The 53,947-nt window shown below is 53.6% G+C and overlaps 1 protein-coding gene across 4 annotated transcripts; it reads right to left on the reverse strand.

The window, feature by feature from the left end:
- Positions 1-717: 717 nt before the first annotated feature.
- Positions 718-53,711, reverse strand: Iffo2 (intermediate filament family orphan 2). 4 transcript variants are annotated; one of them, XM_063235623.1, is made up of 9 exons: positions 53,610-53,711; positions 14,452-14,512; positions 13,163-13,258; positions 11,927-12,067; positions 10,543-10,682; positions 7,152-7,272; positions 6,950-7,042; positions 6,406-6,536; positions 718-5,137 (listed from the first exon to the last, which is right to left on the reverse strand). In XM_063235623.1, the coding sequence occupies exons 2-9, from the start codon at positions 14,485-14,487 to the stop codon at positions 5,032-5,034; spliced, it is 864 nt and encodes a 287-aa protein (XP_063091693.1). In that variant the 5' UTR covers positions 14,488-14,512; positions 53,610-53,711; the 3' UTR covers positions 718-5,031. The 4 variants fall into 4 exon arrangements, with proteins under 4 accessions (XP_063091693.1, XP_063091691.1, XP_003471421.1 ...); XM_063235621.1 differs by lacking the exon at positions 53,610-53,711 and adding an exon at positions 40,925-41,934 and having other exon boundaries at positions 6,950-7,039; XM_003471373.5 differs by lacking the exon at positions 53,610-53,711 and adding an exon at positions 40,925-41,933.
- Positions 53,712-53,947: the final 236 nt, after the last annotated feature.

Below are 53,947 nucleotides of genomic sequence, written 5' to 3' on the forward strand. Positions count from 1 at the left end.
TTTTCACTCTATTTCACAGTGTGTTTATAATTCCTCCAACAGCTTAAACCAAACACCTGCTCAGCAGTCCATTCTGATGCCAGCTCTGGAGTTATAATAGGACACCGACCAAATTATATAGCCTCTGTAGGCCTCAGTTTCCTCTTCTGTAAAGCAGGAGTAATACCTCAGAACCGGCTCCATCATCTCAGGCCACCCCTTTATCTCCATATTTCACCACTTAAACACTGGGAAATTTAAACTTCCAAAGACTGGGGAATGTAAGTGTCATATCTTAGAGATGGCAAAAGCCAACTGGAATTGATAGTGACGCTTTCTCTTCATCCTGGGAGAAGATCTTGGTCAGGTCTGGCTCATACTGGAGCAGTGTTACCCTGCATGTGACCATTAACAAGAGGACACTAGAAAACTGCGTGGTATCACACCAGGGTTCCAACAGGTGGCCTCTTAGCACCCTGAGGAGGTTTGAGATGGGGGGTCTTTGTGGTCAACAGGATTTCAATTTCAGCCATGCTACTTGGCCCTCTCTGCCCCTTCTGTGAAATGTGTGTCATAATTCCTGACTGTCTTCTTCCTGTGAGATGCAAACTAACAGGTGATAGAAAATTTCTACCACTCATCAACTAACAAGTTTTAGTGTTTTGGTGACCTTTAGTTGTCTTCCCCTCCTTCAGTCACCATTTTCACCCTCAATTTTAAAAAAAGATACACTACCAATTCTAAGACATTTCACTTTATTTAAAAGAAGCCAATATACAGGATATAAAGGGCACAATATTTACAACAGTACAGTAAACAGGTTAGTTTTCTGGTAGGATCAGTAGTCTTTCTGTGAGTACAAACCCCCCTCCCAGTGATGTTAGATCCAGCTGCAGACAAACAGCAACGGGGGGTGGGGCAGGACTGAAATTCAGGTAGATGCTAAAATGTCCACGGGGGTTAGGGGGCTGCACCTCATTTCCTGGAGAGCTTGGGAGGGACAGACAATGGTGAAGGATTCACCTTAAACAGAAAGGCCATCCCAAGACTGGAAATCTTCTACTCGTGGAAAATTCCCTCCAGAGTCTGACTTTCTCATATCCCTCAGGCACCCCCAGATTCTCACCTCTAGGATAGTGCCTTTCTAGATCCAAACTCAGTGTCCCAAGAAGAGGACTGGGAAAACCCCGGGCACTCTGGTCTGTCATCCAGGAGCACAGGACTGCAGCCCAGTTCTCCACCTGGAGCAGACACAGCCAGGAGTGGGCTCTGGGCACCTTACTGCCCCTCCCACGCCAGCTGCCTGACACCCTGGGACCCCCTAAAGCCCAGGCCCAAAGGAGATAGTGTGCTCCCCAAACCCACAGCCGGACAGCCAGCCACACTCTGCTGATTCTCAGCCCTCTCCCAACACAGCTGAGTTACAAACGGGCCTTGGCAGAGCAGAGCTGGGTGAGGAATCAGACAGAGCCTACCCACAGAGGGTACTGGGGAGAGCTTGCCCCTCCCTAGGACTCCTCCCATCCGAATTCTGAGTTTCTTGCAGCCCTCCTGTCCCCAAAAGTGTCCCCTTACAAGACCTCCAAGGAGCTGAGGGGTCACAGAAGAAGAAAATGGGTGAAGGGAGACCTATCCTCGGCTGAAGCCACACACAGGTGTGAATGATCAGAGTGCGGACGGGAAGGCAAGACAGGGTGAGGGGTACCAGGTATATTAAACCCAGCAGCAACATGCACGATATCTTGCCCACAGAAAAATGCTGACTACCACAACTGCCTACCTGAGATTTAAAAACCCTTCCCTTTCATAAAAATAGATAAGAGTCTCTTGCTTTATAAATAGATTACATTTAGCTTAAGTTACACCATAGGGGATCCCCTAACCTACCCTGCCTCTCCCTACCCCAAGCAGAAGTGGGTAGACTCTCCATAGGTCATCTGAGCTCTGCCCCAGAGCTAAGTCGGTGATGGATGGGTCCTCCAGAGCCCTCAAGACACATCGCCACGAGAAAGCAAATGGTGTTTGCTTGCCAATAATATTTATCCCTGTTCTATCTCAGAAGAGTGCGCATGTGTGCGTGTGTGCGTGCGTCTATATGTGTGTTTCACAGCCAACCAGGGAGCCCAAGGATGCTATCTTCCCTGCTGCTCCCCAGTCCTCAGTGTGTATAAAACCCCCACAACTAGGAGAGTGAGAGAGGGCAGCACGGAGAACCCATCTGAGGACAACCCTAAAATACCAATGTCAGTATGACACCGGGCTTAGAAATAGAAAAACTAAACAAAAAATTAAGTATTTACAGCTTTACAAAGGACCGACCAGTTCATCCCAACTGGGGCCTGACGCTGCCCCAGCAAGCAGTGGGGTCTTTCTTGGCAAGCTGTGGGCTCGAGGTGAGGAGACAAGCAGGCCCACTGGCGACTAACTTAAAAATGAATTTAGTGGCGTGGGAGGTAGCGAGGCCTGGACCCGAGAACCAGCCCTGGAGGCAGGCTCTCCACACCCTGCCTGTCCTCCCCTGTCCCCTGCCCCCAAGCCTCGCTCCCCAGGGGGAAGCAGCTATGCAGAGCCATCAGGAAGGGACTCCTAGGCCAGTGTCACCTGCTGTTCTCATGCTTCCTAGATAAATTCAGAGCACCTTAAAGACAAATGACCTATGTGTCCAAGGAGAAAACAAAACACCACAGGGCACCCATCGCCGTGGTAACCTCTGTTACCCCCAAATGCTAAACCCATCGCCTACTGTCTTAACCCTAAAGATATGTCTGTCACCTTCCCGCCACCTTGCGGAACCCAGAACTGGCATCCACTCTGCCCACCAAACTTCCAAACCACCCCCGATGCCTTTCTCAGCCCTGGGCAGTGAGACCACAGGGCAGACTCTTCTGCCCTTGTGGAAACGGAAAATCTTTACAGCAGCTGAGGTCCAAGCCCAGTTGGCTCTGATAACCTTTGGTTCAAATAAAAATAAGACAACAATAACAACATCAACAATAATAATCAGGTATGTTTGAACCCTGTAACCTTTAGAACAATGGTTGGTGAGGAAGAGGGAAAGGGCTGTCTCTCTTCCAAAACCACTGTCCCTTCAAGTACCTGCCAAAAGGGACAGTTTAGGTAACAAGAGATGAGGAGGATGGCCAGGCGTGGCGGTGCGCACACCTGAATTCCAGCACTCTGGGAGGCTGAGGCAGGAAGATCGCAAGTTCAAGCCCAGCCCAGACAACTTACTTAGTAAGAACGTTGTCTCAAAATAAAAAAAAAAAAATAAAAATTTAAAGGGCTAGGGATGAAGACAGAAGTCTCAAAGCCAGAGTGCACAGGGACCAGTGGGATATTCTTCCCAACAGTACAAAACAAAACAAGGGGGAAACTCATGAGGAAGGCCACGGAGTTCTGATAAATTACATCAAACGGTCACTAACATTCCCATTCTCTCTATATACACATACATTATGTACAACGGCTTTAAGGTGTGATACACAGAGCGAGGAAGAGAGAGAAGGCCCTAACAGATCAACGGCGCCCTGCGCATGGTGGTCACCGGCCACCCCTCCAGCCCAGCACCCTTGGGGCCTCGGCACTGGCAGGTACTGAGTTCTGGTCCTCAAACACATTTTGCTCTTTTGACCTCTAGAGGGAGCTCTTCAGCCAACAAAACCCCAAATGGGTAATCACCCCACTGTACTGGGCCCAAAAAGGGCGGCAAGAGGAAGAAAATGTTCTCAACACAAGACCTTTCTTAAACACAGGGGAGATAATGGCTCAGATGAACCCCCCAAGCGGTCAAAAGAATTAGAGAAAGAGGCTTGTGTGCACCCCCAGGGGAATAAAGGTGTCCTCTATCAGCTGCTATGCAAGCCATCTCCAAGCCACCAGCGGCCACCAACACCTCCCTCCCCGCCCCTTGCCAGTCTCTCTTTGCTGTCAGTACCAGCAGGTGACCGTGGGACAGAGGAGAACCACCATAGCAACGGGATGGTGCTTCCCTGTGCTCTGCCACGGACTGAGGGGAACCAGGCCTGGCCTCTTGGGACTTTCTCACAGAGAAATTACAGCTCGAAAACTCCTTAGTACTGGCCGGAGACAGAGGGGAGAACATCAAGTCATCAGGACGATAAAAGACCCCCACCCCACCCCAACCCGACAGAGGTCCCAAAGAAAGCAAGCAGTAAGGTGGGCTGGGCCCCACGACCTTGACGGGGACCCCCTCCCCAACCAGCGCTCACCCTGGGAGGCTGCAGGAGGGCGATCCCCGGAACCCCAGCCTCCCAGCCCCAGGGCAAACCAGGAGTCTGGGAGGGGCCTGCCTTCCACAAGGATATAAGGCAAGCTGCTTTTTGTTTTTGTTTTTGTTTTTGTTTTTTTGCATAGTAATTTAAACACAGTGAGGCTCCACCTAGTCCCCCACAGTGCCTTGTCCCTCCACTGCGCCACTAAATCCGAAAAAGGAAATAAAAATTGGTCTTCCCTCCCTTCTGTCCACTTTTCCCTCTTCCAGAGAGGTCCCCACCAAGGCCTGGAGGTAATCACTGGCTCCCTCCAGGGGACGGCAGATCACCCCAAGTCAGCCAGCGCCAGCGCCTGGGCCCCGCAGAAGGGAGGGCAAAGCTCATGCCAATCAGGAGCAGGTGGGAGGGTAGAAAAATCCGCTTGATGCCACACCCGGGCCCCTCCTTTGCTTTACGTATAAAAACACCTGCTAGGAATAATTCTTTGGAGCGCAAAGTGGCTCAGCTTAAGGGAGAAGGCACAGTTAACACTGCATCGTCCTGGACAGAAGTCTGCACTTGTAACGTGGAGAACAATAGAAATTGACAGCACCATTCCTTGGGTGGGTAGGTGGGCGGATGGAGGAGGGGCACTGGTCAGTGGTGGGGCGAAGTGGACGGAAAGAAGGAAGGAAGCAGCAGTCCCTCAGGGCCTCCGGAGAAGGGCAGAGGAAGTGTATGAGCGAGGACTGGCGCCCACTTTGAGGGCCCTTCCCGGCCCAGTGGAGAGAGCGGGCCAGGGCCCATCACCAAGACCACCAGGCGCGCGGGGCCTCCGTCATCAGCTGACCATGGGCTCTACGTCTGCTTCTCGCTCCAGCTCATCCTGGATCTCGTCCGTACTTCCTGAGTCGCTGCTGGCCACAGAGCTCGGTGATGGTGAATTCCTGGGGAGCACAGGGAAATGGGGGACACTCAGAGGGGCAGGAAGGCGGTGTAGCCGTGCCCGTCAGGTCCACCCTCAGAGGGGTCCCACTCTGGCTTCTTTCCTTAGCATCCTTTAATGTTTTGGAAGTCATGGCTGATCCGAGAGATGCAAACAAAGTCCTTTTACATATTGTTAAGGGACAATTCCTGACCTGTGGCCTCCCAGACCTCCCGGACCCTCTGCCCCAGCTTCTACTGGGTCTCCACGCAGAAGGCTCCTCGGGAGCCGTGGACATGGATCAAGCTTGGTTTTTACCCTGCAATCATCCAGCCCAAGTCCAGGCACATAGGGGACACTCCAAATAACTCAGAGCACAAAGGGAGGCTACCCAGGATGGAGGTTAAGCAGCACCGCGTAACTCTACCACAGGTGGCTGGGGCCTTACGCAAGCTGTCCACCTGCCTGTACTAACAGTAGGTCCTGCGGGATCTGAGAGTTAAGACGGATCAGGCTGAGCCAAGCCACCACCCTACTGCTTCTTGTATGGGAAGATGTCACAAATGGGTGGCTTGTGCCAAGCATTCTCCACTGTTATCTTACTCTATTAGCAATGTGTCTGTGCCCCAACAAGGCTATGTGTGCTGATGGCAGGACTCTGTCTTCGTGTGTCACACCTGAAACACATCAGACTCCTGGGGACAGACCCACCTGACCCTGGGTTGGAAGACAGGAAAGAGGGAAGGGAAAGCTCTTCCTATGAGAGATGGGAGCCGATTCACAAACAGAGGGGAAGTCTCCTGCCTGCCTCTGCCACTCAACGCCACACTCAGTGGGGCGTAAGCTCTATGGGAGTTAAGGGAGAAGAGGGAAAAGTGGACGGGAGGCAGGGGTTCTGGCTGTTCATTACTAGATCCCCATAGTCTAACACACGGTAGACCTCCAAAGGTATCTATTTTCCTGGGCAACAAAGGCAAGGCAGGGGGCATCACAATCCCTGACTTGAAATTATACTATAAAGCTACTGTGATAAAAACAGCATGGTACTGGCAATAAAAAAAAACCAAGTATCTGCTGGCACAACGGGAGCAGTTGTTGGGGTAACTCCAGGAGATAAGATACATAAGTCCCACAGTACCCAGCAGGTGTGCTAATATTCACCAAGTGGATGGACGGATGGACAGCTAGGCTGGAGGATGGAACGTAGCCAGGCTGTAAGGTGCAGCCCGGAAAGTATCCCTCCCCGCCCCAGGCCTCCACCACTGAATCTCAGGAGCACAGGCAAGGTACCTGTCTGCGGAGCCTTTGATGAGCCGGCGGCAGGTCTCCATCTGCACGTCCAGGCCCCGCTTCATGCTGCACATCTCCATGTACTCGTGCAGGTGCCGGTTCATGTCGCTCTTGGCCGTGGCCAGCTCCAGCTGGGAGGAGCGATCAGAAGCAATGGTGAGGACCAGCCGCCCTTCGGGCAGAACCCTCAGCACCCTCCCTCCTCAACTCCTCAGTGGCGGCATCATGGAAGCCACCTCGCCCTTGGGACCTTGGCTCTTGGACATGGACCTCCCTGGCCCTCTGCTGTCCGTGCCCTCTGGAAGCGCTCTTGGTCAAAGAGGCGTGGCTGCCTGGCCACCCAGAGGCCCCATTCTGATAAGCCCTGCCCAGTTCTGATAGCTCTCCTATGCACAGCATCTGTATGGCATTAACTCTAGTTACACAGCTGTTGGCCGCACAGCCTCCGAGGCAGAGGACTGGCTCGAAGGCTGCTGCTTCCTGGCGGTGAGGCCCGGGGCAGGTCACTTGGTCTCTTTTTATCTCGTCTCTCCTGAAGCCTTACCTCGATCTGGCCTATCGTCTCCTGGTATTCCTTGTCTCTCGTCTTGAAGAAGGATTCGGTCTCATGGATCAGGTTGCCCAGGTTTTCCTCCTGCTGGGGAGACAGCCGCCACAGGACAGATGGATGAGCTGGCTGGTGAGGGACTCAAGGGGGGACAGGGAAAAGGGGCCGCAGGGGCGGGGAGCCCGAGGCCCCAGCTCACCTCGCCCTGCAGGTCGAGGGTCGGGTTGCAGTTGGTGAAATCTTCCCAGAGCAGCAGAGTGTCTTCGTTCTCCTCCCACGTCAGGCTGTCACAGTCGTCATCAAAATCAAAGGTCTCCCGCCTATCAGGGGACAGCAGAGGACATGAGTGGACGGAAGGGGCCCATGAAGGGGATAAAAAGAGACGTCTTCCCCAGTGGAAACGCATCTATACTTCTGCCCGCAAAAGAAACGAGTGGCCATCAAAAAGGCATCTTTCTTTTTTTTTTTTTTTTGTCTTTTTCCTTTTTATCGGTACCAGGGATCGAACTCAGGACTGCCTGCTTGCAAGGCAGGCGCTTATGCCGCTGAGCTAAATCCCCAGCCCCTGCATCTTTCTTATGCAAAGAGAGTTTAACTCTTTCAAAACGCAGGGTGCATTTTGTACAGTGAAAAGCATACGTTTTGGGGCTCAGTGACAAGAGTACTTTGCTAGCAGGTGCAAGGCCCTGAGTTTAATCCCAGTACCATACATATTTAAAAGCACACATTTTTTGTTTTTTGTTGTTTTGTTTTATTTTTATGTTTTTTGAGACAAGGTTTCACTATGTAGTTCAGGCTGGGCCTGAACTCACACTGCAGCCTAGGCTGGACTTGAACTCACAGCAATCCTTCTGTCTCAGCCTCCCAACTACTAGGATTACAGGTGAGCACCACTATGCCCAGTAAAAGCACATACTTTTAAAGACGATGGGCTGTAGTTCATAGAGACTGAATACATTTTCCTTGCAAGGCCACTTGGACAGCTATTCTTGAGCCTCAATTTTTGAACCAAGTTATTTACATCATCCCCATTTTACAGTTGAGGAAATCTCAGCTCAGAAAGAATAACTCCAGGTAAAAAGCTGCCTCGAGCGCCCCCTGGAGCCAGGCCGGGAAGTGCCTGAAGTAGCCTATAGGTGGCTCCGGGAGTCCAGGGACCAGAGCTGGGCCTCGGGCGGAGGAGGGGGACTGAAGAGGGAGGCGGGGTGGGAGCCCATGGGGTCAGCAGTCCAGCAACCCAGACTCCTCTCCTGACTTCACTTCCTCGCCAGCGGCTGGGATCTGATGGAAAAGCCAGCTGCGGACAGCAGGCCAGAAAGGACCGGAAGCGGGGGAGGGGAGAGGCCGCTACTCCAGGGAGGGGCGGAGGTGGGGCTCTGGCCCAGGCCGTGCAGATTTCTCCTCCTCTACCTCCTCCTCCTCCTCTCCTTGGTCCCAAGCCCAAGCAACTGATTTGGATCAAAACAAAACAGCCTGACCCAAGTGGATCATTCAAAGACTTCCCTACAACTGTCTGGGGGCGGGCGGTCTCTGGCTTGGGTCTGGGCCACGGCCAGGGGAGATATCAGGGAGAAATCCAGGGCCCACGGGGGAGGGGGAGGGCGGCCACTGCTGCTGTGCGTGGAACTGCAGGTGGGGGTATGGGGACAGTGACCGTGTTCAGAGGATTGTCTTTAACTTAGGCTACTTTACACCAGATAAATCTAATTAGATACTGAACCCCATCCAGACCTGTCAACATCCACTTGTACAGCATGGGCTCCTGCCTGACTCCCATTTGACCCTCTTTCGACACAGCAGGAGCCTTGGCTTGGGGAGCTCCCTGTCTCTGGATGTGTCCCTTTGCAGCTCACCCCATTCCCGTCAGCTTAATCATTCCCTGGGGACTTCAAGTGACCAGCTATTTCTTCAGAGAAGCCCTTTAATTCAACCAAATGGCTGGGCATGCTGATGCATGTCTTTAATTCCAACACTCGGGGAGGCTGAGGCAGGAAGCTGGCAAAGTTGAGACCAGTCTGGGTGACTTAGTGAGATCCTATGTCTTAAAAATGAAAAGGGGGCGCTGGGGATTTAGCTCAGTGGCATAAGCACCTGCCTGGCAAGCAAGAGGTTGTGAGTTCGATCCCTGGGGGGGGGGGGATGAAAAAGGGGCTGGGGTTGAATCCCCTTTACTGCAATTAATCAGTCAATAAATAAAAGTCAGCCAAATGAGCCTGGCCTCTCTGGAGCATGCAGTTTGGCTCAGGAATGCTCAGAGCAACAGTCGGAAAACCTGGCCCAGCCAATGGTTAGGCTTCTGTTATCTGCAAAAGCAAGTGAGGTCTGAGGGGGATTTGTGTGGAAAGAAGAATCTAGGGCCTCCTTTTTGTTGTCAAGCAGCAAAGCTTCCAAATGCAGCCCCCTCTCACATCTGTGTCAAGGAAGCAGCAGGTTCAGGGCAGGATCTGGCTGAGGAATTCAGTCCCCACCCAAGTTCCAACCCCCATCTCTTCCACCTCCTTTCAAGTCATCCAGCTGAGCCAAAAAAGGGACCAGGAGAGGGACAGTGATACAGCAGGGATGGGAAAGGGCATCTCTTCCTAGCATGCAGACAGCTGGTGTAGGGGACACAGCACTGGAGCAGGAGCGGACCCCTGGCTCTGTCCCAGTCTGCATGTGACCCTCTACAAGCCGATACCCCAGCCTCGGCATGAAGGGGACTGCGTAGCGCCATGCCAGCCTCGCAGCTGGGAGTCCTAGGAGAGAGCTGAGTTCTCAGGGTCTAATGCAAGGGACTCCGATGAAAGAGGGGGCCAGAAGGCTGGGGGACAGAGAGGCAGGCCCCAGAGAGCAAGTCCCAGCCCTGCCCTTGGATGTACTCACTGTCCACACCCACACCTGCCCCCTGTCCCTCTCTAGGGCACTGCTAAAGATACATTGAGAATACAGCACTGGACACGCCAAGATCACAGTGCCACCAGGGTTCCAGGCCATGAGGTTTGGTGCACGAGTTCTCTAGGTGTGAGGAAGGGCGGACCTGCTTGGTAGCATTTGCCAACTTTCTGCGGTAGCAAGTTTCATGTTACTAATGTGACATCATGAACCTGTACACCAATGGTACCAGGACTGTCAGCTTGCAAAAGCTGGTATCAGCTGTCCTGGCCACCACTGGCCATACCAACCCCCGAGCTGGGCAGCAGCTCACAATGGGGCACTCTAGTGAGACAGGCTGGGCCTGGGTCCAGCTCTGCCATGCACCAACTGAGTGTCTTAGTCAAGTTACTTCTGCCCTTGAAGTCTCGGTTTCCTCGTCTACAAAAGGGAAGGAGAAGCCTGCCTTCGAGCTTGGGCGTCGGGCATCAGCTATGTGCCCTTTGAGCACCCTTGCTTAGGGGACACTCAGTGAGTTCAGCCCAGTCTCAGGCTTCTGAAGAGAATGAGAACATGAAATTTCCTGAATTATCACTGTTGCAAATCAACCTTAGTTCTTCCAGAACACAGTGCTGGCCCAATCAAACGCGAACGCAAGCTGCTCTCAGCCCAGCCCACCGATGTCCCCTCCTCCCCACCGTGCCCTCAGAGTGGGGTACAGGGGCAGCGGGGACACTCACAGCTGGTTAAACATGCGCTTCATCTCATCTGTGATGTTCATGGAGCCAACCTCGTCATCCGAGAACCGATTCACCTCTCCGTCCTGCTCCGAGATGTCATCGTCTGAAGCCACTTTACGCTCCTTCTTTTTGGGGACCACCTGGACCAAAAAGGAAGAGATGGAAGGATCTATGAGGCTCGGCTAGATTGGAGGGTTAGGGCAGGAAGGAAGGGAACCGGAGTCTCAGGATGTGGATGGAGCGTGGCTGGACCAGCCACCGTGGGAAAGATGCATGGGTCTTCTAGGAAGCAGGCGGCATTAGCAAGAAGCATGAGGTGGGAGACATGCGGGGTGGAGAATACCGGATGCTGGACCCTACCTTGCTCTGAGAGCCACTTTTTCCCTTCCCCAGAAAAGCAGTCCCATGATTTAGCAAAGGGGTGAGCCAGACCAGGGTGCAGAGTCACTGGAGTGTCTCAGAGCCAGCCACAGAGACGCCGTACCCCCCACAACGATCAGCACAGCTCCCGGGGCCCTCCTTTCCCATGCAATGGCACAGACATTGGCCCAAGGCCCAAGCAGACAAGACATGAGCAGATGAAGGTGGCACGGGTCCCCTGCTTTCCAGCAGAGGGGCAGCCAGAAGGCATGGAGAGAGAAAGGGCCCTCGAGAGGCCCAGACCCTGCCAGCCAGGTCCAGATCCTAACAGAAAGCAACAACACACCATCCTGCCCAGGCTCGAGCAAAAGCCATACAACCCCAAACTCCAGAAGCAGCCTTCAGAGAATGACACGGGCCCTCAGGCGTCCCCAAGCCCTCTCCCAGGACTCCATCAGTGCTAACTGACTGTTCTCTCTCAGGGGCACCTTCACTGCATGCATGTCAGGTCTGGGGGCATTAAGACTCTTCCAGAATAAAGTACAGCCGATGGCTCCTCTGTGACTTCCGAGGCCCCTCTGCCAGGGTTCAAGTCAGTTCTCCAGATAGCCTGGCAATGGGTCTCCCACCACCGGGACAGTGATCAGTCCTGATGGCCAGAGGGACAGGCAAAAAGCAAGACAGTGGACACAGCATGGGCCAAAGGATGCATCCTGGAGGGCCAGGACCCTGAGTCTTAGCCCAGTTTTGACCACTTCCATGCCTGGACACAATGTCACGCAACCCCCTGAGCCCAGGTGTCCTCAGCCATGAATGAAGCAGTCAGATTCGACAGTGGAGTCCATGGGGCCTACAAGTCCACGCGTCCCTGAGAACATTTCCCTAGGAGGCAGAAGGTCCAGTCAAAGCTACCTCTCGGGAAGGGAGTGAGCGGATGTTGGGAAAAGAGGGGCTGGCCAGGCAGCAGTGGGGGCCGGGGGACTCTGGGGGTGGGGAGGCTGGTGAGCGGGATGGCCCTAGTCACCTGGAAGATCTTGGACACGTCTTCCGAGTTCCGCTGCTGTGCGACATCGCACAGCTTGGCCGTGATATCGATTCGGCGGCAGATGTCCATGTCCACCTTCATGGCCTTTTCTTGGATCTTTGTGTCCAGGTCTGTCATGGGCTGCAGGGAGGACAGCAGGCAGGGGTTACGTGAGCGAGGGATGGAGCAAGCAGGAGGGCCTGGGTGGAGTGGGGAGATCCCTGGAGTCCAAGGGAGACTTGGCCTGTCCTGCGAGTGGACGATTGGGTCAGTGCTAGTCAGGGCGGGGTGGGTTGCGTTGGGACCTCAGAGGGACCGTGTGTGCAGATCTCCCTGCAGGCTGCAAGGAGAGAGATCCCTCTCTCAGCAAGCAACAGAGTCAGTGTTTGTTTTGTTAGAGGAAAGAAAAACAAAAGACAGCTTCCACTGTTAGATGGAGTCCCTCTTTTTCATCCGGCATGTCCCATATGGCCCCACACAGCACGCCTGCCACGGCACCTCTGTCCTGGATTCCTCCCCCAGCTGACAGCAGACGCTCATCTAGGATGAGGGGAGTCTCCTGGCCCAAGTAAGAAGTCGTGCGGCTCCACCTAGGGCCCCAGGATTCTCCGGCTCACCCAGCCTCACGTCCCAGAGCGCCAGAGGCCAGGCCACGCCATCACTCACACCCTGCCTCCTTCTCCGCACCCCTCCTCTGCGGTCTGGTCTCTCCCTCCATACCACCCGCAGCTCAAAGGCATCAAGAAATGCAGGTCCCCAACAGCAAGGAGGCCTTTGCTTCCCAACCCACGGTCACTCAGGAGCCCCAGGTGGTCCAGAGGACACACACCAGCCTTTCCTGCCTTGCATGGCAGCCTGCTGGAGGCCGAGGGAGCCTCAGGCTGGGCCAGTCCAGCCCACATCGTCAACCCCGAGCCAGGCCCCAAGGCCCGAGGCACAGTGAGCTGGAAAGGAGTCGAGCAACACACACGGGTCGTCGGAGGAGCCTGGGAGGGCGATGGGTTAAGCGGCGGATTAATGCATCTCTACTCAGACAGAGGGAAGCGGCGTGGGGAGGGCAGGAGGGCGCCTGGTCTCCCCGATGCATCTATCCGTCATCCTCAGGACAAACGCAGCCAGCCAGGACTCTAACTAGAAGCCGAGCTCGGAGCCTCGGAGTGAATAAAGCATTCTGCATGATGGGTGTGGGGGTGGAGGGAGGTCATGACACCAGGGGTGGCGGCCAGTGGCACTTACGTCACTCATGAGCCCCTTGAACACCACCAGCTCAGCCTTGAGCCGCTCTATCTTCTCGTTCATCTCCTCCTGGATGGCCTCGGCTTCCTGCGCTGCCTGCAGATGGACAGGGGCAGGCTTTAGCGGGGCTGACACCTGGCGGGGACGAGGAACTGGACACCCGGGTCCCTCGGAGCCTGGGCACTCCATGTCCCTCCAGGCTGGGTGCCTACGTGCCAGGGAAAGGTGCCAAGGACCTCATCTTCCCTGCCTGCTGCCCACTGCGCCCCACCGACCGCTCCAAACACTTCCCAGACAATCGTTTATGGCACGGAAAAATCCGTGGCAGACAGCAAGAGAAAAAGAACAGGTTAAGGTGAGGAGGGGCTCCAGTCCATTAAGCTTTGAAATTGCCAATATTCGGCACCTCTCACAAGAAAATGGCAGAGTGGCACACATCACCCAGATGCACAGGTGGGGGACCCAGATGCACGGGTGGGGGAGCCCTGGCATAGAAGAGGCTGAAGGTCACACACTCACTGACCCTCTGTGGAGAGAATTTTGATTCTGTTCTCTATGCTTTTCTGAATTTTCCAAATTAAAAAAAAACTTTTTAAAAAAGAGAGATATTCATTCTTTTCCTTGTATATATTGGTAAGTATTTCAGTCTCTCTTTCTTAGGTTATAAATGCTTTAAATATCAGAAATGGATTTTTAATTATTTTATTTTATTTATTTTTTATCCTCACATAGGCTAGGCAAGGGCGCTACATCACCCAACCTAATTCTTATAATTTTTGAAAAGAATTTTGGGGCCTTCTCATAGAATCGCTATTTCCATTCCTGTTTGACTTAGAGGAAAACAGAGGCCAAGCCGTGAAGTTTGCTGCCCACGGTCGCCACAGCGGATGAGCAGCAGAGCAGGCAAGGCAATGTGTGCCCCGTGGAGCCCGCTCAAGCCTGCCAGCTATCTCCGAGGCATCAGTCCAAACTTAAGGGACCTGCGATCTGAGGGGCAGGGGGACTTGGAACCACCTAATGCAGCCTCTGCAAGGGACACAGGCTGAAGAGAGTCTCCAGCTCCAGCTAGCCCCAGGCTTCCCAACTCCTGAGGCCGAGCTCTATGGCCAGCCAACTGCACTGGGCCACCCTTAAATACAGGAGACGCAGGAGACCTCCTGGTGTCCCAGAGGCGCAGCTGGAGCAGAGGAAGACACACAGGGCAGGGGCCATTCTGAGAACCCTTTCTGGCTTTCCTTGGCACGTGGTTCTCCCACACTTCTCCTGGCCAGGACCTCAAGGTCTCTTACCTCCTGTAGAGTGTCCACCATGGTCTGGAGGTCCATGCGCTTGGTGAGCTCCTCCTCCCATCTGCAAAAGTCAAGAAATACAGTGGTCAGAGAGTGACCTCTGCAAGCCAGTCCAGCCCTCAGTATCCACCCTCACCCTGTCCCTAGGCGCGGTGGAGAGGAGGCACGGGCAAATCCATCCCTGTGTCTACCCAGCTGGGTTGACACTGACTATAATTCCAAGTGGTGGCAAGTGCCACTTCCACGGCCTTAGCAAGGCACCATGGAGAGAAAGGTATGAAGGACCACCATAGCCTTCATACAAACTGTAAAGTGGGGTATAGATACCGCCACTCTTGCGGTACAAGATCAGTAAAACGCTGGGCCTCCCGAGGCGGCCCGCAGCTGGCTCACCCTGGGCTCTCCTTTGCACGTGCAGGAAACAACCTCATTGTGTTCAACACTGCAATCTTGGAGCCCCTTTATTTCGCAGTCCACTGAAACCAATACAGAAACCTACACAGGAACTGACACTGAGCTCGAAGACGCTAAAGGTCTTGCCCAAAGTCACAGGCATTCAAGGATGAGGCCAGAATTCATATCCAGGCCTCAACAAAATTCAACAAATACAACTCTTGATTCTTTAGCATTTATTGTATACCAGATCCAATGCTAAGGGCGTTCTGAATACAATTCCACTCATGTGTGCGCTGAGTGAGCTGAGCAGGAAAGGAGGGGGGTGCGGGCAAGCACAATTCACAGGGTACCCCAAGTACTAACTTCAGGATGGGAGGAGCAGCTCAAATACCAGTCCCCCACACCCAGTGCCCTTTGACACCCTCTTTGTCAGGGTGTCCTTCTATATCAGCTTGCTAGGTTCTCCAGCAGCCCCAGGGCCTGGGTAACGTCATCCCCCCACGTCTGGGTGAAGAGATCAAGCCTCAGAGTCACAGCTCCAAGGCAGGGGAGGGCAGGGGAGGGCAGGGGAGCAGGGACCCAGGCCCAGGGGAGGCTGCGGATGGACTGCTCGGAGTTCCTCTGTGGGCTCCCCAAACCAGCACCCTCAGAGCTTGAAGGCCCACTCTACTTCCCCACCTCTGCTCTGGGGCAGCTTCCTCTCTCCTCCCTCTGTCCCGGGACAGACAGCGGGCTTCTGTCTTTCCTCACCCCAGGCTGCCCTTCCCACATGGCTGCAAAGCAAGGCGGTCTGGAAGCCTTTTAGGATGCTTCGGGGGCCAGCTAAAAATAGGCCAGAGGGGAGGGACAGACAAAGAGTGGGTTACGTCACCAGCATTTGGAAACAAGAGAAAACGGATACTGTTTGCACACACAGAGGAAAATTCCTCCTCTCTCCCACACAAGATGGGCCTCACAGAGTTCCCAAAGGACACGTGCCCCACCCCCATTCACTCCGGTCTTTGTCAGCCCCTTGTTAGCCCACATGAGCCACCTGGTCTGTCCCCAGCTCTGGGGTCCAGAGTCAGGACCCAGAGGCCAGAGGGGCTGGGGCTCTGGCTAGCACTGGACGCTGCAGAGATGCTGGGGAGGGGCAGGGTGGGATCAGCCACGTGCCTCCTTGCTGTGCGGAGGGGAACTGAGGCTCAGAGTGTACAGGTCATTTCCCCAAGGTCACCCACAGTGTCTGGGAGCAGACTGAGGCAGAGTCTGCCCCACCACCTCCCTCGGAGGTCAGGCCCAAGGGGGTGGAGGCAGAAAGGCCAAGCAGGGAGAAGTCCCAGGCCGTTCTCACCCCAGCCCAGCAGCATGGGGCATCTGGGGCTTCCCTGGGGGAGGTGCAGGCCAGCAGGTCCCCAGCTGAATCATCTCTCCTGGCCACGCTGCTCCCTGCTCAGAGGGGAGGAAAGAGACTCGGATGCCGAGTCTGGCACTGCACTCAGTCAGGCTTCTGGGGACAGTCTCACTGCTGTGTCTCACAGCCGGGGCAGCAAAGGGTGAAGAATGACACATACTCCCTCCCTCAGACAGCTCTGAGACTGTGGCAGAGCAAAACTTCACCTCTGGGTAGAGGTCAGCAGACCCACTACACAGCTGGAAAAAATGAGGCTTGCCCAGATCTACACGAGGTGAAGTGAGCCTATCTCTTTAGACCTCTAGACAGTTAACAGCCAACATCAGTTGGCCAGCATGGCCCATGGTGCAGCTCTACACATACATCATCTGCTTTAACATGAATTATTAACCTTCTGGGGTAAAAAGACTTCCACTCAAGCCCATTTTGCAGATGTGTGAGCTGGAATTCAGGGTTTGTGAAGCAAGCTGTCTAACACCAGGCAGACAGCACACAGGGAGCTGGGATTAACACCCAGCCGGGCTGTGAAGCAGCATGTGTGAGACTTGGATATCATTAGCAATCTTGTTCCCTGCAGACCTTGACTCAGCAGGTCTAGGCGGGGCTTCGGCTCCCCAGTGGTGCTGGTCTGCATGTGACCAGGTTCCCAGGTTCTCAGAAACACAATCCAGTGCCTCTACCCCCCCCCACTCCTTTTGTTCACCTAACTCCTCCAGTTGGGTGCTTGAAGGAGGGATTTCATGGGCCTTTTATTCCCAAAGCAGGCTCACTTCTCCAGGTACAGAAGACAGACCTCACGTGCGGAGCCCACTGCCCTGAAGATGTCCCTCCCCTCCCGCAGAGGTGACAGGAAAAGCCTGCTGCAGCGGGTGACAGTGTTGACGGTGCAGAAATTGCGGGGTGAAGGGCCAGACGGGCCATGTCTTTCTTGCAGAGCCCAGACACCCAACATCTGCCGCAATTCAGCTCAGCTCGAGGGAGCACCCAGCCTCACCAAAAGCTGGCCAGTCAAATCATTGTTTCTGAGGTGTCGTCCATTTCCCCAGCACCATCCCTTCTTGCCTGGCCCTGCCCACCCAATTAAATTTTGGGCAGAAGGGTGCCCAGGGCGGAGGAAGCAGCACCTTGACTTTACAGCAGGAAGGCAAGGCCAGCCTCCCACCGAGAGGGGGCGCACTGCCAGGGGAAGCCAGTGCCCAAAAGTCAGTACTGCTAAAAGATGGTAGAGTTTGGAATCAAACTCAGGTCTGCCTGATTCTGATTCCTGAGCCTACTAACTCAAAAGGACTCCTGGGGGCATCTGGGATGTGAGCTGGAGAAAAAGGGATGCAGCCACCTTAAAGAGACCACCTTTGGAGCATGAGGTGAGTGCCCAGCAGACCACCTGACCTTCAAGTGATGCTGAGGGAAGGGAGCCGAGGGACAGTCACTGTGACCTCTGGGGGTGTTTGCCAAGTTAGGCATCTGTTCACATATAGCAAAATATCACTTAACCTTTACATATACATAAAATATCTGCCAAGGATTAAAACGGATTTTAACCCACTTTGCAGATGAGGAAAGGACTCAGCGCTCAGGTAACTCCTCCCTTTCCTCTCCCTCCTCCTCCTCTGCCTCCTGAAATCCTATCCCTTCTCCAGGCTTGTCTCAAATGTCATCTCCTCAAGTTGCAGCAGCCACTTCACTGTTTTCCTGCCCGGGACTCTAGGGGTTTGAGGTGCCTGCCTTGGGGGCCCCCAACCTGTCTTTCCAGGCAGCCTGGCCCACAGTGTCCCACGGCACACAGCTCTCACCCAAAGGAGCCGGCCCCGAGACACCCGATCACACACAGGGAGGCCCCTGCACAGGCCAGCTGGTACCCATCTCAGACTGGGGACCCTGGCTTAATGGGGCAAAGAGGTCCCCGCACCAGGCTTTGCTCAGTGGTGACAATCACCCCTCCTCATTCACTGCTAGTTCTTTGTTCCTAAAACCTTCCAGACTCTTGGTCAGAGTGATGTATTTATGGGACAGTTTTATGGAATGGAAAATGGATGGATGGATGGAAGGGCCTCTCATTCCTGGGCCCTCTCTCCCCTCAGCCCAGCCAGAGCATCTGAATCTGTACTCTCCGGGCCAGGGGCTGCCAGGAGCCAAGTTACCAGCACAGCCCGGACTTCCTCACATCTGCTGGGCTCCAGAGCCTCCCCCTGGAGACAGGCTGCGAGGCAGGAAGCAGGCAGGGAGAGCAGCCTTCCCTCTCCCCCTGCCCAGCGCTCCAGAGCAAAGGAGGGGTGGCAGGGATATCAGGACAATGCACTCGGGAAGAGGAAATGACTCCAGAGAACCACGCTTGGCTAAGACGTGGGGCCACCCCGCCACCATCTTCACAAATCGCACACGTGGGAGGCTGGTGGCCCGATGGGGAGCCAGCAGCGCCAGCCCTGGCCAGATGTGGTCGCCGCATTCCTGAGGAGCAACCGCTGGACCACGTGACTGACAAGAAATCTCAGCTGCCCAGCGGGGGAGGGGCGGCTTCCAGGTCCCCCCCCCCCAGCAGCGGGGCCAGCGGCTCCCCTCCCCCATCAGCCGCTCAACATGACACACAGACCCAGGAAAAGAGCCACAAAGGCGGCCTACGAGGGGCGGAAACGCGAGCCAAGCCCACATAGGGGCTGACTCAGAGGGTTTTCACTTCCTGTGCTGTCAAAGGAGACTCCAGCTTGAGAGGAAAGTGGGTACAGCCCTGGTAAATAATTAAGGTTTCTGAGACTTCAACCCTCCTTCCCTGCACTTTCCAGCTGTGCGTGACCTTGGACAAGCCCACTGTCCTCCCCAGGCCTCAGTTTCCCCAACTGTGAAGTGAGGTGGGAAGCATGAGGCTCCTTCTGAGAGGGGAGAGAATCCGTGAAGAAGAGGTCTGGACGGCACCCGGGCAGGAGCCAGGCGGAGCCACAGGCTTCCGCGCCTTGCAGGGCACCTTGCAGGGCGGGGAGCATCGGCACACCCAGGCCAGCTCACTCAGGTGATAAGGAACAGCTCAGGCGAGGCTGGGCCAGCGAAAACTTCAACCAGCACCGAGCACAGGCCTGGCCTCTGGCAGAGGGCAGGTGGGGGCGGAGCACCTTCCTTTCCCAAGAATGGGTCAGGTCCAGCGCCCTTGTCCTCTCTGTCCACCCTGCTCACTGCAAACACTGTCCAGCCAGTGCCCGGCAGCTCTCTGTGCCGCCTCCTACACAGACTTGTGGGGTGCTGTCGCCTCCCCACGTGGCCAGTGCCTCAGCCTGGTGCCCTGCTGGACTGGGGAAGGGGCTGCAGCAGGAGCTGTCCAGGGGGCCTCTCCCGTGGGGTACGGGTGACTTCCACTGAGGCCCCAAACAGAGTCCCAGTCTACTTCCTCATTCCACACTCCTGGCTGTCATCCCTCGGACAAGCCACATTGGTGGCAGGAGACAGATAAGGTGGGGGGAGGCTGGGAACACCAGGGCAGACACCCCATCACCAGCGGGGTGCCTCCTCCAGCAGCTCCCCGCCACACTCAGGAGTCTCCCACTTCCTGATTTCTTCCCTCCCTCTCGGGGTACGGTGAACATTGGTTCTCCCCTAAAAAGGGCAGTCAAGAAACTCAAGCTACCTGCCTGCCTTCCCCTCCTGGTACCATCCCACCTCCCCACCTCCAGGAAGGGGCGCCTCACGGATGTGCCCTTCGGAACTGCCCAGCTGTACTCGGCTGCTCTCAGAAGGAAACACAAATTAAATGCCAACTGATTGTCTCCACGGAGGAGGCATTAATTTAATGTGAACACTTAACCAGGACAGCTGGTTCCATTACTGGCGGGCAGTAATGGCCTGGGCAGCCCAGAGCGCGGGCTGGGAGCGGGTGATGGGGTCCGGCTGAGGAGCTGCCACCTGGAGACACATCGGCCTGCCCCGACGTGAACCAGCAGCCTCCTTCGCCAGGGATGCCAGCGGGCAAGGCCAGCCAAGGCTGCTCGGAGGAGGCAGAGGCCTCCTGTCCCCAGGGGAGAGGGCACTGGGCAGGGAGGCAACAGATCCCATTGCAAGTCCTGGCTGTGTTATGAGTTCAGCCCCACATGGGCAAGGTCGTTCTAGGCCCTGAACCTCAGTTTCCCCATCTGAGGTAGGATCTCTAAGGATCCCTCTGGACATGACATTTGCAGTGCTATTTGTACACCTTGGATATGGTCTTTCATTGCACCCAAGAAAAGGTGACATTCAACGTTAACCTGTGACCCCTACCTCCCAGGGCACCCAATGTCTGGCCAATGTAACCATAACCAGAGGGTATGTATCTTGTAGCTCTGTGACCTCAAGAAAGTTACCTGCCTTCTCTGGGCCTCAGTAATCCCCACCCAATCAGCATTTTTTGCAACTTAGCCATGCTGTAATTGACCAAAAGGTGCTCAGAACAGTGCTTGGCATGCCACGAGCACATAGTCAGTACCCTCGTCCCTTTGATCTTTAAATGGCAGATGCTGAGAGACCACAGTGAGTGACCGGGCCGCACCTGTACCCCAAGCTGTCTGACCCCAGAGCCACTGCGCCACCATAACCATGTTCCTGATGGTGACAATAATGAGTTCAGCGCCACTGTTACCTGACTGGGTGACCACAGCGCAGAAGGCTGCGGGGGGGTGACAGAAGGAAAGAAACCACAGAGCAAGGCCACTGATTCGCCACTGCCAGCAAAACCCCAGGAAACACCAGCTTCTTCCCTCTGCGTGGCCAGATGATCCTAAGAATTAGCAGGCACAGCTCGGCCCTTGAGGTCTGTCCTCACGAGGGCCGCTGTGGTAGCCGGGAAACTGAGGCAGGAGGATCCAGCTGGTCTCCTACACCACTAGGCAGGCGTTCTTCTGGGCCAGCTAACCACCTGCCCCGATGCCCGCTGAAGCTTCACTTCTTTCATGAGCCAGTCTCCCGATGACCCAGTGACAGGGAGAGCAGCATCCCATGCGAGGAGGATCAGCACCCCTTTAGGGGCACCATTTCCAACCTATTCCTTCTTTACCTCCTCCACGGAGCCCCCTGTGATCTCTACTCAGATCCACCATTATGCCCATATCGGGTGTTTCCAGCTGGGACCTGCTTTTGCTGACATGCAAGGCACTATAAATTTCCACGTCCCTGTTTGTCTCATCACATTCTGCCTTCTTAGAAAGAAGGCCACCGTAAAATGCCAATCATGTGCCAGCCGTTTTACTTCTGTTATGAGTCCCCACCACAGGTCTGTGAGCTGGATGTTATTATTCCCACTTTACAGATGAGAACACTGAGGCTTGGGTGAAAAGATTTGCTCGAAGTCAAACCCAGGTCCACCTGAGTCCCTCTGCTCCGTGGTAAGACATCCTCTTCAGCCCCATGCACTCCTACCCATGACCCTCAGTTCACCACTCAGAAAACGGAAAGCCAGGGACAAGTCACAGTCACTCATTTGGAAAACAGCCACTTAGCCAGCAGAACACTACCCAGAAACCAGAGGCAGCCTCTGGGGAAGAAAGTGTGCTTTCTTCCCTGGGTGGATCGACAAACAGTTCTCAAGTGCCCACTCAGAAGCCAAGTGCTGGGGACTCAGATGTGGACATGCAGGTCTTCTGCAGGAGGGAGGTAAGCAAGCCCTGGAGGTCTCTCCAAGCTGGAACCTCTGGCCCTCATCCCACCAGCTCAACAGAGGCGGGAAGCTCAGGGTGCTGCCGCCCCAGACCTTCAAGATGTGAAAGCATCTAGCTTCTGCCCTTGGGGGAAGAGGACCCGAGTGGCCCTTGCCCATTGGCACTAGAGGCCAGAAGAAAAAACCAAAGAATCTCATGACACAATAAACATTTGTTGCCTCTAGAGTGGGAACTGGGTGGCCAGGGACTGGGATAAGGCGGCTTAGTCACTCTGGTCTCTTTGTGTCTTTTTTTTTTTTAAACTGGGGCAAAACACACAGAACATAAATTCATTTGTAGCTACCTCCAAGTGTCCAGCTCAGCAGCATTGGGCACCTTCTCCCCATTGTCACTGTCACCACCTGCTGTCTGCAGGACAGTTTTCATCTTCCCAAGCTGAATCTCCGTTACTATGAAGCCCCAACTCCACATGTTGCTCCCCCCAGTGCAGGGAAACCACCCTTCCACTGACTTTCTGATCGACCACTCTGCAGACCTCATGGATGTGGAATCACTAAGCATGAGGTCCTCAGGCTTCGTCTACATTGTCGTATATGTTGAAATGTCCTCTCTCCGATGGTATGCACTAGGTTTTTGCTGTTGTGTTTTATTTTCTTGGCCCAGTTGAGTATGAGCTCTCAACCCTTCCACCCCAGCTTCCAGAGTAGCTAGGATGACAGGCTGTGCCACCATCGCAGCTCTCCTGTGGTCTAGATGTGCTCCGAGTGCGTCCCCAAAGGTCTGGTGCTGTGCTTGTGGTCCTCAGCGTGATAATGCTGAGAGAGGGTGGGACCTCTGAGAGACGCTGCCCTCAGAAGGGATGAAGGTGCTTCTCCCGGGACCCTGGTGGGAATCACGGCTCCTCCCCATCCCCTGGCTTCCGGTCTCGCCCTCTCACACGGTTCCCCATGATGTGACACAGCCAGCCGGACCTTCACCAGAGCCTGCACCATGCTGGTTGGACTTTGAGTCTCCAAAACTGGGGGCTAAGTCTCAGTTTTGTAAGTTATCCAACCTCGTGTATTTTGTTTTAGCAGCAGAAAACAGACTAACATACTCTCCTGTCCCATCATTAATTTTGAATGATGTTACGTGTGCTTAGTCAACAAGTCAAATTCACTTAAATCTTAAGACAAAAATGCCTGCTCATTTTCTCCTTGTTCTAAATAGCAGGAGGGTTTTACAATGATGCAGAAGACAGGTAAGCCAAACAAAAAATTCCCCAAACCCACCTACATCTCCCTCCCTGAGTGATCACTGATATCGGCAACAAGTCCTTCCAACTTTTCTTATGAGATTTTAAAAAGCAGAATAGGATCCAACTGTATGTAGTTCTCAAGCGTACTTTTTCTTCTTAACAGTAAGCAGGTGGTTCCGCAGGCAAGGGTGCCATGGGCTTAGAGAGGGCGGGCAAGTCCTAACAGTCTACCCAACTTGGTGGAGTGCACCCCAGGACTCTCACACTGGCATACGGGCCCCGCTACCCTAAATGGTGGCTGCGGTGAGGGGCAGACTCAGGAGGGGCTTTGTGCCCCCTGACGCCTGCATGTGTGACATGAGGATTTATGTGTGTAACACACAGCAGCTGCTGGCACCTGAGCCACACTCACCACCGTTCCCTACCACAGGCTCCCAGCTGTCCAAGGAGCCAAGCAGGATCCCCAGGTCCTCACCTTGGCTACCACAGCAACACTGTGTTGTGCCTCAGCTTCCCAGAGTCAAAACGCTGCCTCTCCACCTGTGCTGCCCTTCCCTGTGGGTGGCGATTGCCTTCCACAAAGAGCAAGCTTGAGAGACCAGGTTCAGAGAGCCAGGAGCCCAACTGGTGTCCACTGAAGGAACAGAGGCCCCATCGGATAAGCTCTGTGCAAGTGGCCACATGCTAGATGGGAGGAGAGGAAAAAGTGTTCCCCTAGCACCTCGCTGTATCATACCTCCATGGCCTCTGCTATGCTGGGTTCTCTCTCCAGAAGGTTCTGCACCCTCCCCCTTTCTAATGCTGACTCCAGGACCTGCTTGTGCAATGACCCCTCCTCTGGGAGGCCTTCCCAGACTCCTAGACTAGGGCTCTGGGTCGCTTGGTACGGAGGCTGATTACCTGCTGGTCCCCCCTAGTTAATTCTTTTTTTTTTTTTTTTTTTTTGTACCAGGGATCGAACTCATGACCTCGAGCTTGCATGGTAGGCGCTTATGCCGCTGAGCTAAATCCCCAGCCCCCTAGTTAATTCTTGCAAAATCAGTCCCATCTTTAGGTCACAGTGACAACTTCAGGGCCCAACACAGAGGTTGATAAGCAGCAGGTACTGGATAGAAAGGGCCCTTTGAGAGTCACTATCAGGGCCTTCCCTAGAAGATCCAATCTAAGGCCGGTGCAGCCCTGCTCGGACATGGCCTCCCTGCCTGCCCCTCCAGCCAGCCTCAGTTTCCCCAAGCCTCCACAGAGCAGGCCAGCTTTGCTATACTTTCTAATTCAAAGCCAGACTTTCCTCACCTGGGCTCTCCCTCCGCAGGACACAGCCAGCCTGGCCCTGCCCCTGGATCCCCTTCTCTGCCCAGCTCAATCCAGCCCTCAGTCTCTGGGGCTCCAGCTGATTCTTGCCCACCTCCAGAAGCCAGCAGGAGTTGGGCACAGAGAGTTTTGGATTGCTGAGAGTTTGGGCTACATAGCAAGACCCTGAATCAAGCAACAAAACAAAACAAACAAACAAAAAATAACAGAGGCCAGCAGGAGCTCTGGGCATCAAGTCTCCAGACACCCAGAGGCCAAGAAGCAGGAGGCCCCAGGGGTCTGGGGAGCAGGAGACCCCAGGGGTCTGTCCCCAGCAGGGTGTGGAGCCCCACCCAGGAGGATGTTTACAGCTTTGAGAAAAACAGCAACTCCCAAAGCTATTCTGGAAACCTAATAGGCACTTTCAGTCTCTCTGCTATTTAATCCAAGTGACCAAGAGACAAGCAGGTGAACACAGGGCGCCACGGCCGGCCAGCAACTCCGCGTAAGTTCCCATCAGCCATTTCACCCCCCCCCCCAGCCTGGGGACAGCTGCCAGGGGCTCCTTGTCTCCCAACCTGGTCAAAGGAAGGGGTTACAGCCAGGCAGAGCCTGCCAGGCAAGGTCTGGGGCCTCGTCCTGGGCTTACAACACAGCTCTGCAACCTTGAGCCAAGTTAGCTGCTCAGGACCCAGTCTCCCTATCTATATAATGGGGCCAACCAACCCTCAGGTGGATTAATGGACCGAGTCCAAGCCAAAACTGGGCCCACAAGGGGTGAAATAACACCAAACACAGGCCCCTAGGACACCAGAGAGGGATTCTCAGCAGTCCTGGCCATTCATAGACAAATCGGAAGCCCAGGGAGGTGACAGGATGTGCCCAAGGTCACAGAGCCACGCCAGGCGGGGGGTCAGCATCACTCTCTAACTCATGAGTCCCGGCCATGCCGTGGTAAGGGGAGGAGCGCATTCCTGAGCAATGTCCAGGAAGAAGGCGGGAAGAGACACAAGGACCCAGGGATGAACACGGCCAGAACTTGCGTAGCTGCAGAAAGTCTTGGCGGGGACATCAGGACGGGCAGCTGGGACAGGTAATTACACCGCAAAGGGCCGTGCCTGCCGAGAGAGGGGTTACTGACTAAACACAGCTCAAGGGGAAAGACTCACTTCTTAACATCCACTCCTGAGTCAGGGCAGGCCCTGGCATCCAGGGTGAAGCAAAGATGGGGCACGGGCACCTCCACCCCAACACACACACACACACACACACACACACAGATGCCTCCTGCCTGGCCACGACCAGCTTCTCTCTGAGGGAAAAGTCCCTCCCCTCAAGACAGAAGAGGGAAAGAAATAGGGCAAAGACACCCCCAAAAAACTGTGACAAGAAAGCCCCCGGCAGCTCATCTTGTGAATGATGCTATTCACTTCCTTGTCTCCATTCTGCTGATTTGGAGGCTCACAGAGGTGAGGGGACTTGTGCAGGGCCCCTTCATCCTAACTGTTAACACTAGGAAGTGTCAGCATGACAGTGTGGAGTCTCTTGCTCCTCACAGCTACCTTACCAGCTAGGTATTACTATCAGGGAAGCGAAGACACTTGTCCGAGATGGTTGAGCCGGAATTCAGTCTGGCTCTGGAGCCGGAGTACAGAAACATCAGAATTCCCTGCTCTGCAGTGACAGAGGCTGGCTTAGAACCAGGTCACAAAGCCTGGACTCCTTTCTGAGTCAGGTGGCCTCACGCTAAAGGGAGAAGACAGCACAGTGTGTGTCTCAGTCTCCCAGGGACCAGAAAAGACGGACAGTTGCATCCCCCCAAATCTCCCAGCGGGTGGCCAGGCCAGGCTGGGCACAGTGGAGCCCTGCCTGTGTGGTGTGTGTGGCTCCATCAGCCTGGCCCAGCCCTCCCTGGCGGGTAGAGTTCTGGGTCTGCAGATGATGGAGTCCCCCAGAAGGACCTCCCAGGTATTGCCCAGAGCCCACCCTAGGCAAGGGCAGGGTCACCAAGTCTTGCTCTGCCAAGGGACTGGCACAAAACACCTCCTCTTCCCACAAAACCCCACTGAGGACTCCGTGCCCTGAGCCATGACCCTCCAGCCACACAGTATTGGCCTGGACTCAGCAATGTGCCAAAGGGGACGTGAGCTGGGAAAGGAGGAGAGAGTTAAGTGGCTGCCCTGGGGTGGGGGGAGTCCCTTTGTACCTGTCTTTTGCTCTCACCTGCAAATACTTTGACAGCAGACACCCCCAGGGTGGCCACTGGAGCAGCCACTCCCCTGAGGGTGATCTGGTAAGGGGGACTTCACCTCTTTAATCCTCAATTTGCTCACCTCTAAAATGGGGTGAAATAATACCTGCTTACTTCAGTCCTAAGGATGTGACTGAAGGCAGACCCCAAGTGCTCAGTATCAGTTTGCCTCTCCTAGTAGCAGGCTCCTCTTCCAGTAGCTGAAGGGCTGTCACAATGACCGACATATGCTTTTTCTCCCTCAGAGCCTTTATCCTCTGGTCTTTCTCCCTGATCCTGGGACTGCAGCACGGTCTGGTGTGTGGAGTTGCAGACTGCTCGACACACAGTAGGCCCTCAATCAGTACTGACTGGATGAATGTGCCTGGGCGCTAGGGCCATGGGTGGGGCACTGTCCAGATTCCAGTCCACTCTGCCTGCATTGATTTGCTGTGTGATCTTGGGCCTCTCCCTGCACCTCTCTGGGCCCATCTGCACAAGGAAACCTATGTCAGTAGGTTCCAACATCACAGAGACAGCTACTCAGGGCATTGGCCCAGAAGGGGGCCTCACAGGGACTCATAGCGGGGTCCACACCCACCCCAGCAGGCCCACAAAGGCAGCAGACTAGGCCTCCTCCTGGTGACTTTGCCTTGGGACAGATGGGACACAGTGTAGGTCTGTCAGTCCAGATGGCCTGGATGGCCCGAGGGGCCTGGACACCAGCTGAGAGTCTGGCTCACAGGCACAGCTGCTTAACCCCTTCCTGCCCCAGGCCTGGGCCTGGTAATCTGCTCTCTCCTCAGAGGTCAGGGGCCTCCCTGGGGCCAAAAAGCCCAAAAAGAGTCAGGGTGGCCCAGAGGAGGACAGGAGGAGAGGGATGCTGGGCACAGAGAAGGTGCTGTGGTGACCCCCGGGGCAGCCCTGAGGTGCCAGAAAGCTGCTAAGCAGGGGCCAGCAGGCGAGGGCAGCAGGCGAGGATGGAAGCTCCAGCCTAGGAGTCCCGTGCAGCCACCAGGCACTGGGTGCTTTGCTCTCAGGACACCTGTCTGGGGAAAGAGCCACAGCCACCTTTATCAAAGGGGTATGGACAGCCCACACCTGGCCAAAAATAAACATCACTGCCCTGCAGAGGAGGATGCCTGGCTCTGCCACATGGGCTGAATGGCCAAATGTATGTGGCTTAGCCTCTCTGGGCCTCAGTATACCCATCAGGGAAGGTGGGCTCAGGGTTATCTTTGGGCTCAGAGGGCCTCATGACTCCAGGAGAAGGAATGTGCCTCCTTACCAGGAGCCTGGGGGACCCTAAAGGGACCAGCCAGATCCTTCCTGTGCAGAGCAGGTCTCAGCTCAAGTCTGAGTCAGGACTCAGGCCTCGGAGGAAGATGAGAAAGAGGGGTTTAGAGGGTGCTTCAGAGCCAGAGGGGCCACAGTGCTGCCTCAAATATTGCAGGCAGCTGATTGTTCCTTTTTCTACTCTGTGGAAAACCACGAGAAGTGACAGAATTAATCCCATAACTCGGGGTTATGGCCAGAGACCGGAAGGCACTTCCCGGTGGGAAAGGCTTGAACCGGGTCCTGGAAGGCAGGAGCAGGGAAGGCTCCGTGATTCTTTTCCTAGGCAATGAGATCTTCAAGGAGGATTAGCAGTGGTCCTGGCCTTCAGGTGGAAGAGGTTCAGATAAGCCCCACTACCAGCAAGCCAGGGTCCAGCAGGCAAAGCCATCACTCCGGGGTTTGGCCAGCCAGTGTTCCCAACAGGCCCGGTGACATCTCAGGGCAGAGCACACTGGTGCAGAGCGACCCTCCAATCATCTCAGAACAGAGGTTCTGCAGGATTCTGGAGAAGCCCAAGCACACATCCAAATAGCTGAGGGGGAAGGGCTCGGCACGCAGGTTCCCAGCCTGGAGTGACAGCTGTCTGTCAGCATAGCAGAGGTTCCAAGAACGCGACACTGGAACCCAGACTCAACTGAGTCCAGACTCCGCTCCCATCCTAATAGGAGCTACCCTATGTCTAAGGACTTGTCTAGCCCTAAGTGACAGTCATTTGGAAAGCCCTCCGGGACTAGCAAGCTCCCAGGCCATACAGTATCAAGCCCACAGCCCAAGCCTAGGCCTGAGCAGAGAGACCCAGAAAATGATGGGGAATGAACAGATGGAGGAATGATCAAGTGGGGTAACTGTGCCCACTCCTTACCCCTGCCCCCGAGGCCTTCCTGGAATCACTTGCAGGTGACTAACAGCCTCCAGCCTCCGAACCCCCTTTCTAACTTGCACACACGTGCTTCAAGCAGTGACTCAACCCTGAGGCCCAATACAAGAGACAAAAGCACCAGCACCCCAAAGCCATGCGGGTCCTGCGTCCGGGCAGTGCCCTGCGCTGTCTCGGCTTGCAGGATCACCTCCCAAAGCCGGATGAAATGAGGCTCTGCAGTGCTGGGCCCTAGTGATGACCCACGAGGCCACGGAGACCAGACACGCGAGCCAGCTCTGCTGCTCTCTAGAGGTGACAAACAACAGGTCACTTCACCTTCCCCGGCGTTTTCTCACCTGTGTGATAGGCATAACCACAGTGAACTTTCAGGGGCACGCTGATGTCCCAGAGTTCTGGCACCACGATGGGTCGAGTGCTCAGGTGTGCCAGGTACTAGTGGATCCTGCCGTCCCTGGAGGGCTGAGAGCAGGTGGGGCGCTGCTGCTCCCCTCTAATCCCCACCTGGCTCCCCACCAGGGTGACGTGCCTGCACTTAAATCCAGAAGCAACAAAGCAACCTTTGTCTCACAGACAAAACCCTAGACGTGGCCCTGACGTCAACCCTGGAAAAACAATGCCTGCCGGCACTCAGGCATTCACTGTCACCTCTGCCAAGGTCTGGGAGGCAAAGCTTCACGCACAAGACCTGGAAGAGGCTCAGGGTGAGAGCTCAGGAGCGACGGGCCTGTCCCCTTCCGAGGCCCCAAAGGAAGGCAGCTGCCTGGCTGCACCAAACCCGTCTCTTCCAGCTTCCCATCTCGGCCCCAGGAAGAGGGCCGGGACTGTGATGAACCCAGTTCTCAGCCTGGCACATTAAGCACTCTAGGTGAACGATCTCCCAGAGGCAGATCTGAATACCAGCCTGTCTCTGCTGCACAGCGAGACCTCAGACCAGCATTGGGATGTCTTAGGCTGCATCCACAGCTGTACAGAAAGGAAGCTGAGACATCCCATAATGCCCCAGGAGGCAGGACAGGGACAGAGTCCCCATTCATGCCCATCTAGAAACCACAGGCTCTAGGTGACACTCTGTGCTGGACACAATCTTGAATGCTAGGTCTTGACCTCCTGGTCACCCCGCGCCTACAGTCTGCTAGAGAGGAGAAGAGATATGACCTTCTTGCTGGCTGGCCAGGCAGCCTTACTGGGGAGCGGAAGTGCCCAGGACACAAAAGGCCAGTCTGCAGCTGGAAGGGGAAGGAAGTAGGCAGTTCTCACTGAGTCGGAGTCTGCCGGCTGCAGAGGGCCAAACCAAGCCAGGGCAGAGTGGACAGAGCAGGAACTGCCAGGCGTTCGGTCCAGTGACCCCCACTGGACCCTGTGCCACCTATGAGCAGTAATGTGAACCCAGGCGGTCTCAACCCAGGGCCGCAGCTCCCACCCAAGGGAAGGCCCAGCCCACGGCCCACAGGGAGCCCCATGGAAGAGGGAGCAGGATGGTTTTCTCACATTATCATGTGCCTTAAGGCCCAAGGAAGAAACAACCTACCCACTGAAGAGCCTTGAACTTGGCATCTGTGGGGTGTAGGCTTCTGTTGCCCCAAGTCAGGTAAGCCCTGGGATTTTCAACATGAGCGTTTTCTTTAAACCCAATGGTCACATAAGATGTGTACAAATCCACACGGACTCTGTGTCAGGCCACATCCCCCAGGCAGGGGCTCCAGAGTCTTGGTCTCCACAGCAATGGGAGCTTGGTCAGTGCAGCTCACCAACTACATCTTCCCAGGGGAAGTTCTGACCCTCCCAAGGCGGGGGCTCTCAGAGACGGTGAATCAGCACAGAAGCTCCCCAGGGCCCTGCCGGTCCCACCATTCCATTTTACACAAGAGGAAACTGAGGCACGGGGAAATTGCAGCCAAGCATAGAGCTGGCAGCCGGGGATGGCAGGTCACCAAGACACCCACAATGCCAAGACGCCCCCAATGTACACACACACACACACACACACACACACACACACACACACGGCTCCAAGAGATGAGGCCTTGGCTCCATGGGCCCATGTCGCGCTCTATGGGCTCCAAGCGTGCCTGTGGTAGAAACCTCCCCCTCCAGGTGCTCTAGCTGCTAGGAGTCATCAAAGCCGCTCCATAAAGCCAGGGACCCTTCACTTCAGGAGCCCAGCTCAGGGACAGTGAGTGGACGGAGCCCAGAGACCACAAGGCAGCAGTTTTCCTATCTGTAACATGGTCCGAGACAGAGACAGAACACTGAGAAGTAGACTCAGGTCTTTCTACAAAACGGAGAGCTCATGTGCCCCCAGGAATGGCAGGGGACTGGGTCTTCCAGAAGCAGGGGGATGGATGAGGTGACCTTGGGAGCACCCCAAGCCCTCTGGGCCAGTGGAGGAGAGAAGGTCACTAGGTCAGGGAGAAGACAGAGCAGGCCAGCAGAGGTAAGGCGAGCCCCAGCCTCCACCCCTCACCTGTGTGTGACCCTCACTAAGCTCTTGACCGCAGGACCTCCACGGCCAGCTCTGACTTCCAGCCAGCTGGGCCCTCACCAGGCAGCCTCTCGGCCCCCAGAACAAGGGGCTCTGGGGAACCAGAGGTGGGGCCCTGACCTCCAGGGCTCCAAATCCTCGGAGAATAGACAGAAGCTCGGACATATGTTCACACATATGTGTGTGCACATGCGAGTGCACACACAGAGCACAAAGCACCACCAACAAAAGCACCGCCAGGGCCTGGCATCTGGTGAAGCGGGTGAGGACCCCGGCCCCGGACAGGCTAAGAAATCAGCCTCAAAAAGTAGAGATCAGAACAAGAAAAGGATGGAGGGACCGGAGAGGGGATAAACAACAAAACAGAAACGGAGAGCCAGGAAGGCAGAGAGGGGCCAAGCCCAGCCGGGTCCTCCCCACCCTGGGCACAGGCCCTTGGCCTGTGCAACCTCACACCCCAGGTCTCTGTCCAGCTGTCCTCCCCACCTGGACATCTTGCCCCAGTGACCGGACCGCCAAACTACAGCCCCTGCAGACATCTCCTCCAGGAAGGCTTCGGGGCCCCATATCTGTTTCCATGCTTTCTGGAATCCTGGGGTGCGGGCCACCCCAGGGTCTCACCAGTGTCCCACCCAGAGCTCCAGGAATCTCTGGTCTTGATTTCAGCTCTCGCCTCTCCACTTCCCAAGAACAGCTTCTGCCCATGATCACAGTGGACCTGGGGCCCAAAACAGGGTCCCCAGTGGGCCTGTGGGTATGTGGTGACCCCACCCAGAGAGGCATCCATCTGCAGGGATTTTCACAAAGTCCACTCAGCTCTTCCCCTCCCCCTGCCTGCCGACAGAAGGCAGGGAGCCAAGAACCTTCTTAAATAACCCGAGTAATAAAAACGGCCCATTAAGAGGGCGGAAGACAGCGGCTCCGGCGTGGGGGCCTCACTGTGTCCGCGGAGCGGGGGCTGCGTGAACCCGCACTTTCCAGAGTCAGGCAGCCAGAAGTGCTGAGCAAGCAGATATCGCTGGACAGCGCAGAGGCCACACAGCCACACGGAGGGGCCCCTGCCCAGGCTAGCACCCCAGCCCATCCCGCTCCCCATTCCTAAGGAGCAGCTGCTCGGAGCTGAGGGCCTCTGTCCCATCTGCTGCTCGCCAGTCCAGACCTTGCATGGTCCTGTTTCCAGATAAGGACGCGGGCGGAGGCTCAGAGAGTCTCAGGAGCCACGGAGACACCCTAGGGCGTCCTCTGTCCCTGTTCTGAGTTACACACGCAGATTCTGCCCTGGACTGTCTCAGCCTCTTTCTGCCCAACAGCCCAATCCAGCTGGTCTCGAGATGCAGCGAAGGACGTGGTGGTTTCACAGAGCTTCAGCAGCTTGGGTATCACAGGAAGCTGGAAAGGACACAGCTGCGTGGGGAGAGTCTGGGCTTCTGACGACTTCTCCACCCACGCAGCACTCACCACTTATTCCCATTTCACAAAAGCGCAAACTGAGGCTCAGGGTTGGAGAGCTGCCTTCAGGGGGCAGACATGATATAAAGGCTGGCTTTGGCTCTGGCTCCCTGGCATCAACATTTTTTGCTACCTCCAGGCTATGTCTTGGCTCAATTCCTTTAGTGTCTCCATCACTCAGTATCAGTGCCTGTGAAATGGGCTAATGATAGTGCCCAACTCACAAGGTTAGATTGAGGCTCTGTGAGATACACATGTGTCAGCTGCTCTGCATGGAGCCTGGGAAGGTAAATGCAATGTAAATATTTGCTTAACAGGTTAATAAGTGTTCACTGGGCTCCTAATATGCACCAGCACCATTTGAGACCACGCTCGTCACATGGCATTGTCACATGACACTGCCACATAGAATGACACGTTTGCTGGATGCCCAGACTCTGAGCTCCAGAGGGCAGAGGCTGTGTCTACTTCCTCCCGTGCCAGCCCAGGGCTTGGCACGTGGTGTGGCCTCCGCGGCTGCAGTGAAAACAGCAGAGCTCTGGCTCCTCAGACGTCACAGCCAGCAGGCCCAGAGAGAGGCAGGAAATGACAGGACCTCTCCATACGACTGACAGAAAGCAAAAGTTAGGGAGTCCCCAGCCCAGGGCAAAGTCAGCTTCCTCCTGCCGCCAGAGAGGTCAGTGCTGTCTCCGACTCCTATCAGATGATAAGAGGCTCTGGCCACTGACCTGGGGACACTCAGCAGCAGGACAGAAGGAGCACTGAAGAGCGTGGGGCACAGCCACCCTCGGCTTTGCCATGAACCCCGTCTCTCTCCTGACACGGTTTCCGGGCCGTGCTGTTCTCACACACGGCCTAAATGCAGCCACGTGGACAGAGGTGCTTTCCAAACCCCCCTCATGCCCTCCCTGACAGGTGTGACCCCTCTGTGGCTGCCTAAGGAGCCCCTGCCCCAGAGCTCTTCCCCATATAGGGGGCCCCCCCACTCCTCTCCAAAGAGCAAGGGACAGGGGCCTGCTACAGGGGCCCAGGAACCTCATCTGCCTGCGGCTGCCAGTGATTCATTTACTTCTCAAGAAATAATCACTGTCAAGTGACAGCAGGAAGTCTCAGCAGCATGAAAGCCACCGCCTGTTCTGCCACCTGCTGAGACAATATTGTGACAGGTGCCAGGGAGCCCTGGCCTGCCTCCTGCTGGCCTCCTCACCCTAGGTCAGCCTTCAGCAGTGGCATGGGACAGGACCACCACCAGAGGAGAGTGCTGAGCTCTAGGGTGCTGGATTCCGAAAGGGGACTCTCTGTGAGATCTGGGACAGAATTCCTCACCTCTCTGAACTGCTGCTTTGTAAAATGACAATAATCAATCCCTACCTCTTGAGGTTGCTCCAGTAATTATTACTCAAAGTATCATCACAAAACCTAGCGCAAAGTTAGGATTCAGTGAACAGCAGCTGTTAAATCAGAGTGATGTATGTTTAAACACTTTTCTGAAATATCCAATCACATCATTTCAATTGTGTTTGTTTGTTTGCTGTTTTTGAGACCAGGTCTCACTATGTAGACTCTGAGCAAAGGTCGGGGCTTCACAGGGCTCTAGGGCCCACACCACTACCCAGGGGACACAGCCAGGCACTTATTAGGTTTATTGTAAGGTGACAGCCACCGTCTCCTGTACTAAGGACTAGAATAAGAAACTACATCCCACCCTGGGAGCCAAGCACCTAGTGCCTGGCATGGGCAGCAGAGTACTCCCCTGATAGATGAGCAGTGTCAGAAATCATCGTCCCACTTGCCCTGAATCCTCACAGGCTGGCGATGCCCAGAAGGCTGCCCAAGCCATAATAGGCAGGGACTAGTTGCTGACCTGAGCCCCTGCCCTGTGAACCTTTCCCATGTTCACAGGGCTATGTTGTATGTAACTCCCATCTTACAGGTGGAGACACTGAGGCTCAAGCCACAGAGAGCCAAGGCTAAGCTTGTTTGGCATTTCCTCTCTGCACTGGCACCAGGAGCTGGGTGTTCACTAAAACACATATTGACCCTGAAGCCTGGCGCTTCTGACTGCACGTCCAGACCCTTCCCTCCACAGGCAGTGGGGTTCTTGGGCACTGAGTCCGTGTCATCTGTCCCATCCCCCTCCGCTCCGATGCCTTCTAGCAGGCAGCAGCCAGATAGGGAGCACAGAGTCCTCCCTCACCGCACAAATATTTACTCGGCGGCATGGACTCTAGCTGGCCCTGGCTGGCTCCACGGCAATACCAAAGGAAGGACCAGGCGCTGGCTATAGAGCAGATATGGCAATGGCGGTGGCAATGGCAGTGCAGGAACAGACACATCCCAGGCAGTGGCGATGAGGGCAGGGAGGAGTGGACAGCAACACTGGGGTGCCCAGGACGCCCAGCAGGAGAAAGAGTGGAGGCACACGTCCCTAATCCTGAGTCCGCTCCTGCCATCTGTGACACAGAAAATAAACAAAACACCAGCCCAGCATCGTCTCCCCAACACCATCAAAGGCCAGGGCTGCAGCCACTCGAAGTCGCCAGCCTCCAGTCACTGATACACAGCAGGATTTCAATCGATTCTCCTGGAAGCATCAGGCTGTGGCGAAGGGCACGTTCAAATTCTGGTCTTCCCTTCTGTGCCCTTCAAATACACACACATATGAGGATTTAGCCACCAGCAGGCGAGAGAGCCTGGGGCTGCACGCGCGAGTGTATGTGTGCGCGTCTGTGTAGACACATGGGGGGTTTTGCCTCCGCTGGGCCAGGCCAAAGGCTCTGCCCCGCATTCCTCCGCTAAGGAATCTTCAGCGTCAGCTGTCTGCTGTTTCCTGTTCTTTCCTGGGACCGTACTCCCCCCGCTGCCTCTAGTTGAAGGCTCTCAGAATCCTTCCCAAATTTGTCCCCAGGGAAAATGCCAGCCCAGCCAAGAGACTCAGAGATCAGGTTCTGGGTGGTTCCTGGCTGTCAAGCGAAGGGAGGATGCAAATGGAAGGGGTTTCTATGTTTTCTCTTTCCTCTCTGCCTTTCTTTCTTTTTCTCTTAAAGAAAGTAAGGAGAAAGGGCTGGGGGCTGTAAGAGACTTCCGGAGGTACAAATCAGCTACCAAGACCGGCTGAAGGCTCTTCTGATGCAAGACAAAGAGGCGGCCGTGTTTCCCTCCCCCACCCCCACCCCAGCACCATCTCTGGCGCCTTCCGTGGGACACAGAGAGCAGCAATGTGTCCTGAAATGGATTTGTTGGGCAGTCCAGGGCTGTGCCCAGAAATCCTCATAAATTAAGGCAAGCGAGTTTGCCAGGGGAAGAGGGGTGGGCAGGAGTGGAGGGCACACTGGGAGCCTACTGAGCCCCAGGGACCTTAACACAGAGCTCATTTGTTCCTTCCCGGCCCCTGGGGAGCAACAGAAAGTGGCTTCCGCAGCTCAGAGAGGCCAAGTAACCTGTCCATAGTCACACAGAGCTGGGATTTGAACTCTTTTCCATCAGTGGGAAGCTTCAGAAATACTGAAAGCATGGATAGAAATGGCAGACCTTTGAGACTTTTCTGGGGCAGTCTTTGGGACTTGGGACATTCAGGGGCCAGCACCCACCTGCTCGAGGGTCTGCTGGGAGTGTGACGGGAAAGACAGGGGATACTCCAGCTGACCCACCCACACCCACCATCCCTTTTTGGACACCTCCATTCTGGCTGGCGGCCCAGCCCTTCCGGCTCATAGGCAGAAATAGCTGTGACAAAAGTCCCTCCCATCCCAGAAAGAGGCTTTTTAAGAAATGCTTAAAACAGACACACAGTAAAATAGAGAGCGCTTCACTCAGCCCGGCTGCAGGCAGTGATGCGGGCATCACATCGGAGAAATACGGAAAACTCACAGTAGCCAGCTTAGCTGTGCGGGTCAGCACCCTCAGGGTCTCAGTTTCCCCAGCTCTAAATAAAAGTACACAGCTGAATACGCTGTTTTCAAACTGAAATTTCCTCGGGCTACCCCTGGGGAATCCCAGATAAACAGCTGCTGGGAAGGACATGGGTTGGATCCCAGATTCTCAGCCTCCCGCTGTTCCTGCGATGACCCCCAGGGCTCTGAAAGGCCAGTCTAAAAATCACCACGTCCCTCTGGACTCTCAAAGCATCCTCCAGTCACCCCAGGCACCAAGGAAAACCAAGTCTCGCCATGGGCATGGGAGGGAACAACGCCGGCCACCTCTGAATCACAGTGGGGCTGGAAGTCCAGGAGGGCCACACGGGCTTGGACCATGGGCAGCACGTTCCTCGTAAGTCACTCTGCCCAGAAGGTGGCTATGCCAGCACTACCAGCCTGGGGCAATTTCTCCCACCAGCCTCTGGCAACATCCCGCACCACCAGGCTATCGGGGACTTTTCTTGACTTCTGCATATTTAGCTTCCTTCCCAGCCAATGAAGAGAGAAGAGGCTCCGAGAAGGCTAGCAGTTGGCTGGAGGTCACACAGCACACAGGGACAGAGTAGGACTTGAGCGTCCAGGTCCCCTGCATGCCAGTTTGCAGAACTCTCCACCTGTTTAAAGTTCAGACAGATTCAGCAGGAACCTCCCAGGGAAAGCACTCAGCCTGCAAACTCAGAACAGGGTATTTTGATGACACTGGGTGGTGACACAATGAAATGTTTGTTTTGGTTTCCAAATCAACGCTTGACAACCTTGTCCTCTATACAGTTTCGGTGACCACATTTCCCACGTGGTAAAGAGCTACCCGGCTGAGGGGAAACCAAAGACGTGGTGAGCAGGGCCAGAACTGGGCACCTCGGCCAGGAGCTCTGGTCTGGCTTAATATTTCCAAAGCACGATTCACGTACCACTAATGGCACACGAGATGATATTATGTGGTACATGCCTGAACTTTAAAATTTAAAAGGTATTTGGTAAATGAATAAGCAAAATCTGGACAGCATTAATTAGCAATAAAAAGCAACATTCTACATGCTACACTACCGACAACTTCAAGAACACGATCTCAGTGAAAGATCTTGTCACACAGGCTACATAGTGCATAAATCACTTGTACGAAATGTCCAGGAAAGGCAAATCCATAGAAACAGATGGTAGATCAGTGATTGCCAGGGCTGGGGTGGGGATGAAATCCATCACCAGACAGGCACAGAGAATCTTTGAGGGGGGTTACATGTGTCCTAAAACTGGATTGTGGTGATGGCTATGTAATTGTGATTTTCTAAACATCACTGTTATCCTTAAAGTGGGTGGACTTGTGATAGGCGAATTATGTCTCAGCAAAACTATAAAATGACTCCATATAACTAGCAGTGCGGGTAGAGTACAGAATAGGGCCACAGATGATGGATATAGGACCCCAAGACCCCCAGCCTGAAGAGCGCTGAGCTATGGGTGTTGCATTGTTACAGAGTCAAGAGGGAGTCTCCAGCTCCTGCAGGTGACCACAAGAATCCCTGGAGTCTTTTCCTTTCCTGGCCAATGACACTCCATTGGCCCCTTCTTGGGGTCCATTCTAGATACCCTGGAAGGACCTGAAGCTTTTGGTGGCCAATTTCTGGAGATGAGACCTTAGCCTCATCTCCCTGGCCATGATTTCTCTTATGGGGAGGGGACTCAAGGTGGGCAGTGAGCTCAAACTCAGATTTACATATTATCAAAGCCAGGAAAACCCTTTGGTATAGCCAAGTGGTCATTAAACATTCTTTGTAGTTCATTGTACGCTCACCTTTCTCCAAAGTAAAAATCTTGTAAGAAACCCCACAGAAGAAAAAGCAGACTGTTACGTGTAAATTTATACCAAAAGCTCCAGTACCTGTCACTATCATCTTAAACTCAATTGTCATGATTAACGAGGCTCTTTCGATGCATTAACACTGAAGAAGGGGACTATGGGTGACAATTTCTTATTCAGGTTACCTCTATCCCCAGTTTCAGCTGCAAACCATGAAAAAGATCTTGTCACACGCACAGATGAATAGCTGTGAATGGGAATCGTTTTAAGCAGCTTGCAGAGTAATCTGGGAATACTCTTCAAGCAAACAGAATTCAAGGCCAACCATTAGAAAGTTAGCACATTAATAGAATCCGGTAAGACAATGTTAAGAATTTAAGAGTGAGTGGGAATATTCTTATGACTGAATTACCATCTAGATGTATTTTAAATAATTTTATGAAGCATTCAAGGAACCCCAAAAGCACCAGGGCGGAAGCTTGGGACTCTTCAGAAGAATAGTTCTAGCTCAAGGGATGCTTGCTTTGGAAAAATCTAACATGAACCCTTAAAGATGGGTCTTTTCAATTAAAAAAGAAGGAGAAGAAGGAGGAGAAGGGGAAGAAGAAGAAGAAGAAAGGGAAGAAGGAAATGAAGAAGGGGAGGAGAAGAGGGAGGAGGAGAGTGCACACACCCCACAGAGGGAGGAAGAAGGATGCCCGCACCCCACCTGTCTCAGCAGCACCGGCTCATTCCAAGCCGGTGCCAGAAGCTGATATCACACCCCACACCCTGAGTGCAACTTGGACACAGCATTGCTCAACCCCAACCCACCTCATTGTGACACCGGGCATCTCCTTAGCAGCCAGGTCCAAAAAGCACACACACAGTAAAACAAGCCCAGCGTAAGCCTGTGGCATGACGACACAATCAACAGTGGCAGACGGGAGGGCCCAGCCCTCCCCTCCCTGAGTTTCACCATTAAAAAAGCAATTGTCTCTTTCTCTGGATTGCCCAGACAAGGCTGACCACCAAAGGCACGGGAGCGGCCTCTCTACAAAAAGAACCAGGCCATTCTTAGCTCTCTAGAGAGCAAAGCATTCCAGGGGAGAAGCTCATCCCCCAGAAGGCCGGCCTTAGATGGGAGACCAGCCCAACAGCTCCAGGCAGTTTTGCTCCCTGCTAGCTGAACAAAGTGTATATCGTGGTTAATAACATCCCCTTGATTATTTTACACCTGGCCAAAAGCATTAAGCTCTTACTCTCCCCTTAAGCAACTGTGGGTGGATTTTACTATTGCCGTTTCTCTGATGAGGAAACAGGCTTGCCAGTGATTTGACATTCTCTCCAGCAGGAGCTGCAGTTAGCACCTAAACCTTTTCATAACTGTTACAAGGAAAGAGACCCATGCCAAGCTCCCTGGGCAGACTTTAAGGATGAAATAAACAGCCTTTGGTTCAGCGCCATGGATCCAAATGCAGAGTTGACAGCAGCCCTTGGTCCAGCGGTCCCTCTCCCACACAGGCCTGAGACTCTACACTCAGACCCTTCTCCTCTTATCGGAAAGCAGAGCAGACACCAGCACCCTCAGCCAGGTTGCAGGCAGGAAGCACAGTCACTATCCCAGCCAGAGAATCTGGGCTGGGCAGGAACACACTAACCAGTCCTGCGGGAAGTGTGTCCCCAGCTCCAGCCCGAGTCTTGTGGCCTGGGTCCATCCAATATCTTCCAGCCCAAGGTTATTTCCTCCTGGGGGTCTCTGGGGCTGACTTCACTGGGGCTCAATAAACCCTAAGACTCAGGGCATGTGGAGAAGAGCAGGCATTTTCAGAAGCTTGTAGCCAGTCTGCTGCAGCTGTGCTTCTCCAGGCCAGCGATCTGGACCTTACAGAACTGATAGCAGACCCTGGTCCAAGAAGATAGGGACTGATCCATGCATTGTCCTATACATGATCTTATTTAACTTCAGGAATAAAAAGGAGTGGGATTTTTTTAATCTATTGAGGGAGGGGAACCTACATCCCACATCTTTGGGAGAAATACTTAAATCAAATCCTGACTTCACCGTGTATCGGCCAAACTGCCTCAGGCAAGTCACTTTGAATCTCTGCCCCTCAGTTTCCTCCTCTGCAAAATGGGATGAGACAGCCGCACACTGCACTGTCGTGAGGACCAAATGAGATCATATACATCGCTGGATATTACGTCCTTTAGGAAAGAATGTGTCCAGACCAGTGACGGTCCTCCCAGGATCGTCCCACTGTAGTCAGCAACCGGCCCATTCTCAGATCTAGGTAACCGAGTCTCCCTCCCTTGTAGGAGGCTCCGCAAAGCCAGCTTGCAGCCCACCTGCCAGGCTCAGCCATCAGCCGGCCCTCCCTCCTCAGTCCCCTCCCGCACACACGCAAGCCACGGCCGCCGAGCCTGGGCGCCCCCTCCAGGACGCAGCGGGGGAGGGGAGGCCCCACTCACCTCCGCTTGTACTCGTCGCGCTCGCGCTTCACCTTGGCCAGCACGTTGTATAGCGCGCGGATCTCGGGCGTGATGGTGTCGATCTGCACGCCCACGCCGTCAGGGTGCACCCACGACACGCCGGGGCCCTGCACGGTCTCCACGCCGCCGCCGCCCGTGCGCCGAACCTGCGTGTAGCTCCAGATGGTGCCGGGCAGGCGACCGTAATGCTGCGGATGCGAGCCGCCGCCGGGGGGCAGGCCGCCCAGGGCCGCGGCGTTGGCGTTGGCGTTGGCGTTGGCGTTGGGGCCGGGCGCCGGGGGCCGCAGCAGCTCGGGGCCGGTCTGTACGGCCTGCTCGCGGGAGAAGGTCTTGTAGCGCAGTCGCCGGTCGCGCTCGCTCTGCTGCTGCTCCAGCTGCTTCTCCAGCAGCCGGTTGCGCCGCTCCAGCTCGTGCACCTTGGCCAGGAAGCAGCGGAAGCGCACGTTGAGCCCCTTCAGGAGGTGGATGTTGGAGCCCAGGTCGTCCCGCAGCGCCGCGGTCACCGGCGATGGCCCTGGCCCAGCCCCGCCGCCGCCGCCGCCGCCTCCTGGGCATCCGCCGCCGCTGCCGCCGCCTCCGGGCGGGCAGCCGAAGGCCAAGGCCATCTCCCCGAAGAGCAGCGAGTTCACCATGCGCCGGCTGCGCGGCTCAGGGCCCCGGGCCCGCGGCTCCAGGTGCGGCTCCAGCTCCGGGCAGGGCTCCCGGCGCGGCCGGGCCAGGGCGGGCGCGGGCTCCAGTGCGGCCGGCCGGAGGTTCCAGATGCGTGCCAGATGCGGCCTCCGCAGCAGTGGCGGGCCGGACGGTCCCGAGATGCGGGTGCCGAGGCGAGGGACACACCACCACCGCTCCCGGGGTGCAGAGGAGGCCGCGGGGCTGCACGGAGCTCCAAAGGTCTTCGATCCCACCGCCGGCGCTGTCAGAGGCGATGTGCAGGGGCCGCGGCAGCCGCGCGCGGAGGACTCGCCAGCTCTGCCCTTCTGCGGAGGGCCCCGCCCACTGCAGACCTTGGCCCCGCCCCCGGGCCGGCCCCCCACCCACCCCTCCACCCTCTGCAGCGTTCCCCGAGCACTGGCTCCGCCCTCAAAACCCGCAGCGCCCGACCACGCCCACAGACTGCGGCCCCGCCCATCCTTGGCCCCGCCCCCTTCTCCGCGGCCCGCTCGGGTGCTGCAACTCTGGCTCCGCCCCGCTCCGGCTGGGCCACGCCCTCTCCTACGTCCGGTCCCTTAACTCTGTGCTGCTTTGAGTCTCTGCCCCAGAATGTGGACCGCAGAGATGCACCAAGGACGGCTTGGCTGGAACCGACGCAAAGCCGGCCCGGCCTCTTAAAGGGGCCGGCACTTTGCCAGCGCTGGCTTCCCCACTTAGGGAGCCCCCTCCCCCACCTGTCTGCAGAGGAGGCCCTGCTTCTTTGTCCTCCCCTGCCCCAAATTCCCACGGATGTGGGTGATGGCAGCCTGGAAGGGAACCACAGCATCCGAAGGTGCTCGGCAGCCGCTCCCACCCTAGCCTGGTCGGCGCAGATCGCCCTCCCGGGGGAAGGCAACGCGCTTCCGCCCGCACGTCCCCCACGCAGTCCCCCACGCGGCCGATCCGGGGCTCCACGCCTCCAGAGCTAGGATCCTGACTTACCCCTGGGCCCTGCTTGTTCCCGAGCCCTCGGAGCTCAGGGCCAGGAAGATCAAGCAGAGACCTTCAAGAATGACACCCGCAAGCTGGGCCTGGGTTTTCACAGACACGGCACGCGCGCACACACATACACACACACTGAGAACTGGCAGCCCAGAACTAGGGGTCCCTTAGCTCCCACCACCTTAGTAAGGGCAGCACGGAGGAGGCACCCGTCTAGAGAATGCATTCATTCATTCATTCATTCATTCGGATGTTGTCACACCTGCCACCCTAAAGGCTAAATTCTCCAGTCTCGGGGCCAGTGCAAACATTAGTATGTCAGGTGTCACACGCCTTCAGTATCTCCATTTTACAAAGAACATTGCTGAGACCTAAGAGGCCCCAAAGATCCCAAAGCGCATGCTTTAACCTGGCTTCCTGTTTCCTTCCGCTTTTGAGCCTCACCACAAACCTCAGAGGAAGGAGACCCCCTCCTTTGAAAGCCTGTGGCTTACATTCTGTGCTCTTAACCAGATAGGTGACGAGGTCCAGATTCTCCTGGCCATATTTTTTTTTTTTTTTTTTTTTTTTTTGTCTTGTATGTTTGTCTTGTCTCTGTGTGTAAGCTTACGGGTAGGTGCCCAGCTTTACAAGAACAATGCCTTGCTGTTCTTGGAAATAAAAGAGACACAGGCTTGCTCTGTGGTGGTGCTGTGGTGGTGATGTTACTCTTCTGTGATTTTCATTCAGTCTCCGGAGCAGGTCCTCCCCAGATTGCCCTCCCTCCACCCCAGCTCCTCGGTCCATTCAAAACAGACTCACCTTTGAGCTTTGAAACTCGCCTGTCTGCAAACCTTTCTTTACTCAACCCGGCCCAGACAGGGTCACTGCTCTTTATTCTGTGTGTTCTCTTCTCTTACTGGTTTTTTGTTTGTTTGTTTATCTAACTAAAACAACAACAATTAAAAAAAAAACCTTTTGTCTTGAAGAAGGTCTTCAGTCTCACCAAGGCAAATGAGGACAGAATTTTGAGAAGTCCAAAAAGCCTTCGATGAAATCCAACATAAATTCACAATTAAAAAAAAAACTATAGAAGGTTCTTATCTTGCCAGGCACACCTGTGATCCCAGCGCTTGGAAGGCTGAGGCAAGATTGCCATGAGTTCAAGGACAGCCTGAACTACATAGCAACACCCTGTTGCAAAAACTTAAAAAGGGAATTTAGCTCAGTGGTGCAGCGCCTACCGGGCAAGTGTGAGGTCCTGAGTTTGAATGCCAGTACCCAAAATAAACCTTAAAGAAAAGGACCTTATAAAAGTCATTTATGATAAACTAATAGCCAGCAGCCAACTATTAAGTAGGAAAAAGCTGAAAGCTTTCCTTTAAAATCAGAAACAAGACTAGGATGGTCATCATCACCATTACTGCTCAATATACTTCTTGAAATATTAGCCACAACAATCAGGCAAGAAAAAAAATAAAGGACATGTGTAGGAAAGGAAGAAGTCAAGTTATCATTATTTGCAGATGACATAATCCTCTGCAGAAGCAGCCCCAAAAGACTCAGAATTAATAACCAAATTCAGCAGTGTAGCAGGGTACAAAGTCAACACAGAAAAATCAGTAACATTTCTGTACACCAATAAGAAACTTATGGAGAAAGAAATTAAGGAAACAACACTTTTCACAATAGCATCAAGAAAAATTAAATACCTATCAAGTAACTTAACCAAGGAAGTGAAAGAGCTTTATAAAAAAAACCCTACAATACTCTGAAAAAAGAAGATAAAAGAGGATATCAGAAAAAAGGCAGATATCTTCTGTTCCCGGATGGGCAGAACCAGTGTGGGCAAAATGGCCATGCTTCCAGAACTGATGTTCAGACTTAACACAATCCCAATCAAAGTGCCAGTAACATTCCTTACAGAACTAGAGAAAGCAACCCTAAAATTCATACAGAACCAGAAGAGACCTAGACTAGCAAAGTAATCGTGTGCAATAAGAGCAAGCTAGGAAAACCAATAATTTTGGAGTTTATTTGTACTACAAAGATACAGTGATATCAGGCTGGGGATTTAGCTCAGCGCCATAAGCCCCTGCCTTGCAAGCAGGTGGTCGTGAGTTCCATCCCCGGTACCAAACAAAACAAAAAAAGATACAGTTCTATAAATAATAGATATGTAAATCAGTGGAACAGAATAAAAGATACAAAACAACATTCTAAGCACTAAGCACATTCAGCTACCTGACCTTTGGCAAAGGGACCAAAAACATATGCTGGAGGAAAGATAACCTGTTTAACAAATAGCACTGTGGAAACTGGTTCTCCACATGCAGAAGATTGACTGTAGACCCGTATCAGTCACCACATACTAGACTAAGAACAAAATGGGTCAAAGACATAGACATTGAAACAGGAACACTTAATCTGCTGAAAGCTAAGATAGGTAAAACTCTTGAAGATGTAGGCGTAGGAGAGAACTTTATAGACAGACCTCAGCTGCATCAGACATAACACCAAGAATTAACAAATGAGAGCATACCAAATTAAAAAGTGTCTGCATGGCAAAGGAAACAATCAACAGCGTTAAAAAACAATCTATAGAATGGGGGGAAAGTTTTCCAGTATTCCTCAGGCAGGCGACTATTTCTAGAATGTGTAAAAAACTCAAAAGAATTAGGCCTGCCAAAATAAAAGACTCAATCAAAATATGGATAACTAAAATGAACAGACACTTCTCTGAAAAAGAAACACAGATGGCCAGTGAAAAACGTTCAGCATCTCTGGCCATTAGAGAAATGCAAATTAAAACAACACCGAGGGCCAGGCACAGTGGTGCATGCCTGTAATCCTAGCACTTGGGAGGTGGAGGCAGGAGGATCATCTTGAGTTCATGAGTTCAGGGCCAGCCTGGGCTCCATACTCAGTTCAAGGCCAACCAGTACAACCATTGTGGAAATCAGTATGAAGATTTCCTCAAAAAACTGAAACTAGAAACCCCACTCAACCCAGCGATTCCCCTCTGAGGTATCTTCCCCCAAAGAGTTAAGTCATCACGTTGTAGTGACACGTGCACACTCGTGTTTATAGCGGCATAATTCACAACAGCTAATCCCGTGCACACTCGTGTTTATAGCGGCATAATTCACAACAGCTAAATCTTGCAAGTGGCCTACACATCTATCACCAGATGAATGGGTAAAGAAAATATGGTAATAAAAATGGCCATGGATTTAGCTCAACGGTGTAAGCACCTGTCCAGTAAGTGTGAGGTCATGAGTTCAATCCCCAGCACCAAAAATAAACAAATAAAAATGGGCATCTGAGATGAATACACACTTCTCAGATAAAGAAATACAAATGTCAAAAAATATGAAAAGATATTCAACATCATTGGTCACTCAAGAAATGCTAATTAAAGCAGGCTGAGATTTCATCTCACCCCAGAAAGAAGGGGTTATCATCAAGAAATCAACTAATAACGAATGCGGGAGGGGTTGGGAGGGGAAAGGAACCTTTCTCCACTGTTGGTGGGAGTGTAGACTGGTGCAACCACTGTGGAAATAAGTGTGGAGAGTCCTCAAAAAACTAGAATTAGAGATCCCATTCGACCCTGCTATTCCCTTTCTGGATATTATCCCAGAAGAATTAAAAACATCATAGCACAGCAATATATATGCACCACTGTTTATAACAGCAGAATTTATAATAGCTATATCTTGCAAACAACCCAAATACCCATCAACCAAGGAGTGAATAAAACAGATATGGTATTTTTATACAATGGAATACTACTCAGCTATAAAGAAGGACAAACTCAAAGTTTGTATAGATAAATGGATGCAACTTGAGATCATACTCATAAAATAAATCAAAACTGAAATAAATCAGACTCACACACAGAAACATCATATTTTCTAGTGTAAGAGACTGAAAAAGTAAATAAGATTCAAAATGTACAATAGATACTGTGAAAGGGGAAAAAACTGCCCAAAACTCACAGCGATTCTCCTGCCTCACCCTCCTGAATGTTGTGATTACAAACAACAGAAATGGGGGAAAGGAGAAGAGCAGGAACAAGAAAAGTATAGAGAGATATAAACACAAAGAAGGCTAAGAGAGCTATACTACTAAATTCTATGAATTTATTGAAAAATAGTTTGTGCTTATATTGTTTGATCAATTTTTAGTGCTTATATCTTGTAATCTGATGGACTGACAATATGCAATATATGAACCGTTGTTAATTTCATGTTACCTTGTTTTGAAATTCTCTATCATCGTTTTTAGTGTTTTGCTCTTTAAAATAAAATGTGATATTTGCACACAATGGAGCCCTAGTCTGCCACGAGGAAGGGCACGCCTGAGTCCCTCGTACAGAAAGGGGTGCAGCTTGAGATCATAATGTTACATGAAATGGATCTGACACACGACTTTAAATACCATGTGGTTTCTCAAAATATACATAAAGAGTGAAATAAAAGATAGATAACAGAAAAAAGAGAGGCAGAGGGAGCAGGAAAGAACGGTAGGGGAAAACCCAGCCAGAGGGAAGAGGGGTTTGGAGATGTCAAATGAATTGAGATTTTTTTCATGAGTAATGTAACCAATAAATACTGTAAATACGCACTAATAAAAGAAGAAATTCTGAGGCATGCATGGCACTTGGATGGGCAGAAGTTACATCTTTTTATCCACTACTCTCTAAATAAAATTTAGCATTTTACTTGATTATGAATATAGGCAGCAAGTAGAAATCACAGGTAGCTGGGGGTGGTGGCACATGCCTGTAACATCAGCACTCAAGAGGCTGAGACAGGAGGATCAATGTAAGGTCAAGGCCAGCCAGAGCTACAAAGTGAGTTCAAGGCCAGCCCGCACTATAAAGCGAGCCCTTGTCTTTAAAAAAAATCACAGATTGATCAGTATCACACTACAGTTTTCTGGGGGTATCCGACAAGGTTAGTTACTACAGCTCTGATAGTCGTATTAGACTATCAGTAAGAAGCACAAAGTTACTATATCATAATATTTTTAGTACTTTGACATCTGTGTTTAAATTGTTTTCATTGCATGCATTAAAAGTTCATCCCAGTGTATTTTAAATATTATTCTGAGAAGGGTTGCTAGGTTTCACTAGATGCCCAAGGGGCCTATGGAAAGAATCTGTCCTGCCACAGAGTAGCCCTGGATTTTGGGTGTGAACTCTTCCCAGGGGAAAGAGGGGGCAGAGTGGTCCTGTCCAGAGCACTGAGAGCTGGAGACATTCTGTGATCATCTTTTTGTTTTTCTTTCTCTGAGACAGAATTTCACTATGTAGTTCATGCTGGCCTTAAACTCAGAGAGATTCTCCTGCCTCAGCCTCCTGAATGCTGTGATTACGATTGTACACCATCACTCCTGGCCCCATGATCACTTATTGGGTACCTACTTGGGCACTGAAAGCTGAGGGGGGAGGCCTGGGAGCTCTGGGGAAGTTACTGGAGGTACCCCGAGACCACCCAGAGGTACAGGAGGGTAGAGAAGGAAGTAAGTTAGACTCACAGGTGGCCAAGCAGAGGCCGGAAGAGTTGGAGGATTTGGCAGAAGTGGTACCTGAACTCGAAGAATTTCAGTTGAGCTGTGGCAGATGCACAAATGAGAGGGCTGGAAAATAGTTCTGTGGGCTCAGAGGAGCTAAAGTGAGATGCTGTACACACTGCTTTCTGTATCTAAGATGGGTAGGGAGGGCTACCTAATAAAGTGCCTTCCAGTGAGGGGACCAACCATCTCTGTTCCTTGGGGCTGAGAGGGTTCCCCTCAACCTGGGGCTTTTAGTACCAAATCCCAGCAGGTCCCAAGCAAATAAGATGCGTTGGTCCCCCTCCTTTGAGCCTATCTAAGTCAGTAGTACTGTTTGCATGTTAACCATCATCCTGATTTTTTCACATGTTTCTTAAGCAAACCAGAAAGCCCATAAACACATAGAGCACCAGGGGAAGGCACCGCCCACAGTTCCACCCTGCAGCCCTCTCTGGCACCTGAGCTCAGTCCTGCTGCCAGGGAGAATCAACGCATCCCCCAACCCCAGCCCCAGGCTGCACTTTCTAGAACATTCCCATCAGGTTTCTTCATGGGGAAAGAGGGCAGTAAAACATGATGGTACAGGGGAAAGGGAGTGGCCACAGGGCTCGCTCGTGATGCTGCAGGTGAGATGAATCCTCCCAGCAGCACAGGGGATTCTTGAGATGCCCCATCTTTCCTCTCCACAAGAACAATCATGACAACATCAGCCAAAAAAAAAGAGTTGGCACAAAGGGTGACTTGCTCATTTGGGCCCAGCGGCACGTTGCAAGACCTCACCTTCACAGGCACCTCGGGGCTTACACACGGCTTAAGCTGGCGGTTGGCTGGACCATTGCTGTGGGTGGTTTTGCCTTCCTTGAACAGGGCGTGGATTCCCAAAGTCAGGGCGCCAGAGCGTCCCGCTGGCTGTCCCGATGGTGCTGATCTTGGTGAACAGGCTGGGGAGGACCCACATGCTTCCAGGGAGGAGGTGTTGGCCTCGTACAACTGGCCTGGGCCAGCACCATGCATTCTGTGGTGAGGAGCAGGGGATCCCCGGCCCGGCTCCATCCTGTGTTACGCAGCTGACCTGCAGCAAGCTACTCAAACCTCTGTGCCTCAGTCTCCCCAGGTGTGGTCCACAGGGTTGCTGTGCAGACTGAACAGGGATACACTGTGAAGCACTGTCAGGAGCCAATATCCCTCAAACCCAGAGTGTGTGCCAAGCTCGTAGGTGATGGCTCGAGCCCCATGTGACAGGCACCATGAAGTCTGCAGGGTTGATGGAGTCTCAGGAAGGCCACACCGGCCCACCACAGGTGGGCTCCATCCTGATTCCCACAGGACTTTGAGTGTCTCCCTCAGCCCAGCTCTCTCACTAAAAATGCATGCAAAGACCCTTCTTGCAGATGGGGAAACTGAGGTTCACAGGGAGGAAAGGGCCCATCCATGAACACACAGCTCATGACACAACCGACCTTGAATTCAGCCTTGACTTCCCAGGAGGTCTCTTTCTGGCTGTAGCTCCTTCCACAGCATCTCAGACGGGACCGAGGACTGACTACCGCAGTGACTCCAGCCACCCACAGCGCGTGGAGTTATACAGTGTGAATACATTGCAACTGATCTCTTCCCTTCTGCTGCAGATGGACGTCCTGCAGATGGACATCTGGGCCCTCCAGGGCCCTTGGAGGTAAACTGCTGGACCTTTCTATGCTTTTTTTTTTCTTTTTTTTTCTTTTTCCTTTTTACTGGTACCAGGGATCAAACTCACGACTGCCTGCTTGCAAGGCAGGCGCTTATGCCGCTGAGCTAAATCCCCAGTCCCTCTATGCTTTTTCTTTTTTGCAAACTTATGCACTAGTCCTCTTGGGTCCAGGCCTGGAGATGGCATCCCTGTGTCATCGGAATGAGCTTGTTTAGCTCCAGTGCATACCACCCGACAGGGTTCCAAATGGCCACTCGGTGTTATGCCCTGCCAACAGGGCAGGAGGGTTCCGGTTACCCACCCCCCTGCCTGAGAGCAGTACCGTCCTCCCACCAGCACATCCTTCCAGAGGCCTTCAACAAGGGCAGGACCACTTTTGTTCTCAGGGTAGCCTTTATCTCTCTGTAACGTATATTCCAGCTCACCGTCCTCATTTCTCACAGGGAGGCATTTCAAGGGAGGAAAGGATACCCCTACATGACCCTTACCTCCAGCTCTGTCAGGCAGATGCCAGCCCCAACCAACCTGGCCCTGAGACACTCCAATTTCAGCCCCTCCCCATACAGCGAGAAGTCTCCCCCACCATGTCCCTTAATTCATTTGAAGGCCAATGCTTAACATGATTGGATGACATAGATGCTGGCTTCTTGGAGCCTCGACTTCCCCATCTGTAAAATGGGAATGATACCTCTGCTTCATAGAGTCGTGATAAGAGCTAAATAAAGGCTATACAATAAGTCCTTGGGAGGGTACCTGGCAGAGAGGAAGTGCTGCCTCAGGGTGGTTTTACCAGGTCCCTGAAAGCCCACAGCCCTCTCTCAGGGGAGACAGCCTGTCCTGCCTCTTCTTATCTTCAATCAGAAAGCTTATCAAGTGCCCAATGGCATCTCTGACCTCGAGGAAGAACAGGTGCCTGAACCTTCTCTCTCCTGCGCATGTGCATCTCACCTATCTTCACCCACCTGCTCCGGTCAGATCGGACAGACGTGGTTTTGGGACACTTAACTGGTGCCAGGCATTGAGCACTTTTTATGCATTGTGTCATTCTATGTTAATCCATTTGAGAGAGGATCATCAGTCCCATTCTACAGATGGAGAGCCTGAGGCCAGGAAGGGAGAAGCAGGTGACCAAGGGAAGCTTGTTTCCTTCATTCCAGAGCCTGGAGCTCACACTGCAAAATCTCGAGCCAGTCCTGCATGGATGCTGTATGGGTCACACCCATCTCAGGGCACAGGAAGACTGCAGCTGCATAGGGGACCGAGTGAGTGAGTTGTTACCAAGGAATCCCGGGAGCTCCAGAGGCCACAGGGCTGGGCAGGGGCCTCCCCACTCCGCAGGGTCCCCCTCAAAGGCTGGCTCTGCTCTACATTAGAAGTCAAGCTGGTTACACCCCACTGATCCTCTTCCAGCTTCTGGTTTGCACATGGCTTTGCTATGGGTCAAGGGAAACGCTCTGAGCAAAGCAGGACAGCTCCTCTGTGGCCTGTGGTCCTATTTCCACTGAAACGAAGGTCCCAGCGACACAGACATCTTTCTCCTGGGAGGTGAGGTAACAGAGGGTGGGTCAAAGGCCCTCTTCCCGGAGGCCGCCCTGCCAGCCACGAAGGAAGGAAGAATGCTCTGAGCTCATCCCGGGCCTGCTGACAGAAATGGCTCCCTAATTGTCCTCGCACAGCTTGGAAATTACTCACCACTGGAAGTCACCATGTCAGCAGGTGGCTTCCCAGACTGCAATGTCACAATCCCATAGGCCTCAAGAGGCTTCCTGGGTCTCCACCTGTCCTCCACCTGCCAGCCCGACTCGAAACAGATCCTAGGGACCCGTAAGTGCCCAGCACCTGATGGTTGACTCAATATATCTTGGCACATCTGTAAGCTGGAACACTGAGGGCTGCCCACGGGGTCACAGTCTACCCTCATTGGCATGGCTAGAGAGCCTGCGCTTGTCACCGAATTGAAAAGGCACAGTATAAAGCACAGAGGGGAGGGTGTTGGGGACGTAGCTCAGTGGTGCAGTGCTCCTACTAAGGACCTGGGTTTGATTCCCAGCACTGCAAAAAAAAAAAAAAAAAAAAAAAAAAAAAAAAAAGAGTCATGCATCTTAAGAGGTGTGTTTGTTTTATAACTGTGGACTTGTCTACATGTATATGCATAGAAAAAGTTGAGAACGGTATCTCAAGAGTTCAGCAGATGAATTTTTTACTTCCTGAAACCCCTTTGGTTCATGAATAACAAAATGCTCTGACATGATGTCACGTAATTCTCACGAGACTATGAGATTGGTAAAAGCCTGCGCCCTTTTACAACAAGCAGCTATTACTTTAATAAGGAGAAAAATGAAAAAAGCTATTTCTACTTTCCAATCCCCACCATATTTCTTGAGTATGAATGTACATGAGACACCTGAAAGGGGGGCTCTGGCGCTTGGCTCCAAGAAGATCTCAGCCCCAGGCACCTAAATAGCCAGACACCTCACGTCTGGTGCGTGAACCTGGAGGGGCTTCAGGCAGAGGAAGTGTTAAGAGAACCCGGAGCAGGATGTGGCGCTGGGGCAGTGAGGCAAAGACTAACTGAGCACCTGTGACTGCCTTTGCCCTGAGCGCCTTCTCCCATTTCAGGCTCAGGCTGCCCTGAGGGGGCAGAGCATCCACAGTGGTGCTCATGAGGAAATCCAGGCTCTTCCAGCCTCACTGGTTTCCCCAGGGTTATGAGGACCCAGCTCTGACCTCCAAAGTCCATGTGGTCTCTCCTGTCCCCCACCCCACCCTACTCCCATCAAGCAGGTAATATCAAACACAAGCAGCTTGAGAGTCTGGATTTCAACACCAGGGCAAGCAACAGAAAGTGATTCTCTCCCTGCACCTGTCTTCCCCCTTAAGGTTTCTGTGAGGACCCTGAGAAGCCCCAGGTGCTTCAGAGCAGAAGCAGCAGAGATGGTCCTGGGCACCTGGAAACGCGCTCCCACCTCACCCCGGGAGTGCAGGGTCTGACAGAGGCTGCTAGGGCTCTGGGTCCCGGGCTCAGGAACCTGGGTTTGCATCCCTTCTCTGGTGCTTAGCAGCTGGGAGACCCAGGACACCAGGAGAAGGAAAAGATTGCCTTCCAAAGAGGGCTAGACACCGTGACTGCCTGTAACAACCGCTCAGCCCAGGCGGCTGTCATCAGCCCCAATTTTTAACCTCATCTTGAGCTGCTATGGTTGGGAGCTAAAGGTGGAGTTTCGACACCACCCAAGATCATCTTCCCTTCCAGTCTGTGCTTCCCTGGCAGAGCTTCCCGCCCTTCCGGAGAACATCCCTCTGGCGGAGTCTCCACCCCTATGGCCACCTGTGACGCCACCCGCTTCCTCCCACTGAGATGCCAGGAGATGAGGCTGGTGGCCTTACAACTACTCCCAGAGCTGTTTTCATATAAAAGAGCCCTTTAAAACACCCAAAGGCGAGGATTGGATTCTGGGAATCTCAGGAAATATTTGCAGCACAAAATAACACTGTTAATAAAACTAATGACGATTTGTTAGATACCTCAAAGGTGCTGGGCGTTGATCTGAATCCATTACACGAATTCCTATGCTTCACTGTCTCATTTCACAGAGTGAGAAACTGAGGCTGAGGTGGCTTAAGTGAGGCGAACGTTGCACAGCCATTGTCGGGTGGTAGGGTCAGGATCGTGACTCCCCCATACAAGCCGAAGTCCCTGCCCTCCTTGTCCCCTATCTGTCTCTGATTTGCTGTTCCTAGATGCAGTGGGTGGAGATGCATGGACCTTTACCCCTGCCCTGAAAACCAAAAGCTCCCTACCTCCTGGGCAGCCATGGTGAACCTCTCCCCAGCGGACAGAACGCTCCCACGGGAACTTCTGGCCTCCTTTGGAGACGACCTCTGGTGTGTCTGGGGGGACAAATTCACCTGGCCAGATGCCAGGAGTCCCCCAACCCCAGCCCCCCTCTTTTGCTGGTAGAAAATAGTCTTCCAGGGACATTTCACTGTGCCAGGTCACAGGCAGGATTGTGACATCTGTCTTGGGGAGCTTGCTGCAGGGGACAGCTCATCTTCTGTGACCTGGACATTGGTCACCTACCTGGAGTCCAGACCCACTCCCTGTGTCTACCCCTCACTGCCTCGGCTGAAAGGTGGCC

The sequence above is a fragment of the Cavia porcellus genome, unplaced genomic scaffold (assembly GCF_034190915.1).
Source record: "Cavia porcellus strain 051 isolate PalLab524CR breed Dunkin Hartley unplaced genomic scaffold, mCavPor4.1 scaffold_25, whole genome shotgun sequence".
Classification (NCBI taxonomy): Eukaryota; Metazoa; Chordata; class Mammalia; order Rodentia; family Caviidae; genus Cavia; species Cavia porcellus.

Bases quoted from the DNA above. Each gene is read 5' to 3' on its own strand.
- Iffo2 (XM_003471373.5), bottom strand. From the start codon at position 41,577: ATGGTGAACTCGCTGCTCTTCGGGGAGATGGCCTTGGCCTTCGGCTGC. The intron at 10,683-11,926 runs GTGACTAGGGCC...TTTTTGGTCCAG, and splicing joins ACGTGTCCAAGATCTTCCAG to GTGGTCCCCAAAAAGAAGGA. The intron at 6,537-6,949 runs GTAAGGCTTCAG...CGCTCCTCCCAG, and splicing joins AGACGATAGGCCAGATCGAG to CTGGAGCTGGCCACGGCCAA.